Source organism: Anopheles marshallii, chromosome 2 (assembly GCF_943734725.1).
Source record: "Anopheles marshallii chromosome 2, idAnoMarsDA_429_01, whole genome shotgun sequence".
Taxonomy (NCBI): Eukaryota; Metazoa; Arthropoda; class Insecta; order Diptera; family Culicidae; genus Anopheles; species Anopheles marshallii.
The window spans coordinates 28,468,757-28,540,845 of NC_071326.1; the positions used below are offsets into that span (position 1 = coordinate 28,468,757).

A 72,089-nucleotide genomic window follows, 5' to 3' on the forward strand; every position below is an offset into this window, starting at 1 on the left:
GCAAAACTTCTCCACTGGTTAGGCAATAATCCAACGATCAAATGCAATCTGCCACGGTTCATCGGGTTGGAAAAAGGCGGAGGTTGGGAATGTGGCCGTAATGTGTGTGTGTGTGTGTTTTGTTTAGCAAAACCATCTTCTGTCCAGCAATAAATCAACGTCATGGTGTCTTACGGATCAGCAGTTTACCGTAACGATCACTTCCGATGATCTCTATCTCTGGCGGGTCGTGGAAGATGAAACGGGAAACTCCTCCTCCGCCGGTGGTGCAACAATCGGTCCCATCCGGCAGGTGAACCAGGCCGTATATGTTTCCATTTAATCCGGCTCGTGTGCCGGCACCCATATTTAAGGACAGGTTCCCACCGGATCCCGCTGGATGTCGGAAGGGACAATACTGTGCTCGCACACAATCAACACACAATCGACCATTCCCATGGGATGGTCTCTTTGAGTTACGGGTGGTTTTTTTTTTATTCTCCCCCCGCACTTGATCGGAACCACCCGATACGTTGCGCTTCATTTGAAATGCAAAAATGTTCATAAAATTCGATTGGATTTACTTGTTTGCCGAGCGTTGCGTTTGTATCTGTGCGGTGCTTTTACAGCCACCCTACCGTGCCACACACTTTTGCTTCTGGGTTATGTTAGGCATTTCATCACAAGTTTACAATCTTACCGCATTAATCTTTCCCTTTTTGGCTGGGAGCGGCACGAGTTAACCTTTGCCAAGCCTTGTTTTTTGTTGTTGTTGTTTTGAAAATATTTGCAAACAGGATAGAGGAAGGGATGCCACCGGGATGGTGAAATGGGCGATGGGGTTTTTTGTTTTATCTCTGAACTGCTTGATGTGCTTTACGGGTTCGAAGAAGAATTTGGCCACCTCCACACACCACCGTCACCACCCCCGGTTGCGATTTGGTTTGCACAAGAGATAGGATTACAATTCGACTTTTCCCCCTCAATTCCTGTGTGTGGGATGTGGGCTTGCGTGAGTTTGTGGGAGGATATGTGTTTACCTTCGAGCTCTCGGACCAGTATTGTACCGCAGGGATGTTTAGGTGCATAAGAAGGCACACCCGGATTACGACATCAGCCGGATACTAGTTTAGAAGCTGGTTGAGTGGCTTTTTTTCCAAAGGATTGCTTAGAAATAATTCAGTTCCACGCAGAAATGGGAGCTAGTGCGAACAACGGATCAGGGGAGTTTTCCCTCTTGCCGCTGGTTGGCCGTAGGATGAAATTATCGTTTTTGTTTGCTTTCCATTTACGGTCGGATTGCATTTCATGCTTACGGGGGCGGGTTCTGGAGCTTGCGCTTCTTATTCGCAATTTCAATTCCACTCCATCCATCATCGGACGGGCGTGTGCAGGGGATGAGTTTAACACAAAAAAAAACGAACCTCTAGAAACTTTCACCATCCCTGAAGAGGACAGTTTAAAACGATCGTCAGGCTTTGCTTTTTTTGTGTGTGGCAAACCAGTCGAGCCGTTTGTTTTGCTGGCAATTGAATTCTGCGGCTTGGATGCATGGATACGGTACGTCTTCCTTTCCCCGGATAGGATTAATGGCATGTGCATGATGCTCGACCTGCTGGTAGCATTAGTCACAAAACTTTTGCTTTATGCAATTACGAACCGATGGTCGAAAAAATGGGTAGGTGTTTGCCACATGCCACCTAGCCTGGATAATGATTCTAGCGAACGAAAAAGCTCCAGGGATAAACTTAAATGAAGCGGCCTACGGAGGTTCCAACCCGCTCGAGGGATGTCTGTCTTCTCCCGTCCATTCCCGAAGGGAAAACCTGCGATCGCTCTCCGTGGTGTCGTTTGCCGTGGTGCCGTGTGCCTTTCGTTTTCTTCATCGTGTTCAAATAAATGCTTTATGCTGTAGTTGTTTTTATCACCGTCGTTGGTACACCTTGTACACGTGGTACTGCTTTGCTGAGGATGGGTCCACAGCCACACCACCTAGACCAACCGAATAGTAAAGTTGTGCCTTTTTCACGTGAAAGTTGTTATTTGAAACCGTTGTGCCCGTCGGCCGGTTATGCTGAGGAGGAATTTTTCACCTTTTGTACACCGCACGGAGTTTCCTTGTCCGGCCACCGCTAGTTTCACCATCAAGCTGTAAGTAGTTTTCCCACCGTGCTTGGAGGTGTTCAATTCCGTGCCAGAATGCACGTTGCTCGTTTCGCTTGCTCTGTACCATCCACTGTCGTAATCGTGGCCCGTGGGATAGTCAATGATGGCAACCGCACGAGTACCGAGGGTGAGTGCCGTGGTAGTAGACTTTCATTTTTGCTCCGATGTTTCATGAGTGGATTTTAATTGAAACCGGCAAAAGGCAGTGTTTTGTATCCACGGGGGCATTAAAGCTGTCCGGAAAATAATGAATTGACAGCGGTGTGCATCAGTTTTTTTTTTGTTGCTGTGTGATAGCCAACAGGGATGGAGATAGTGTACCGATAGTGCGACCTACTGTGGGCAGTGTATAAATGGTGGCTCTTCTTTGTTATTTGGTTTGTCGCTGTTGCGGATGTGAAGCGATTAGGACGTACATGATATTTCCTATCGAGATCATAGCAGATGTACGGAAAGCTTTTTGTAGAGTTAATTTTAATTTATGCAATACGTTTTAATCTTACTTCAGTGCACTTTACCAATATATAGTTTTTCACAATGTTTTGGGTTGATCATAATTGAAAGGGTAGTTTAACGCATCCAACTGCTAGTTATGCATGCGGGCAAGATAGTACACAGAGCATCTCAATTATCTCGACTGGAAGTTAAGGTGATTGAAGTTTTTTTGTTTCTGACGCTCGGGACGCTCGGACCGTAATGCTAATTGAAAAAATGTTCTAAGGAAAAAGGTATAACTACAGGATTGTTTTAAGAACTACATAGTTGTTTCACCTATTCCAAAAGGTTCTTTTAGATATTTCAGAGACAAACAGATACAAAATAAATAAAACATGGCATCAAACTTTGTAGTGGTTGTAGAAATGACCCAATATCGGGTATTGGGGCATTGTTCTCATTTGGCCATATTCAGAATTCAATATAACTGTTGGATTTTCCGACCCTATTTCATAGCACAATTATAGCAAACCGCGGTTTTCTTTACACTATATCAAATTTATGTAAAAGGGGGGCAAAACAAAGAGTGAAGTGTATTTCGTTTATTCGATCCGAACTTCTCGGCGGTTGGCGAATCACTGCCTCGCTCGTCTTCGTGACGTCTCTATAATAATTCTCCTTCCCACACAGGGTGACCCTTATTTGTTTAACAAAACTTCTTTACATTTACTATCGCTTAATGGTCCGTTCAAAAAGAGCCCCTCGGCTCAGAAATACTCGCGTATATATCGATCACGATCGCTATCGCCCTTTACCGCAACTAACCATTACTTTCCTGACGTTCAGGGATGTCCAATTGCATTAAATATATCAGAAGAATAAAGATATATATTTGACATACTAATGATTTGACTTTTGTTTCTTAGAATTCTTTGTTCTAAAATATTTTCTAACCAAACGATTGTTTATAAATATTTTATCACAAATATAAACAATATAGAATCGGTTTAAATGTTAACCGTCGAAATGTTCCTGGTACTAAAGGCACTCTTCAATGTCTTCTGATATAATTAAAAAATGTCAAAATAAAGTATTTTTTGCAAATTTAATGTCAAACACAGAGATGTAAAATGTTACGGTAACTAAAACTTCAGAGATCTTAATGCATAGCAAACCCCAAACATGTAGTACATTGAGCTATCTTTCTGTTCTCTACATTTAATCCATAATTCGACCAAAGTAAAAGTTAGTTGCATGGTTAATTTCGTTTCTTAAAATCGGAATTTTAGTAATTATGATGTACAGAATACCTTAAGTATTTTAACATTCATTCATCGATAAACAAAACTCAAGGCGTTTGGTGAATGTTGTCCAATTTCACATAACACTCCTCATCAATCGCATGTAAAATTATGCAATTCCAATGAGCAGGTGTTATGTATTGCGCATTTGCATACACAATATCCCACCACGGCACGAAATTGGTAACGGTGTCCCTGCTCACAACTACTACTTTTGTGCGTTGCCGGACCATCATACTACCCGATTATTAAAGAAAACAGGTGGCGTTAGTTTTAACACAACATAATGGTAGCGATGCACTGGATGGGATCGAGCGCATTGGGTGGATTCGATCGGTAGATACACGGTTCTGGCTAATTATCATAACTATTTATGATATTCGTTGAGTTGCAATTGGCGTGGTGGATTTAATTTCACTCGCGCGGTAGAATTAATGGAGGAAAAACATGTTTACGAGCGGATCGCCATAAAGCATAAGAACGGATATTATTATTAACTGGTTTGGTTGGGTGAGTAAAATAATATACTACCGCACCAGCATGTTGAGCATGCCAGGAGTAAATCGAATAAAGATGATCAAATTTATTTCGATAAAATATCAAAAGTGTGTTTAAAATATACAAACACGTTTGATGAACGTTTTATTTCCAAAATAAAACATTTCTCAATCTCATCGTTCTTCAACCAGGTATACCAAGAATATGTTCTACGGCTTTTGAGTTGCTAGACACACGCAATAAGGAGTACTGGCTTATCGGCACACGTTATGCTCCCGTGGGCCACTAGCATATGTGACAGATGGGACAAAATTTTGCTGCACGTACTGCGGATAAATCAATGATCAACTGCTTCCGTAATCTTCCCATTGCGGTACCATCTCTCTCAGTTGGCATATTTTATTCTGCTGTTCCCAGAAGCCGAAAGTAACGTAGCAACGCATACGTCGTCATCGATATGCAAATCATTCGATCGTAATTCCGTACGTGCAAACGGGTCAGATTCGTGTAGAAGCACTTTTCGTCCCCGGGGGAAATAGCGGTAGGAAATAAACTTCTCCTGCCTCAAACATCTGCGATGTGAGAGTGTGTTAAGATTTTCGGAAACGATTGAACGATCGAAAAAGGTCACCAGTCAATGGCGGCTACCGCTAGGCCGGTGGTGGAGCCCGCATGGCAAAAAGCCGTGGGCTAGAAATATCGTTTATGTATCAAATGACGATAAAAACATTAATTACGATCTTCGGTGGCAGCCGATTAACGGATCCCAAGGGTATGAAGGGTACCAAGCGTGGTATCCTCGTACGAAAAAAAAACAAACCCCCGGACAGGATCCGTGGTTGAAAGTAAATCGAAAAACGAGCAAACCCACCACGTTCCTACGTCCATCCTGCTGCCAATTAAGTGGGCAATCATGTGGTTAAAATAAAGTCAGGCAAAAAGGCACCGGAAGTATGGGCATAAAATTGGATCGCTAGCAACAATGCTGCCGTTTTGCCATTGGTATTGTTATTACGGCCACCGCAAGCCACCGGCGGGTCCCAGCTCTATCCCAATATCCATGAGGCCATGATTTTCGATTATCCACAATCAGGCGAACGTGCCGAGACTGGGAAATTGCATGTCGAGGGCTCCTCCGGTTCCGGTACCCGGGATGGGATGAGTGGTCGCTTGTTTCGAGTGTTTGTTGTGTCCTTGAAGCTTCGTAAAAATGAGCAACTTACTATGGCGAGTTTATGGGAAGAAAGAAAAAATAAGGATGAGGTCGCAACCACCGCCAGGGAGTGCAATTTTTACCACTTTAAGTGGGAGATACCGCAGCAACTATCCAGCGTGTGGAGTTACGATTTGAAGAGACATGCATTGACTGTTAAGCAGACATCCAATGAAGTTTTTTTTTAAAGAATTATATTTTAAGTACAATTTGAAACAATCTTGGGGGTTGACGTTTAGAATGCTAGATGTTAGCGTCAGTATCTTGCAGCGCCATCTGTTATAAAACGTTGGAACGAAACAGATTTCTTTTATTGAAGACTTCACCACTTCTCGGAATTCTCCGCTCCGTAAACTTTCGTTCGTTACCCTATGTCCATTAAGTAACATTAAAGTCACTACAAAAATAAATCATTGCCCAATGACAACAATCACTTCAAATATGTTGCCAAAAATAGCCAACGTGCGCTGTAACATCTGATGGCATTTATTGGTCATCTCTGGTCATTCTTTTGAAACAGTACTTTGAATGCAAGGATCAGCTTCAGAGTACTCATTGTGTAGCGCACTATTCCGTTTGAAATGCTTTCAAACTGGCGCTCGATGGTTACATGTTTGCGAGGAGAAATAGTCCTCGAAAAGGGTACTATCGCTGCACGGTCTGGTCCGTCTTGATGCTGGACCATGCTTTGTGCTACCACCTGTGCCCGTCGGATCGACGCAATCGTATGTGTACGGTTTACGAACGTGCTGCTACCACTCGTACCGCAATCGTCCAGTCCAGACGATCACCAGTACGTGACTCCATCATCTTCGGACAGCGAGTTATTCATTTCGTCTGGCGTCCTGGTGAAAGACCCGGCTTACCGTAGCACGAGTTAGTACGAGTCAGCCATGTGTAAGAAAGGGTAGGGGAAAAATGGCATCAAACTGCAGCCTGGCTGTTGGACCACGTTCTGGTAGATGTCTGGTTCGTTGAGCAGTGGGAACATGATGGATGTATCACTTGCACCGCTTGATTGCACCGAATTGCAACAGATTTTTGGTCAAGTGCCGAAAGGCACTCTTCTTCCCGAGGCGTTGTAGGTACAGGTGCAGATGCTCGTGAAACCAACGAGCCGGAATGACCATACGGTTTGTGTGTGTATGTGAAATTCTCGTTTTTTCCAATGCTTCCAAGAATGTGACCGTAAAATTTGGTGTGCGGCGTATGAGAAACGGCTTAAAGCAATTGCCACCGCTGAGGAAGACTGATACCTTGTGTCAGTTAAAAATGTGTGATGTCTGAAAATTGCGTTCCGTCTGTTTTCTTCACGTGTTCCGGGAAAAGTGTTCGTGCCATTTCCCACCGGGATCGACCCGAAATCGTACGCTCCCAACCATCTGCCGATTGTTGGATCGGCATACTGGCTTACTTTCTCCAGTGGCTCCATTCTGCTTTGCATAGCGCCAAAACATAATGAGTTGCGAAATGACATTCCACTCGCCGGCCGGCGCTGCTGGTGGGGATGAAGATGGTGGGCTTGGTGGGTTGATATACAGCGATCACTTTATCATGTGCGACGACACAAACGCTTTGCGATGGAATCGGCCCGTCACTCACGGTGAAAAAGGGGCGAGTGCGCGCGCGCTCGTTGTGATTGGATCAAATATTTCACCCGCACTGTGTGCGATCGCTGTGTGCGTTGGTGGGTTCAAAGTCGAAGCAAGGCACTAACTAAGGCAAATGCTAGCGGGGACACGAAAAAGCATTCCAGCTAGCATTGTTTCGATCGGTGGGAGCGACGAGCCGTCCTTCCGACCGTGTCGTTGGATATGACACTTTGATACTTTCTTTCCGTCGCTAGTCGACGGTTTCCGCCGTTGATCCGCCGTATGCTACGTCGTTCCACTCACGTACACATTGCTCTCGCAAGCGGCCAGATTCCCAGTGCCTAGCGAGCTTTCAATTCATCTTCACTTGGGGAGAGAGCGAGTGAGATTCTGATTTTTTCTTCCGTGCGGTCCTTAAAGTTCCTCGTTGCGGATAGTGTACACGAGGTTTTTTGTTGTCGTTATCGTCCCGCATGCTTGAGGGGATAGATGAGGCTGGCACCACGGCCACTCCGGTGGCATCCCGAGGGTCTGCCGGTGATAAATGGTACGACATTTATTCTGAGCTTCATATATATTTCATCCATCTGTTGCCCCCCGAAATTGCAAGAATGCTGGAGAGAAAAAAATCGAGCAACCCGAGAATGATTTTTGATGGAGCGCAAGCACAACGCAGCGTTTGTTTTTGTGTGTTTTGGGATACGAAAAGTGTGTGCTGAGCCACGCTTATTCGGCCTGTTAAGCTACTGTACGAAATCATCGCAACAAATGTCACCGTATGAGCAAGAGATCAGCCCGAGATGGTGTTTTAATGAGACGCGTTTTAGGTGGAATGCTTAAGGGTCTTTTTCAATGAATGTTTCTCAAACAATGTTATGTTGCATTAAATGTGACGAGTCTGTCTGGTGCGTGCCGTTCACTACAAAGGTAGCTGTATTTTTATTTGAATTATAAATTAGTGCTGTCAAACGAATAAATTTTACGCCCTCGTGGTACCCAGGCGCTAATTAGAAACAGTTGAGACTTTATAGCATAATCTTGCACCGATTGGTGTACAAGTTGATTCATCCCCCGACACACTCATCCAGCACGTTCACAATGGGCCACCGTGATGAGCTCGAACGAAAAGCGAAGCTAGTGTACCGCTTCGTGCCGAAAATTATGTGCTCGGACAGTTCCTCTCGAACACAAACAGCAAGCAGTCGTTAAGGAAAGCGGACCAGCTCAAGTGGCACACGGGAAGAAGATTCCAGAGGAAAAGAACAAAACACGAAAAAAAGGAAAAAAAAGCACCACGAAAAGAATGCAGAAACAAATGCACCACTTCCTTAACGAAGATTGTTTGAAAGAAAGTTGGTATGATGATTGGGTTAGAAATATAAATAATAACGAAAACTTCTTCACGATCGTGCGATACCGCGAGCCGGGAGCGCGCGCGGGGTGCAACAGCGCCAACAACAAATAAAAAAAGGAGTAACAATCACGTGAAAAATGTAGCATCAAAGAGTGCGCGCCCGGGTTCAAACGGACCCAAGGGATCCCGTAGGAAAGTGGCTTAGGAGGTCAAGATTGTGAAACTTTGTGCTTGGAATTTCGGTGCGGAGGTGAACAGATCGCAAAAGATTACGGCACGGGGGAAACGGGTTTGCGTTTGCGGGGGTGGAAACAAAGAAAAAGACGATGGAGAGAAGGGTTAAGTGGGACGGGGATTGGAGAACACACGCACACAAAAAGGGTCTGATGATGGAGTTGCTGTTTTTCTCATTTGTTTCATATTATTCTAGCGAGCGGAAAAGTTTTATGAAAATTCCGAACAATAGCTGAAGAGAATCGGTTCGGAACACGGGAAATGGAGTCTGGAAGCGGAGAATTGGGTGTCGAAGGCGAATAACGAGCTAACCAAGTGCACCGTTTTAAGGGAAGCTCAGTCGGTTGGTTTGTGATGAAACTTGGAAAAATAAACGATTTACGCAGTAGTTGCAATTAATTGGTTAAAATGGTTTGAATCGTTAGTGAGTGAATGAATTTTTCACTAACTATTTTATTAATAAAACCTTACCCATTCGTTACCAAGCACAGTTTTTCCTGCCGGCACAGCGCTTTTAAAGAAGATGTTACGCTTTTTAATGCACGATCCTTATCTGTTACGATACTTTCTTGCACCATTAGCGGACAAACCTTTGGCGGTGGTAATAAACTGTGAAACAGGCAGGCAGACCCGGCACTAAATGTTTGCTAAGAGCACCGTTCAAAGACATAATAATTCACCATTCTTATCCAGTCTTCGACCTTCATCTCTGCCCGCGTAAGCCTACCAGTGGCAGCATAAGCGAAAGAGCGACCGTAGCGGAAGATGAAAAAAAAACCCACATAGAAAAACTCCCCCTGAACAACCGCGGTGCACATTTATTTTTGCGTCCCTACCGCAACGCATTAACATGGCAGCGAATGCTGTCCGCACTCGTGGTATGGAACATAGCGACAAGATGGTAGATAATTGTTTGCAGAAAACAACTGTAATTTATTATATTTATGAACTTCCATCGTGTAAGGCGATTGTTTGGGATTTTTTTGTTTATTTTCGCCTTCTGCCTCTTGTGCTGCACGCTGTTAGTGTTCCGTGCAGGATGCTGGATGGAGCGAAGAGCCACTTTGGATTGTACGTCGTGGTTAATACATTGTTCCACCAGTGAGGCCGGTCTGTGCAGAACCCGGTCGCTGACAGTGTCTGTGGTGTTGTGTTCATATTTTTGCACCAACCATTGTTCCGTGTTGGGACGCAACTTTTATTAATACGCGTAATAAACATACGATGTTTTTGCAATATTTTGAAGCAGCTGATAAAAAAACTTGCACCGTGATAAATTGAAGAAAACCGCAATTAAAGGCATAATTGTTCTGGAATAAATGAGAGCAAAGCGTTTTAAGAGCTCAATGGTGTCTTGTGTTAAAGCTCAGCAGGTAACCTGTTTAATTCTGGTTAATAGATAACTCGTTTACAGAAGGTGGTACGATGCTTTTGATCTTGAGCTATTAATCGCCTAAAGGTATGCAATATTCAAGACAATAGGTAGTTTTGTTTTCGGTAATAATGCTGCATTATTCACTCAGATACATAAATTACAAAAAAGAAATAACACCATTGCAATTGCAATCAGGAATCAAAGCGTTCTTACATTGAATATCAATAACACATGGAATATTTTTCTTGTGTTCACTCGGTAGGATTGGTTTAGAAAGTTTGGTAAAGATTATATGAAATTATTTCTTACAATCGGTAACTTTTGCGATCTCGTTACTTAGTAAGTCCTTTCCAGCTTTGCGTTCATAAGTAGGAATAAGTTATCTATAGATGGCAGCCTTCCGATGATAGATATGAACAGCGAAACAGTAGTTGAACACGCAGTAAAGCACAGCCCACCGAGTGGACAATGCAATGCGCAAAGGGAAAACTTTGTCGTTTGCCAAGGCGGTGAACACTAGTAAGACAGAGAGTGAGATTGTCAAATTTAATATTAATGCTTGGTGCAGCACCGCTAGCAGCGTTAACACTGCTGCACCACAGGCCACCGCACGTGCGAGAGCGGCATGTGTTTCCTTTTGCGTCTTTGCTGGTCCGAAATATGCACCGGGGCGTTCATATGTTTCGGGTGAAACTTTCCTGCCGAATGGTCCATACTTTCCATCCGGCTTTACTACTTACCGGTGTGTGTGTGTGTGTGTGTGTGTAAGGGGGGGGGGGGGCGCACTGAAAACCTATGGCCGTCCGTGGCTGTGTCGAGTGAAGACAGGGAGGAGTAGAAAGACGACCTGGAATCGGATCGAAATGTTGGCTGGTAGAATTATGAAGTTTTCACCGGTCGGTGCCGAAACGACAATTTTCGACCGGGCAGCAGTTCCCGGTAATCTTGTGCGATGTTTTTTTTCCTGTATGTGTATGTTGTTGTACGGTGTAAAACTTACAAGCCGCCGCATAATTCATATCGCTAGTGCGCATAACTTCGATCTGTTCACAGGGCTTACACATGGACGGGATGTATCGTTACATACTTTGATAGCAGCGTGAGAAAAGCCAACGGACATGGTACGAATGCTTATACATTTTTCATACACTCGGTAGTTCAAACATTACTTGGTGTGATGTTGATATTGACGAAAAGAGAGAAAAGAAACATTCTCGTATACCGTTGGATAGTGCAATGTGTGTTCGTAAAAGTAAGTGTTGCATATCATGCATAATTATGTTAGTTTTGCTCACTACAGCCATAGTTTGCTGACTGCTCATTATATGAAAAATACATAAAGTAAAACGACCGTTACATACGACGCAAGATAACGACCCTAAATGGAAATTAGTCGTATGATAAAATGCTCATGAATTCAGTAATTAAAGCTAGATCTTATCCCTCACGCACGGAAACCCACGGAGCTGTGCAAGTCGATCGACGCACACACTAGTGCGCTCGTCGCTACAGATGGTGATAAAGTTTCCTAGGGAACAAATCAAAGCGAGCCGGGTTAGTTGGAACGTTCTTGAATAAATATGAGACATTTACGAGCTCGATACACGTCCGAAACGTAAAGCACCACGAAGATGGTGACACAGTGCGCGACAAGCGCACACCGCACACGAAGCTTTTGCGCCAAAAAACCCCCAAAACGTAAGCGTGTAAGTTTGCAGCTAACGAGAAAGCTTTTAGATTAATGTGCAATTTCATGCACCAGCTGCTTTCGGTACCCATTGGTACCAGTAGCCCTGGTTTGCGGTATGTTTTTCTTCCGGGTTGCCGGAACGCAGTGCCGCCAGTGGTACGGTTTCGGGCGAGACGGTGAACCAAAAGGATGGGGTAAAAATCTCCTCAGTAGATCTCGGGAGGTGCCGGTACTGATGTTACAGTTCCTTGGAATCATACATACACACAGCTCCCAGAAGACGCGAGAAGACACGTGGGAAGTATGGTATCGTAGCGCCACCATCACGTTGAGTGTTTCGTTTCGCTCTCGATGGAGTACCGTACTGTGACTATGGGTTGAACAACTCTGCCGCAGCGAAAAATGACATCGTCATTGGTTAGTGTTGGCCTATTTACAATGGCAACGTTTCGCAATCATGTCGCACCAGCATCAGCACCACCGACAGTAACATTAGGTGAAACCTTAAGTGTTGAGAGTGACAAATTTTACGCCGGAAACCCCCTTGCATCATGCCGGTAACGTTGGGTGGAAATGAAAGGCCTTTGTTTGTACTATAAATTGCTGCCATTAGAGCGCAACGAATGTTTCACATGGTGAATAATTAACTGATGGCGGCTAGAATGGCAGACGAAACTCCTTCTTAAAGAATCAATTTCAGTGCGTTTGCTTCTTAATTCATATGCAAAAATTCCCATTCCAAAAGGATAAGATCAGTATCACCGAAGTGAATGATGTTTGGGTTTGACGTTCTTATCAAAAAGGAACAAATAAAGGTTCCGACTCTGAACAGTAACGCATATGAACAGTTGCACCGGAAATGATGTTTCCGCAGTCGGCAGCGTATCCGGTAGTGGGATGATTTGATCACACCTACACTACGGGGAGTATCTGATGGGGTTTCGGAAATGAAAGCAAATCCAATGCTAACCTATGTGTAGCTAGGCAAGTCTACCAGATGATAAAGCGAATACGGTGCACGTCATGTGTCATGTGCTGGATTGTTTGTTTTTTATTTTTGGTTGGTTCTGTTAAGGCCAGTAGACACATAATAGCTAGCAGGAACATTGTGATATTTGATCTGCGATGCATTTTTAAGGGAATGGAATGTCAAATTCTTGAAATATAGAAATATCGAACTGTCAACCGAAAAAAAAAGAAATCTTTCCCAGAGTTTATGTCATACCAGGAAATGCATCCACTTCGAGATGCATATTTGTTGGTCGAAAGGTGTTTGGCACTGTTTGTGTCACTGAGCATCGGAAATAAATTGCTTTTTCTGCGATAAAAATACTTTTTGAATGAATGAAATCCAGATAGTTTCAAAACATTTGCATTACTCTATTACGCTAGAGTTGAACCCATTGTCAATTAGCTCAAAATTACTTTTGTATGCTTAAAAATAGTTAAAAATGGAATGATTAATAATCAGTTACGCTAGAAATAAAGTGAAATCGTTGATAAGTTGTGCAGATTGCATACTTTGCGGTGATTTTGTTTGAAATGGTGTAAACGCCGGAAGTTATGCAGCTGTATAGCAATTTTTTTTTGAACAAATCTAGTTGTTGCAGACATGTATGGGACATTTGCTACCCTCGGTTGCTGTTCAAGATTGCCACAAACTAAACAAGGAAATATTCTTAACACAAAAAAAAAACAAACATCCTTTTCCATTACTGCAAATATAATAGCACCGTTCCCATAAAACTGTTATGCGCTACCGTCATGCACAGTGCTGGACATTAAACCCCAAAACCCATTCAGTAGAGCATGTTTTCGTGCGCAGAAACCAGCAAGCGTGGAGCAAGATTTTTCACTCTCAGTACCAAACACATCACGTAGAATCCATTCAAAAGCTTCCTGTAATGAGCACACTCCGCACACAGTAACCCAATTCGCAGCTTTTAGTGCTGCCACGAAGGGATACTGTAAGTTTCCATCGTACCACAGCTCCCAAATGTCTACGAAAGCCACAGGATGGATGCCACCGAGAAGGAACGGATGAAAACCAAACGGAGCGTAGTTCACCGTTGTGTTTTGCTCCGGTCCTCGGTAAGGATTGTAGCTTCAAAAGCTTCTGGCAGTGGTGCTTCAACTCTTCTATACGTTCCATTCACGTACGGTAAGAAACGAACCCGAAGCAAGAATCGGCAAACCGGGCATTGATTCGAGCCGAGAACTATCGGGGTGGGTGGGCACCGGAATGGCTTTTCGCTCGATGGCTAAACGACACGGCAACACACAAACAACCACCGGGACGAAACGGAACGGGTTTTTGGATTTTCCGGGTTTTTCGGTACACATTTTCACGTTTCCACTTCATTTATTTACGCTTCGTATCATGCAACTCGTGTGAGGGAATGTTCCATCATCATGCCCCCCCCCCCCCGTTCCCAAGGGTTGAGTTCCTCGTGCCCTTCGTTTTCGTACGAGTGGTTCCCAAAAAACAACGGTAGGAGTAAAAATCCATCTCGTACGTCCGCTGCGGTCGAAAGATGACTGATTATGGGGATGAAATTGAATTCGGAAAGGGCCCGGCTTTGCCATTACACGTATTAAAAGCGTATTTCGTGGAAACATGGCCGTTGGTGAAGGATACAGATGTGTTAACAGGCCGAGAAAAGGCGTACGGTTTTGCTCCATTCTCCCCGTACAGAGAAAAGTGCGCTTAGCTATTTCCAAGAAATAGCAAGCAATATGTCGGTGGTATGCGGTTCGATATGTTCCGGAACTGGTCATCGAGCAACATAATTGGTTTTGGTGTAAGTGACAATAATGGGGGATAATGGCAAAACAAATGGTTTTTGATAGAATTTCGATCAGTGCTGATTCGTTTCGGTGGGCATGGTTGAACGGTCGGATTGGAAGAATTTTTCAGTTTGGTAGTTTTCATTGGGGGACATTGTACTACAACGCTTCCCTGTGTTCTCGACTTTAAGCTCATTCCGATACACCATTACCGGTTTGTTTCGGTGTGAAAAGCTTTACACAACTTTCCCGCAATTCGTTCTCAAAAACTCGTGCTCCGGCAGCAATATGATGGATTCATGATCATGCGAAAACATCGAACGCCTTTTGTATCGACCAACGTACGTACGAGAAGATGGGCAAATGTTTGCGATTTTGTTCGCTTTACAACGATACCACCATTCCGGGCCCTGTGTTACGACCAAAGCAAACACTAACAATCGCAAACGAGCCAAATGTACGAGACAAGTTACAATCTCCCAACGGGTGGGTCTGCCATGGTGGGGTGGTTCGGGGTGCGGCATCGTTAAGCGGCACAGCACCGGCCCGGGGACGTTCGATGGATGGAAGACCGATACATGTCTCTCGTGTTCCGTTCCGGGGCGTACCCCGGTGGCGACGATGATTGATGAGGAAAATGAATGGAAATGAAAGGATCAGAGCGAAGGGTATCGCTCATCGCAAACCCCACTGCAGTCTATCGAGCGCCGATGGAAGCGTGAAGGTAGCGGGACACGGGGCACTTGTGCAGGCACCGGTGGGGGGAAATGTACGATAAATTTTCACCCTAAGATTTATGGGAGCGTCGACCCGCATAAGTTGGCCAGGTTTTGCTGCATTTCCGTTACGGGTTCTCGATCAGCTTGCTGTTGGTCTTTTTCCTTAACCGGCGCCACACAAGGCAGCTCCTTTTTGAATTGTTTAAGGGTGCGAAAAGGTGAGAACGGTTCAATTTAAGAGGTGATGAAAATTACTCGTCACGATTTTCACTTCGTTCGAGGAGGAGCGCATGGGTTTCTTTGCAATGTAACACCAATGAAAGAATAACGCACGAGAACACACAAAAATCGAAAAGAATGCAAAAAAAATACACTCGTGATTGTTGATGTGACTTTTAAATGTTTATTAAACAATTTATTTATAGCTTCTTCTCATCTTCCCTACCAACAGTTGTACGGGCCGTTTTGTTATTTGCTCTTCTATATGCCATCCTAGATAATCTTCCATTAGGTTAACTTCTTTCCACGATCATCAAGAAGTTTAGCTTTGGTATTTCTTAATATTCGTTATGTCTTACTTCTTCCTGCTTAACATGATCCGTTTGTACAAGCCCCGCAGCATTACTCGCTAACCGAGCGGAGTTCTCCCCGATCTACTCCTCTGCCAAACGTTTTGCTTTGGTCTCTTGTCAATATGTTCCTCGCATTACGACAATTACTACAAAAAAAAACCGAACTTCATTTGGCATTCAGTGGAAAAATGTGAAAATGAGTGGGGTGTGGTCAGCCTGACCATGACGGAAAACGAAATGTGGCAAACGGGGTTGTACATGGGCTGTTTCCCCTTCCAGCGGCTCCCAACCGGTACCAACCGTACCTGGTGGGTTGTCTTATCGGTCACTAAAATTTAATGATTGTGGTACGAGCCTACGGCGCCTATTTGGTTGCAGAGTTTGTCTGGTTTTGTTTTCTAGTAATTAAATTCTTTCGATCGTATTATTGTTATTTGACAATACACTACATATAATACAACGCGTGTGTGTGTGTGTGTGTGGGATGTGTACGTTCGCTCCAGCGTATCGTGTTGCAGCGATCATCTAGAATTTGTTCCAAGTATGCTACTTTACAAACTGTTTTCTTAGCTAGCCTTTTGGATAGTTTGTTTGTTTGTTTGTTTGTTGCTGTGTTTTCACTAAGTACGACTGTTTGTGAACCATTTAATCGCATTATTCGCGCGTCATAATCAATCCATGATAGCTGTAAACAGAGCGATCGATCAATGTTTACTTTGTTACCAATAATAATTTACTTTGTTTGAGTTTAGATTAATAGTTGTAGAACACATGTAAATAAAAGTGTGTGTTTTTTTTTAATTTATTACCACATAAAAAATGCTTTTTGTTCCGATTCGCTTCATAAATAGTGCAGTTATTGATCAGACACCCATTGTACCGAGAACAATGCCAATTTGCTATGTAAATGCCTGATGTATGCACCAATAAAAACGTTCGATCTTTGATCCATTCGCGCGCGCGATGCATTCTTGTGAGGCATAAATCTGTTTTAATCGTTGTGGCGTGATAAATCAATCAGCTGTCCATTGGTCCTGCACGAAACGGAGATGCAAACAGCAAAAGGGGTTTTGACCGATTTTGCGGGTTGTTGGTTTGTTCTGCATATACGTGTCGGTGTGTTTACTTTCCTTACACGTTGGTAACATGGAACGGTGATTTAATGTGTTTATGTTTTATTACAAACGTTCGCAACCCCGTTTTACGAATCAAATGTGGGTCGGTTTTGATGGGTGATAGTTAAAGATGATGGATGGAAATGGTGCTGCCATGCCGGACCTGATGGACACCGGAGCGTAAGCACGTGGGTGATTAAAAGTGGAATTAATTCATCCACCGTTAGTGAGGGAAATACGGTGGAAGAAGAACGTGACCCAAATGGAGGTATTCGTTACACTACTACGCTTATGTACAGGTTGGCTGAACGGGTTTCTCATGCACTGTACAGACGCCTCGGTGAGCTGTACACGGGTGTGTAATAATGCATTCAGGGTGGGAAAAAAAAACTGGAACTGTGGAAAGGATTTTGCACTGGAAGGATTAACATTCGCTTCAAATAATGCTTTCAACCACGAGGCATTATACGCGGATTGTGTTGATAATGCTCTATGTTTTATGAAGTAATGTAAACCGAAACAGAGACAATCGTCACCGACTGGTTTCCACGTATGGTTGTTTAAGCTGGGCTTCAATATAAATATATCACATTTCGATTTGACGAGTTTTTCTCTCATTCTCTCCATAGTGTTGGCAGTGGAGAATACAACAAAGAAAAGAAGTATTTTCGGTTTGCGTCATCGGTAAGGAGTCACGGTAGGGAAATGATCGATGGCGGTTCCATTAACTGTGCAGCTGATTGATTGTATCACACCGGAGGGAAAGAAAACCACAATCATGGAAGCAAACTGAATCTTCTGGTGAAAAGGAATTGGAATACATTCTCGCTGAGTACGCGCACTGGTGAACAGCAGTTTTGAACTGCTCGGTTTTGAATTCCTTCAAAACTGCACCAGTTCCGCATTTAAACCGTTTCGTTCCGTTGTAGTGTGTATCATTGCTACATGATAGTGTATGTACAGATTTGCTACGATAATTTTACGATCTACCTTACCGATTGAAGATACCGTCAAACGGTGCAATGGTTCGCTCGAGCTCTCGAAATCTCGAAATTTTTGATCGCTGGATCGCGATCTGTCCGCGCTGTACATTAACCTAAAACACTGCGATGCGAATGTTCTCGGAACGACCGCGAACGCACTCGGTACGTTATCCATTGACGGAATACTAAAATTTTTTAAGATCATCTACCGTGTTTCGCTTAGTATGTGGCAATTGGTTGTTATCTCCACCATTGGAATATGCGAACCGTCGTACATTTTGCTTTTCTTCCCAATGGGATAAATAACGAAAAAACATGACTCTATCGAAAGATACATACACCGGCCCGGGAGCAATCTCGGTACTGCGTTACGTTAACGATCTCAACGTACTGACCTTACTACGGCGTTACTACGAGTTAGTGAGTGATATGCAATAAAATGGCGAAACTGTTTCCGCTTCGTCCTTTGCCGTCGCGCATCATCGACTGTTTTGGGTCGGATAGCTGTGTGTGAGCGCGCCGTATACCTTCGGGCGCTCAATATACCTGCAACCTCTAATCAACCTGTGGTCCAGCGTTCGGCCGTAACCGCAGTCGAGACGGCCCGACGGTTCTGGTGGATTGGTTCGATGGTGTGTGGAAGAGTGAGTGTATGGTCGTCGGAACCGGCGGCACTTCATCACGTACGCGGACCCGAGTAGCGACAGTACGAGCGACCGAGAATATCTTCCGGTGGTATCGATTGGTCGATGGGAAGCATTCCCTGGGCTTCGAGCTGATCTCGTATCTAGGTAATGGGGTGAAACAGGGACGATAATGTACAGCGGTACGCAACACCAGTAAGTACGCGGCACGCTTACCTGCTCCACCTGTCGGAAAACTCGTATAAGATTTCTACCGGCTAGCTTCGCTATGTCCTCCTCGGTCCACCGTTCTGATTCTAGCAGTTCTGCGAACAGGTAAGGATACCTGGAGACATCCTCTAAACCTTGCGGTACTCTGCGGAAAGTGAAGCGTGCGAAACGGTACGGTCAGTGATGCGAGGAACGCAGCCGGCAATGGTTTGACTTACAAATTCACCCCGTCATATCCGGCTCCAATCCCGACATGGTCAACGCCAGCCACGTCTCTGATGTGATTAATGTGCGCTGTGAAAGCATAGGATAAGGATTTTTGTTTTTCGATTATCCGATTCTTGTAATTTAAATAACTTTCATTTAAAGGCTTTCCTTTGTATAAAGATTTACGAATTATTAATTTAAGTCGTTACACAGTGGAAGCAGACCGGGATAAACCTTTTTTTTTTTTTTAATTTTTGCTTAACTGGCAATTTCAGTATTTTTGCATTTAAGTTTCTTTAGATGGTACTGTTTCTAAAAGGACGTTTTTAACTAGTATTGCTTGGCATGTCGAAACAGAATTTGGGAAATTTATGCAACTTTTATGAGATAATATGGTAATATAATCCGTTATAATAGAAATTCTACATTTTTCTATACAAGAAACAAGTAAAAACTAAGATTTTTTTGCATTTGCTTGGTCCTTGTAATATAAATTGTATAATAATAAGTTTTGTAGCTTGTTTCCAAAAATCAAGCTGCACTATTAGCAACATTAAAAACATTTTTTGAAGCTAATAATTGTTCCAAAAATATCAAATCGCGCAAGCAAAACAAACAAAATTATTCCCAAGGCGATAAAGAAGAAGTTTTTAGAAGAATAAGACAAGAAAAAGATGAAATAACAATCAGTTTGAATCTATAAAACCGCGGAAACATTATATTGGAGAAAAACAACACTAATTTTAAAGAATCCACACACATATCAATAACTAATTACGAAAATGTATAAGCATACAAGAATGATTAATCGTTTTCAAACAAAAATAATGAAAAAATACAATGTTTGATTATCATAACCGTCACTAAACATGGTATATATTGATGTAAGTACTAAAATAAACTATTTTGCGAACGAAACTATGAAGATTTCATGACATTCTATTTTATCCCGGCCGTTGTCCACTGTGCATTTGTGTCCAACACCGTCCGGCGGAAATTGTGTTGGTTCCACACGTCAACATTTTTAGGTGATCCCTACTGTCTGGACTTCTTGAGCTGTTTTCCTTGTTGGACATGTTTGGTCTATCCCCTACCCAAATTCTACCATGCACAAGTCCTACTGCTGTAGGTAGCTTTTCTGTCACCCGGACCACCGCTGAAGGCTTGGGGTCAGCAAGTGGTTTTAAATTTCTGTACATTAGAAGCTTTCCGACCAGCCGTGAGTTATTTACGGGAGTTATACTCACCCACTACATCCTTCAGTGTTGCCTTCTCGCCACAACTCACAAAATGGGGATAGAATGCAACCATGACCAGACCCCCGTTAACGGCCTGCATTCGAGCGTTTGGCGAGGTGTTTCCGAAGGTGGGTGAAGACGGACGGACGAGTGACGGCAAATTGGTAGCGGAAATTGGTTTTCCCGTGGTTCGGTCATGTCATTGTGTTCGGGTTCGGTCGCACGTCGATGAGGCAGGAGCGAATCCATCCGTTTCGTGCAGAAGCAAGGGAGAAATAAACGCAGAGGAATGCATTAAAGGACGACCATAGATGGTGACATTTTTATGTTGTTTTTGGATCGTTTGAAGCGAACCCAATGGTGGGCGTCCCGAAAGCTCCATAATGAACGCACACTCGCACAAACACAACAAAGGTGAGGCTTGAGGGTTCCCGTTTCGCACTGAAATATTCATATTTTTGTGCTGATTTTTAATTAATTTCGTGTTATTCTTTTCCGAATTGGTGCGATTTCAATGTCGTCGATAAAGAAGTGGCAAAAGATGTGGCTGCCATACTGTGCACATGCTGTTCCACCGCACTGCCAGAACCGTCTCTAAAACGGGACAATGTCAGCGCAAGAAGCGCACATACCGGGGACACAGTACGGCTATATTAAATTTCATCAAATTATGCAAATATTTCGGATCGTCACCGCCGGCTAGCCGTAGCGTCCAGCATTCTTGGAAGCACAGCATTACCGATGTATACGAAATGTTGTTTTTTTTTCAAACTCCAACAAAAATAAAGGGAAACATAATATCCACCGGACAGAGCAGAGCCTTGAGCATGAGAGGAGCATGGCCGTGATTAACAAACGCGACCGTTTGGTGAGGGGTTGCGAAAGCTCGAGCTAAATTATTTCTATATGGACATTGTCCCTGTCTAGCAGCACAATATGGGATGGATTTTCATTTTAATTTGCTTTCCAGCTAACTTCATTAGCGTTTGGGACAGTCGTTTGGTTCTGCAGCACGGCAGGAGTTGGTATGGGGACCGGGTTTTTAATTGGATCGCACCCGCCAGCCCGTGGATTGGGCTCACGGCGAGTGGCGGAGATGTGCAATTTGTCCCAAGGATGCCGAAGAAACCAGCGGTCCAAAAACTTACGATTCGCTTCAGCACATGGTCCGGAACGTTGCGCGAGCTGTTGCAGATGGCGTGGGCGGAAGAGTGTGAGAAGATGACCGGTGCCTTCGAGGTGGCCAGTGCATCCAGCATCGTCGGTACGGACACGTGGGAGAGATCCACGATCATACCGAGTCGATTCATCTCGGTCACGACGAGCGTACCAAAGTGTGACAGTCCCCCGATATGGGGCACTCGCCCTGGTTCATCAACTTTGCAGCAGTCCGCCCACGGAGTGTTGCACGTGTGGGTTAGTGTGAGATACCGGGCACCTAGCTGGTAGAAGGTTCTCAGTACTCCGAGACTGGTACCAATCGAGTGACCACCCTCGATCCCGATCAAGCTGGCTAGTTTGCCCGATCGATGGCTCTCTTCGATGCCTGAAACGATGTAGAGAATAAGGATTGTATATCAAGTAGTTTGTGGTTATCAGGGTTGGTAATAGGTGAAGTAAGATCTGCTTTTAATCTAGAAAGATAAATATCGATGTTCAATTGCATACTTTCAGGAGTCTAAATATTCGTGGAGGTTAAAAGTAGGTAGTTTGCTTTATAAAATTCTTTCGCTATGATTCTAAATACAAAATCGTTATGTCTTCGAAGAGATTACAAGCAGGAAAAAGGGAATGGCAATTTATCAATATCGGAAATACTCACCATCGGCAGTCGTAACCAACGCCATGTGCTGCGGGTAAAGGTTTACTAACCGCCGGATGAGATCGATCTGCTCCAGCGTTAATTGCACTGCGTCCAAATGTTGCGACGAGCAAGGCGCATAGGCCGACCAAAACTGTAACCGAGAAATATCACGAGGGACCAAACAAAACGAAAGAAGCTTAATAGAACCATCCATAAACGGAAGCTTTATGATAGGGAAGTGTGCGTACGAGCCAGTCACAGAAACCACACACATCCCGGGCGTAGCACGGTAGCCGGCAGCTGACACGGACAAACGGAACGAAACGAGCAGATCAAACATTTACCCAACCAACTCACGGCACGCAATCACGGACTGGTCGTAAATTTTTGCAGTACTCCGCATCGGAAGCAGGAAGTCGATATCCGCAGCGGGAGCCAGTTAGTAGTAAGCACCGAAAAAGGAACTCGGTACTTCGTGCACGGGGTGCTATTGCGTGTAAAATGATTTACGCGAGTCGGTTTGGTTGCGGAGCGGGCGGTGCGCTGCGGTGGGAAAAACTGAAGGAGGAAAGGAAATCATAAAACATAAAGCAAAGCGTCATGTCGGATGTGTTTTTTCCTACCGGGACCCTGTGTACAGCACGGCATGTCGAAGTTCGCAGCAGTGCGACGGTAATGTGAGAAATTTACTTAGAGTTAATTGACTAGCCCCACTAAGGTTAAATGGAATCCTGTTTTGGACTTTTTCTCGAGTCTCTCTACGGCGGGTGGAAGAAAAACCATTGTCCCAAGAATTTTGCAAACCGAGAAACTTTCAGCAAGTAAGAGGTCGGTAAAGTAGAGAACAGCACGGTGTCAGCGCTAGTCTCACGACACTTTCCGATGATAAGGACAATCACGAAGCATAAAGATAACATTAGCAAAACCACCTTCAGACAAAACTTCGAGGGCTTCTGTGTTTGACCTTTTCCTGGCGGCTCCGGGCCCCTCCCCGCCCGTACCCCTTTTGCCACGGTACCAAAGTCATACCTCTTCACTTGCAAGCAAATAAAGAGAGAAAGGGCGAGAGAAAAAAAATTGCTACCAACGAAAGAGATGAAGTTTGGCCCGAGATTGAAAGAAGATTGGACCGTCATTGTCGTCTCAAGGGGACAATCAAGGCAGAAGTCGTCCCACTCGGCTATAGCAACCGGAAAGCGTCGAATGCTGGCAGGGCGGGAATATGGACGTACAACAAACGCGCTCAGCACACACAACGTTTCCACCCGCTTCGGACTTCAACTCCCAGAAACCACAAAGGCTCGAGAAATTGAAGAAGGTAGTCGACTGTGGTTTGGCTTCGTTTGCATAGTGCTTTTTGCTTTGAGTTTTCTTTCCATTTCCAGTTTGTGCCCGGTGGAAACCGTCCGATTCTAACACCTCCAACATATCTTGAAGGTGTGTTGCGTTGGGGGTTTTTTTTTGTTTTCGTTCTCTAGAGTGAAATGAATTATTTATACCGCTCTCGAGACGTATGCTGACTGGAGACGGCATGGATGGAGCTTCGGGCAGTGGCACAAAATGGCACCTAGTTCAAGAACTGAGGCTGAGAGTCCGAAACGAAGAGTGAGTCATTTAATTTTTATAACCATCCTTCTGATTGAGCGTTTTATCTTCAATTAAAAGGGTTGGATTTGTGATGTTTTATTGTTCATTTTTTTGTTTGCTTTTGGCGAATTGCTTACAGAAACGGTGCACGTCAGGAAAGGTTAAAAGATCGTCGAACAATCCTCCCATTATTCCAGCAGGAAGGGTCTGCTTTTGAGATGATCAGTATGGGAATTGTGATGATTGGGAGGTGTAGTTATTCGACAAGTCGCATCTTTTCATTGTGAAGAAGAAGGTTAATGTTACTTAAGTTTCTTAGTAAACGAATTCGCTACATAGTATTTACACTGCAGATTCCTTATGGATACGTCTTATAAGTAAGAGACATAGTTGAGGATCATTAGCTTGAAAATCGATATGTAATCATTAGTCGCTAAGCAAATCTCCGGGACTGGTTAGGCTATTTTTCGTTATTGCTCTATACTCCCTTCTGGAGATAGATACAGTGAATGATGTTAGTAGTTGTATTTATGGACAATAGAGCAGAGAAGTGAACACAATACCAAAGATGTCGCCACAGAAGACCTCCGCAGCAGACAATGATCATCTTATTGCAGTAGAACATCGTTGCGAACCGGCCGCATGCCGGTTATTCGTTTTCCAAGGTTTGTTCGCTTTGTACATGAATTAATTGAACATAAAGATGTCAGGTCAACGCCAAGAACTCATATGTTTTTAATATAAGAAGCTATTGCTTATTTAAAAATGGAATATTTTCCTGGGAGTTTATCTAGATAAACTTTATATAGAAAACTCTCAAAATGCTCTCGTGCGAACCGGTTAAATGTTTAAAAACTCATCACTATTTTACTAGCAATCATTTTTTTAGCTCACGAATAATTTGCTATTCAGGTCCCGGATAATCGACCCGGCTCGTTTGACAGGCTCGTTACCGGATGAATAAATTTGAACACATGGGTAAGGATTTGGAGCTTTGACCGATTTTACCATATAATTCAGTGGTTACATTTTGAAACAAAAATATTCTAGTTAGTATTATTTTCTTTTGGGATTTTTTCATGCTACACAAAAATAAAAACGTTTTATCTTATACAACGTTTAAGGCAAGAAAAGTGTATTTTTCAACGAGATAAACTTCGCATGTCTTCCTGAGCATCGTTCAATCGTACCAACATTTCTTCACGCTCATTACATCAACTGCAACGGTTTCATCTTCGTTCCAGATCAGAACCAACATTGGCGGCATTCGTTCACCACCGCATAGCGCGGTGATAAAGAGGATGAAGTTTTCGTGTCGAATTTAAAGCATCGAGCAAAAACAAACAAGCTTACAACATAAACTTAACAACCGGTCAGGCATTACGATTCCGCTGCCACGCAACCAGTCACCATCCGATAAGGATGGTCAGTGATCGTCCTATCCATCCTCGGAACACGGTTCTGTTAGTAAAAAAATGCCAGCGGTGTAAAGCGGAAAAACCTGTTTTAGCTTTTCAGCGGTATTCCATAAAATCGAAACAGCAGGATGTTTTGTAAGGGATGGTATTTTTTATTCCTTAACTGTGTGTGTGTGTTTGTTTTCTTACCATTCGCTATCTTTGCACCTCGGAAACGATGGTTCGAGCGTGGCGAAACAAAACAAAAACAAGAAATGAAGGAAACGATAGTAAAACGGTAAAGCTCGACAACATCCATCAAACCGTCAAAAGTTACACCGGCGCTGGGTCGGTTGGTAATGAAGTAAGTGGTGCGGTGAAGACGAGCAGGACACTATGGAGGTGGCAAATTCGTTCGAAAATAGTCCGAAACGGGTGAGTTTTTATCACGTCCCCGGTCTGGGTCTGCCAGCAAGATAGGGATGATAGCACTCCCGTGGGTGGTTTCGGTTTTGACGGCCGGTTTGGCTTCGGACCGGTTCCGAATGGATGGAGACATTATGCTGGTCCTTGCACGCAGAAGATGCCGACCGTTTACTGGGTGGCGCGTGTTGTTTCCGTTAGCCATTTCCATTACACGCACGGTACGGGTGGGACGTAAACCCGGCGGTAGGCGGTTGGGAACGTGAGAACGTGAGTGAGGAAAATTAGTTTCCTGTCTTGGACAAACAAACCAAAAAAAAAAATTATGTGAGAAGACTCTTATTGCTGGAAGCTTTCGACGCACTCAGACCGGTTTGTGTCGCATGGTGGAAAGCGAGTATCCGTCCCAAGAAGACACTGATAGGCGATGATGACCGTGGTGATGCGGTGCGATGACAGCTACGAGGATTCCGGACGGTGATGGCCGATACACCACGTCGATTCCGGGGCGACCTAACCGAAGCGAATGGAGCCTATAACCAACGTGCGATAGCGGCAAAGGACAACACGTTAAAGTTTTGCGAGTCGAGTGCCATTATCTGACATTTCTTCCACGCCACCAGCATCGCCGAGTTTGCACATGGTGGAAAATCACGTAAAACAACGGTGTCAACGGTGTGGATGATAGTAAGGATAGACAGCTTCGTGTTTTTTTGGTGTTCGTTCCCCATTTTCCTCTTGGCACGGGAAATGGATCCACTTCAACACGGACACTGTTAAGGTGAATGTATACTTTTTGTTACGCTCATTGCAGACGTTGCTTTCTTCCCGTGTCCCGGCGTTGTCCAATTTAATGATAACTAGTTGAAAGTTATCACCGGCGCCGACGTCTCATTTTGTGCCGGATTGAGCTTTGGTGCAGTGATTAGCTCCTGCGGCTGGTATGATAGTACATTTCCATTTTATGAGTAGGTGCTGCTGCTGTACGCGATGGTATGTGATAACTGGATTGAAAAGGGAATGGGGCGCATACACTTACCTGTGCTGAAACCATGCCTTCCTTCAGGCGCCGTAGATCCGTGTGACTCCAGGCACTCGTCGACCAGGGTGTGATGTCGCGAAGGTCCTCGCCAAATCGGAACTCTCGTAGCTGATTCTTGAGAAACTTCCGTATATTCCATGGTAGATCGTTGTGACTGATTGTTCGGAAATGGAAGTGGAGTGCACGATTTATCAAAGCCGGGAAAATTACGAAAACGTTAGTTCAAAGTGAAACGTAATGAAACTTTAACGCCATATCTGGCAGGATCGACTTCATTGGGAAAGTTGATTCGAAAGTTCCTACTTACCCATCGATTAAAGGCACTTCCTTCAGCACTTTGCGCACGATCTCCATCCGCTCCTCGAGCTGGATGGCCAAACATGTCGAGATGAGATGGGCGATTATTGTCCAGAAGAAAATTCCGCAAAGAATGAAGCCTTCGATCGGCTTCCGGCGACGCATGGCGCCGCACTAAACGCAACGTCGCCGACGTCCTCCACGTCGCCGTTGCAGTCGTCGTGTTTGTGTCGTTTCCTGGTTGGTTCACAGGCCGGCTCGGGGATAGATGGGATTTTGTTCTCGATGGGACTGTCTCTGCCGTCGGTGGAAAGGTACCCACACTCCCGGTAGGATCGGTTGTCCAACGGACGAACCGTCCGTTGCCGCGAGCTGTCCGGTATAGTGTGCCGTATCCGGAAGTTGGCAGGTGGCACTAGCTCGCCCCAAAATGATTGGACGAATCGGTAGATGACGTACAGAATAAGGATAAGGATGGTGGCGGTGGTGCTGACCCGAGCGTGATAAGATGATCCGGGCGGTTGGGATAGTCAGCTTTCGTGCCGCCGGTATATCGCAGCCGGGAAGGTAGCTTCTGCGCTTGATAGCGTCGGGAATGGCGATGTCGTTATCGGTTCGAACGATCTGTGGTACCATCAGCGTGGTTCGTAATGATGGCATCAAGCTTTGTTCGGTGTGCGGTCTAACGCTCCGCAGTGCGAATGCAGGCTAGTGATCCCGCACTGGAAGATCCGATGGATCCAGTTCAAAGCGTACCCGTTAGACGAACGAACTGATTAGAATCGAACGTTGTGCTGCAGGTGAAATGAGCAGAATAAAAAAAAACCAGAGATAGAGAGAAAAATCCACACAAAGAAAAGGTAGAATCATTTTGCAGCTTTCGCCAAAACGGAACGAATCGGATTAAAATCTATTCCTGCTGAGCCAGAAATGTTCGACATCTTCCTTCTATGCCCGAAACTGAGCTACGAACCGTGTATTTGTAGAAGCAGCACCATGTTTGAACTTCATTACCGATGCCGTGCCCCTAAAGAAGCGTTTGGTTCAACGTTTAATCAACAGCTTTCGGTAGTCGTAATTATGAGATCTCTTTGCCCGTGTACGTGGCTAAAAGGACAACCAAGGCGGTGGTGACGTGAACAGGATGGTGAAACGATTATCATGCTCTAATCCTACGCAACGCTTTGTGAGACTCACACAGCTTTGTGGCAATTGTTGGAAATGGCCGCATTTACATGGCAGTCGTTAGGTACCATAAATAACTTATGCTCGTTTAAAGGTTTGATTTGAGAATTTGCCATCCGGCTGTCGATAGCTCACAGCAGGATTGGCAAAGAATACATCCGTTGATTAGATTTCAACGCTTTCACCTTGCAGCTGTCAGTAGCTGGCAAGCGATTTGCCCGGCTACAACAGCCACACGAAGTCAACCAGCTGTGCGGATCAAATGGTATCAGAGGCGAGTTCGTTTGTGGTTCAACCGTATCTGCATTAGGTCAACCGCACCAACCAGCGCCACAATGTGTACTGTGTGGCTTTGGGAGCGAATGTTCCTTATCATGGCCAACGATTGCATCTCATTGCTTGCTGCAAGACTGCAAAGGAAAGATTGTGCCCGTGTCTGCATATGATGCACATCGAAACCATCGCCAGCCTACCGTCTTGGGAATCGGGAAGCTCGGTTACTGCTTGGCACGGAATCAATAATATACACCGTAGCCACAGTCGGTGGTGGTAACTGATCCGTGTACGAACCCAAGCTGACGACGACGAGCGGTACGTTATTGATCGGAAATTATCCTCTTCCGGCGGGACGAGAGAGCTATTCGGACTATCCGGGGCATTGAGATGATGTTTGAGTAATCGAATGACGAAGATACGCATCAGATGCAGCACAGATAGCGTGCGGCATGCGAAAAGAATGCTACGCTCCCGGCTGGCCTGCTGCTGGCCAACAAGCAAATAATCCCCATCCGCTGCCGGAAACTGGCAAATGGATGCTGACCGAGCCTGACCCGGAAAGCTAAATTGGCATGAAGCGGTAGCAGTAGCCATATGCCATCATTAGCCAACCGGACGAAAGGCGTCGAGAATGGAAGATTGCTTTGGGAGGAAAATCACAGCAGATGAGGATATGAATCGCACGAATCAATTCTTGCACAGGAATGATTATTTGTGATAATATACGAACCTTCGGGGTGGGGATGTAAGGGGTTCGGACAATGGCATTTCCGTAGTTGTACGTGGCCGAATGTGTTGATATGATTGTACTCGGGGGAAGCTTTGGGCTGGTTGGGGTTTCGTTTCATTCAGCTGTCTATCGATGATTGAAAATTCGAGTGCACAATTTTCTGGATGCGAGATTACGGCCAACCAATTCCTTTTAAAGTGTTTGAAAAACAAAAGCAAGCGCATTATGAGCATCGGTGTTGCATACTTTACGGCGCAAAGGTTAATATTCTGCAAACGGAAATAATAATCACTTGACAGCTGCAGCAATAGAGGTAATGCTATTCCAGTGCCGCCTTTAACTCTGGCACGATAAACTTTACACAGCACACATTCCGGCACACAACTTTCCCATAAGCCACCATCCCGGACGAAAGGAAAGAAAACAACCGGAGGTGGAATAAAATGTGTTAGAATGTTTCAGCGCCTGTTTTGCTGCAATGCAAGCGCCAATGGTGGCATAATCAAAATGGGAATAGCTATCAGCTTTAGTGTCTTTACCAATTTCCACCCGAACCAACCATTTTTTATACGCTTCTTACGTTGGCGTGGGCAACGGTAGCCATAAAACGAAACTACTGGCAGACTACCACTACCAGACGGACGGGTGGCCGTGCAAGGGTTTCGTGCAGCCCGTAAAAATGGAGAAAAAAGTTCGACATGCAATTCCTATCACGCACCACCGACAAAGTTGTTCGAGTGCGCACCGTTCCGTCTAGTGCAAAAGGGTCGGATGTTATGACCGGGTGTGTGGATTTTACCGTCTTTTATATTTCCATTCCAGGGGTTTGCTGCTGGCAAGACCGGGTACGGGATGGGGCGGATGTTCGTTTGTTCGGTGCATCGGAAGGATGTTCGTTTCATCGAACTTCATGTTGTGACGATGATCGTTGCAATCGAATGAAGTGCCCGTACGGGGGAAGGGCCGTAACGCAAAAGCGACACAAAGACCAGATTTTACCAAACTACCTCTACTACCCACGGTGCTAGTGTGCGCTACCGCACGTGGGCCAACTTTATCACAGACCCGTTCTCAGGCGGCTCGTAAAGTTGAGCTCCAAAAAGACGCAAGTGATGAGGCAATAAGAAGGAAAAAATCTCAATCGCTGTTCAACCCATCTGCCCTCCAGCAAAAAAAAAAGGAAGAAACGAATGCCCCCTGAAAGGATGTGCATATTTATGTGTCATATGGTAAAATTGATATTTTTATCACCCATCTCTATCAAAATTCCATTTGTAACATTTCCATTCCCGCCCGGGCACGGTTTTCTTGCCCATGTGCAAAAGTGCATTTCCACCGTGCTGGACGTGGTCGAGATCACGACGGTGGAACATAACGAGTGGGGGAATGGGAATCTCCGCGTACGGCAGACGCCTTTTCGCTGCTGATCGTTACTTCGCTTTGTTGCAGGCCGTACGGATAGATTTGCTTTTGCCTTCTGGTGAGTGTTGGTAAGCTTGTGAACCGTGGGTACGGTAGTTCGGTCATTCTAAATGCATTCCGTTTCGATTCGCTTGGCACAGGGTACGGCATGAAATAGTGCAATCATTTCTTGGCAGACATTTTCTCTGCTCCGTTGAGAAAAGTGCCACAGCGTGTATGGGCGTTGAGTAGGGTTTGGAACTCCCAAAAAATCTGCTTTTGTGACACCATTAGTGTAGCTTTATGAACTATCTCGACGTCATCAGTTTGTGGTGAGCGCTTCGATACGGTTCGTTAAATGGAAGCGATTGCAATGCTTATGGTTTTATGACAAATTTAGTTAACTCTCGGTACTAACTATCCTCATCGAGTGGTCCAAACTGTGTTCGTATAGCATTTTTATGGATCCATTGTGTGGTTCAGATGTATAATTTGAATGAAGTCTCTTTCTCTCTCTCTCTCTCTTTCTCTTGCCTGCCAGTCATTTCTGGCTTACTTATAGTCAGTCCTTGCTTCGAGGTATTGATCCGGGTGGAATTTTGGTCCGGTCCGTTCGTGTGAAGAACGGCGCCGTTACCAGCTTTCCACATTGATTAATATTGTTACAGTAGTATTGTATTTGTATAGTTGCACAAATCACCATAATGCTCTGCACTTAATGATATAACGAATAAAAGTTTCATCTTTCAAAACAGAATCACGACGAGAATATTAATCACACGGTGGAATCTAGTGCATTAATAGCTCCTTTGGTATTATGTTCCAGTTATGTTTGTATTTTTGACACAAAACAATTGTATCATTCGAATTACTATAAACCATAGCCAAAATCAATCTTTGAAAGTCACGAGCTTGTGATAAATTTTCAGTTTAAAGCTTATACAATTGCAGAATAATTCCCACAAACAAGAGACACAAAGAGACAAGTGCAAGTTCCAGTTCCTTGACTTCCATGGTACCGCTATGGCGCTGTTTTATTTGAAAACGGATTGGCACGGTGATAAGAAAAAATGAATCAAGTTGCTATGATGAATGGGCTGGAAAAATGCTCAACCACCTTCGCTCTGGATGGCGCCATAGCCGGCCTCGAGCCAGCCTTTTACGCTCGTTTATTTGACCACGTTCCTCTCCGTGTATTTATTGTCGCTTTGGCTACAGCACCTACCGGGACTATCTTGCGCACAGACAAGAAGTCGGTAGGTTTTTTGGGGTAGAAATGAAGCGAAACTGGTCACCCGGAGGGCATATGGTTGGGATTTCACATGCACACACAGTGCGATTGCTGCTTCGTAAATCTTTACGTGTTGCTGAAGCAATTGCACAGTAGTATTCGAGCATTCGAGACAAAATGGTGCACCAGTGAGTGTGTGTGTATGTGTGTGTGTCAGTACTTTATGGTGTTTCTCGAGTGAAGAATCGGCAATTCTATAACACTCCCTAGTATGCCCAAGCAGTAAAAAAAAAAAAAAAACAAAACACTTGCCTTTACCCGGCATGTCGAATCCAGTTTTCCCGTTGAATGGACTGAAAAGGATTGCAAAGTATTTTCTTCACCCGAGCACCGAGCGTTTGGGTTTTCGGGTGAGGTTGAGCTTTTACAATAGTAATTCTTTGCACAGTGTTCTCCGAGCATAAATAACGTGTTCGGTACTGTGTGTTGTATGCCATCGTTGGTATGATAGGAATTCATCTATGCTATGTGAAGCGCAACGTTGCTACTGATTTATGCAACGTTTTTGATCTTCATGGTACGTTAAATTTCTCCATTTGCAGAAACGACAATGCGTTTGCTGGGGGGGCGCTGAGTAAACCAGAACGCAGCACGAAAGGCTGGCACGTACGTAACGCAACATGAGTTTTGAAGAATGGTGAGTGCATGAAGAACAAATAGCCGATGGCTTTCCTAAAACACAGACAGATCGGGAGATAAGGCTGAACTCGGTCCCGTACCGGGTGGGGTTTAAATTTTTATTTATGTACGGGTGGATTTCATGTACCTTTCCGATTGTACGGTATCGTTTATTTTCTCCCCGGTACCGAGTTACCCGGTTCTATTTTCAAAGCATGCTGAAAGTCGGCGGAAGTGTAGCGTTTGTTTATGAGCAGGAATGGGATCTTTGAAGATTGTTTTTTTTTTGTGAAGCACCGGTCAATTCAAGGAACAGACAACATATTTAATTAAAATTTACTACCATCATCCAGGAGCACTGTGAGCTCGGAAGACCAAAAAGGCAAATGTATAAGAATCCAATTCAATCACATCAATTGCGCGTCTGGTGCAATGAAACATCAGACCTTACTGTTCTTCTGTGTTGTCGCTAAAAGCTCACCTCAGTTGCCACACAAAAATCACACAGAAAAGATGCCCGAAGCAGGATTAACCTAACCGCAAAGCATGATTAATGGAGACGCCTGGATAAAGCGCCTCCACCTGCGCGAGAGGGATAACGTTGGTGTGGCCACGGTAAAACCACAATTGCCGTGATTGGACAGTGAAACTTAAAGTTCATCCGTAAACCACAACCGCAACAACCCCCTGTGGAGGGGTGGGATTTGTTAAAAGATGACGTCCACTGGGGATCAAAAAACGTCCGCAATACTTCTAGATAAAATCGATATCGAAGCGAAAATCACGGTATAGTCCGTTTCGATCAGAAAATCGTATCTGTGTGTGTGTGTGTGTGTGTGTGTGTGTGTGTGTGTGTGTGTGTGTGTGAGTGTGCTTGGGTTCGTTTCGGATGAAAGAACAAACCCCTATTTCAAGGGTGGTCGGAAGTCTAGGCCACATCAATCAAAAAAGCTTTCAAAACTATATCCAACATTTTTTGTGATAAATTATCGGAAGTGATCCGTCCTCCATTTTTGGGGCGCCTTCGTGAGCCAATGGTTCGAAACGGAAAAGGTTGGATTTGAAGAAAGGGCAGCTAAAGTGCCTGCTTTTAGGATGCAAGATTAAGCTGATTGTGTGCTGAAAGCTGGATGAAGCATTGATTGAAGCAGCTGGAAGACCGCTCTGCCATGCATTTCAGTTCGATGCATTTAGGGGCCCAATTCGTCATTTAAGCAATCATTCATCATGGGAAAGTTTGACCCCATGGAGGTCCTTCTTTTCCGTACTGCATCTAATTGAATATGGCTGGTAAAAGCATCACTCATGCAACGGGCTTGCTATTTCTTTTGCGAGTGTGGGTAAAACAGAATGCACAACGATGTACTAAACAGAAAAAAAATCGCTGTCAACATGCCCGTAATGTTTCAAACCATTCCCGTCACGTACGTGCAAACCTGACAAGCATGAAAATGTGCTCTCCCACAGTTTGGCCGTAACGTAACATGTCGTTACCATATCGCAAGCTTGCCGATCTTGTCCGACAATTGCTGTCAAACCGTCTTAAAACTATCGTAACAATGTTAATTTTATTTCTCCGCGCGCTGTTCTTTGTCGTGCAAATTTGTCCACACTTACGCGGGCGGTAGCAACTTTTGTAAAGAGCTTAAACAACTCCGCTCCACCCGGTGCCGAACGTTCCTCTGCATATGGCTTTATCAACGGCATATCATCATCAAGAGTGTGTGTGTGTGTGCATTGCGAACAGCGTTGAGTATCAAAGGTTCCGTGCGAAGCCCGTTAAACTTACGTTTGAACTACCTCCTTAGCTGGAGCTACTCGCAAAAATGGTTTAAAAAGGTTTATGTTTCTTCCGCTACCTTTAGCACATTGTGGCCTGGAACGAAGGCGGTCCATTCCTCATCTCAACTTATATCTCACTGTTCGTGCTGATAACCTTTTACGTGTCAGGGTATTCTTCCTCTCGCTGTGTGATCTGCGAGTCACACTTAATCCACACCACACGCGAATACACTCACGTTCAGACCGGTGTTGGCGTTCCTTTCTTGTTGAGGTTGACAGGTTGGAGCAAACAAAAAAAAAAAAGGAATCCTACAGGAAAAAGTTTCCATTCGAGTACCGGCTGCAAAGTGCAACGGCTAAAAGTGTTCACCATGATCAGCGATGGGAACAGAACCAACACAGACAGACACACACTCGCAAAAAAAAAAATGCATCAACTGCAGGCAACACTGGCACTAAATTGTCACTGGTGAACTTTTGGCCGGCAAAAAAACTACAGCAGGAGAAAATAAAATACGAGACCGCACCCTGATAGTGGTGTCATTTTCATTAGAACCATTTGCAACCCCACCAAAAACCCTAAATCCGGGCACTGGCGATAGAACGAGTTGGCTCAGGGGTTGGGTGGCTGTTTTCCCTTTCTCTTGCGACACGGTTTATACTTATGGCCCTCTGTTTCTACTCACTTCAGCGGGTCAAAATCAGGGGGTAGCTAACCGCGCCTCGGTTTATTTAAGACAAGGCATAACCAGGCAATCTTGTAATGGTCGCAAATGAAGCAAAAACTTTACACACCGGAGTTAAAAAATAAAAAAATTCGGCAAATATGACGCGGTTGTAGCTGGCGCTGCGGTTTGCCGGATCGGTAGGGATGGGCACCCATAGATGCACAGACAACTCATACAGCGGATGGGGGAAGATGGTGAACCGGGTGACAGTGGCAAGAGCCCGTAGTGTTGTTATCCGCGCCGGAGTTAACGTAAAAGTTGCCATAGCGCGCTTCAGTTGATAATTAGTTCTATATCCGCACCGGGCGGCACAGTGCGGTGAAACGTTTTGTAAAGTTTCTAGCAATGGTTGGCCGTTGGGTTCCTCCCCTCATGGCAACATTGATGTTCGCTTAATGTTTTTTTTTCGTTATTTAGTGTCGGTCACTTGCAGTACTTTTCTGAAACTGACGTGACCGGAGCACCTTGGCAAGCACTCACATATAAACACCGCAGAATGAAGCAGAAAGCGAAAGATATGACCGAAGAAGAAAGAGAAAGGAAAAGGTAATCCGACGTGACCGATTAGTCAGGCCATGATTCGGTGCAATGTTGCCAGCACCAGTTAATGGTACAGCTATTAATACTTTGTGTCGCAAAATTCGGGCTATCCTTACCAGTTGCCCTTTCTGCTTAACCGTCATCGACGTAGTGAGATGTAGTTAAAGATTTGACAATTAGTTTTTCATGGCAGGGTTAATCTTACTGCAGCAGGTGATGGAGGTCGCTTTTTATGTTCTTCTTGCCGCCCGTCGGTGCAACGATGGGAAGATAATAATTTGCGCGCTCTCGCGTGAGCTGCGTCGGTTTTCTGTGCTTTTCTGTGCTGTTTTGCAAGTTGTACGTAATTTAATCGGGATAACTCAAGCTCTTCTCGCTAGGGCGAATCATCAAGCCCGACAGTTCTGGCCCGCAGGAACGTGTAACTGCACCAGGCACGCATGAAAGATCAAAACCACGCCTTGCACGCTGAGCGAGAGTTGCTAAGAGTTGTACAGTGAGTGGAAAGCTTAGCAAAGCTGACTGCCGGGTGCAAGCAGTCGAACCCTTCTGCGAACCGTGACGTCGAGTGGGCTTAAGCTGACTGAGGGGTTAATTACATTTAGAAGTTGTAGAATGCATGTGCGTGTGTGTGTGTGTATATCTGTGCATGCTGACATGGACCGTTTGAAGACACTGTAGACATTTCCCATTTAGTGGCCGTACCCGTTTTAGACCGTTCACCAAATTGGCCATAAACCGGTGCAAAGCATATTTTATTTCACACGTATGTTTGTCTTCCTTCCCTGGTGACGTGTACGCCCCCCCCCCCCCCCTCCCCTTCATTCCTTTCACTACGAGGGTTCTTTGGAATCGATTGACTGACCGTGGAGGCATTTCACTCTGTGCGCCGCGTTTCAAACCGACCATGCATGAAATGGAGAAAAACGGCACAATTTTGGCACAGTGTTTGGCCGCAACTGTGAAAACATTAAACACGATCCGGACAACAGCCTTATGTCTTTTTTTTTATCGGACCATTTAAACGTGTGTGAGCGTATTCAGCAGCAGATGCATCCCCTTTTGCAGGGTTTGGAACCGCGCCGGATGGATGAAGAAAAGGATGAACAGCAAAATATGTCTTCCTGAACGGCCTGGCCGATCCGGTCCGAAACAGCAAATGGAATGGAATGTTGGGAATCGGGGGAAGGGCCCGAAAGAATGAATTGACTGCTTGGTTCGGTAAAGCGAAATGCATACATTCTGGCGTTTTGGGGTTTTTTTTTCCTCACTGCCGTTGCTGGTGTGTGCATTGAGAAGCGGGCATACAACCGGTTAAATACTGTTTCTCTTTTCACGTGCCAGCTACCTTATCTTGAGCGGGGTTTGGAATGTTTCTTGTCCGTCGTTGCCTGTCCGTTGCATGCTTCTTCTTGCTGTCCGATCGTTTGGTTTTGCATCAAACCACTGGCACATAGTTTTCCGAAGCTTCAAAAAAACGGTAACAACAATCACACGACGGATGATTGCAACCGGAACAGGAAGCGAAACACAAAGTGTCCTCGTTGCGATTTTTTTCCTTTTCTTCTCCATATCCTGATGCTTTCGCTTCGTGCCTTCCGCTGGGAGCGAAAGGCACATAACCACACATACACAGACAAGGGCAAGCGCGCGCTCGAACGGACACAACCCACAAGTTGCAGGCGGGCGTGCACAACCATAACCATAAAAATGAAATCCTCTGTATAAATAGGACCATTGGAAAACAATTCGTGATAAATTACCATTTGTTATCGTTGTCGCGAGAGCGGAAATTTATTTGTTTGTTTTTGTAGCTGATGGGTTCTGTTTTTTGCGCTTCGCTTTGTTTTCCTTGCGGAAGGTTTTGCTGTTCATTTGGTTGGTTTTTTTTCTTGTGTTTTCCCCCACGTTTCACTTTTACCAGTGCAGTGAGACTGAGAAATGATGGTTATAGTTTCACCTTGCCATTTTGAAAAGGATTTTCCTCGGAATGAAACGAAGAGAAATGAGCGTTTTTGTGTAATTCGTTAGCAAATTTCGATACCATATTGATTTTGTCTTAAGGGAATGCGGTTTTCGGTGGAATCGCAATCGGTTGCATTTCGCTGTATGCGCTGGAGGAAACACGTACAATAGCGGAAAGTAAATCCACGATCAGTCGGTATTGTGTTACAGGTAAGGTTAGCATTTTTTGTTTGACAGCCAATTAAATTGAATACATTATTTTTTTCCAGTGAAAACTTTGTGTGCATTTATCAATTTTATAAGGATATTTTTTTTCATAATAAAACATAAAGCACCAGGTAAAGGTAAAGCAGTGCTTTTGGTTTGACTACATTATGAATTAATAAAAGAATATCACCAAACTGATCATTTAATTAGCCGTTCATATGCTTCAATACCCTCATACCAGAGTCCAGTTTCCCTAGTTTCCGTCCAGTTTTCCTTTCCAGATGTGAATGTATGTTTTTTTCCTTTCCTTTCCAGAATGTATTTTTTGATGCACTTCATGGGCTTGGTCTTAACTATACTCTTCTATATAGAATGCTTTTTAATAACATGAATCAAAAATAGATATGGCTGTTCAAAAGAAAATGTCATTAATTTTATAGCTTGGAGTGGATTGATGGACATATTTGAGGTTGGAATATTAACAATAACCGATAGAAATAAGCTGAAAATCCCTAATATTTCTATTTTGAGCTCACCAATACAATTGTCTTTTGTTATGCTGGTGTAAATATGTCACATAAAAATTCCTCCGCTTTTTTTATAGACCTTTACGGTGATATCCACTAATCCGAGAACGAGACGAATACTTGGCACTCTAGTTTTTTGCATCAGAAACACGAAACAGCACTGGATTCTCTACTAAGTGGCTGGAAACTGGTATGAAAAATCGGAGAATGCTTAGCGGACTTATAATTGCTCATACCTACACACTGTACTTAAACCTGTCCTATGGCTTAACCCTTGGGTAGAGGAGCTGTTATTAACTTTTAAAATGTGGTACGGAAGAGTGGTACTCAAAGTGCTAGGTCTTTTCTCTCTCTCTCTCTCTCTCTCTCTCTCTCTATCTTTTTCTCTCTCTCTCTCACACACATTTTCTCTCTTACATATCTACTTACACATATCTGGTGGTTTTACAATCACTTTGAGCTATCCGAAACCAAGCAGTGGGTGAGACGCTTTCCCGGATGGGAAAATGTTTCATGATTGATAGCGCACCCGATACACGGCAGGGAGGCAATCCAATTGAGTGACATTGTGAAAGGAAAATTTTACAACTCAACGCTCGTTTGGAGTAAGCGTTTCGCTTCAAATGTGTGATAGCACGTAGCATCAACTTCACGTCGTTGAAAAGGAAACCAACACCATCCCATCCGACGTCTTGCGGGCGGATCGGGTGCTTGAAGCTTAATCGCTACAGTGATCCGCGCTGAACCAAAACCGATTGAAGTGATCTTTCCGTCGAATATTGTCTACGGACCACGAAACACACACACACACACTCGCAGATTGTTCGGTGCGTTGTGCGAAGGCCACCCGAATTGCGCACCGGGATAAGCGCTTACGGTTGTGGAATGGTTCGGTGTTACGCTTGCCTGCACGCTAAATGATGCGAGGCGGTATAAAGCGGTAAGAAACCGCGTGTGGGTGTGCTGAGTGCGTGTGTGTGTGAGTAGGGAAAGTGGTGAATGTTTACTCTTTCGCAGTTGTTAGCTTTTCTCACCGCGGCACACCGTTCGTCGAACAGGTTGAGGAGCGTAAAAAGTGCGACAATCCGCCTGCTTTCAGCCGAATGGTGCTGGGATTTGTTGGGCGAGCAGAGCAAATCAAACTACCGCAACTGCCTACGGGGTTCACCTAACCAGGGACAACCCCATTCTACCCGGCACGTGTTTTGTGTGCCCAAGTGGGTTGGATGCGCATAGTTTTTCGGTGGAAAACTTACCCGGAGGAGGGGTTTTTGTCTTAAATAATGCTTGTGAAAGTTTTCATCCTTTCACAAGCGCCCCAGTCGTATCCGGAGGGCCTGGGAAGAGGACGAACGTTTGAGCTCATTTCCCTGGCCCTGTAATATGAGAGCCATCGCTCGATTACACGGGCGCAAGATAAACGAAGCCGTAAAACAGCGAGCATGAGCGATGAACGATGCTAACGGGCGACGAGAAAATCTAATCACAAACAAAGAAAACTTTCCCTGTGCTTCTGCTCGCATTTGCGAAAAATTGCCCCTGAAGGTGAGCTGGTTAGTCGCACTGGAACGGTGTGGGTCTGATTGTTCAGCGGTTGTTCTGGCTGCATTCCGAAAGAATGTTACGTGGATGCGGTGGCTTGTAAAAAGGGTTGTTCAAAAACAATGGCAATCGTGACAAAATTTCATTAATCATCCAGACAATTAGTTTTCGGCTGTGGAAGAAAGTGTGGGCAAATTTATTGCCCCGATGTGTGAGCGCTTTTGTCTATGTTACAAAAACTGCAAGAGTAATGAGTCATGTGGTGGTGTTGGTATTCTCCAGAAGCGATGTGAGCATTTCGGTTTTTTTTGTATGTCAGAAGATGAGTCAGACCGGGAAGGTAGAGAACGATCATTAAGATGAGGGAATAATTGGGATGTAATGAATGCAAGTTGTCTACTTTTATGACGCCTTTATCCAATGTTAATCTTTTTCAAAGGAATCAATTTATCATAGGCTTTAAAAGCATTTTACTGAATCGGAACAATAATTGAACCCGGGACGATTTTCCATTTCATGAAGTAAACAAGCTGCTTACTCATCCGAAAAGTAAAAGCGATTTTATTGATCAACAATAAGCTTAATGAACCGTGCCCAAAAACTTGGGAGGTCGTCCTTCCGTGTTGGCTGTTGTTGGAAGGTTCGGGGTTTTCCACCCAATAGCCAACTCACCCACAGCCATCCGATGGTGAAAACGGAGACCAGGAAGGTGAATATAAAACTGTATTTAAATATCAGATTAACATCCTAATCGTAAACGATTACGACTGGCGGCACTGGGAGCCACACCGCTCAAAGGATACGATGGTGACGATGGTGTGACAGTCATGATTTAGATGATTGTTACACAAATGAACGCCACGGTAAAGGATGTGGATGTTGTTGGGAAAACCCCTACCGCCCGATGGCAGTTAAGACGATGGTGCGGCCCGGCTAGGTGGGCAGGGGTTTTGTAATAAAAACTCCTTTTCTTTCCTCACGTCACGGGCGGTTTTTTGTTGTTGCGAAAGTCCGCGTCACAACGGAACGACGTTGCGGCAGATTTTCATCTTAATCTTCATTTCCACTGGCTGCCTAACAATTAGAACAGAGCAGGGTGGAACGGGTTGCAGGTTCCTGTCCCGGTACTGTCGATGGCGTCGGTTGTAATTAAAACATTAATCATGCATCGTTGGCGTTTAATGCGCAGAGCATTAATTGCTGTTGGGCATTGTTTCGTCGCTGCTAAGTGGCGTGAAAAGCGCCCGAAACGAACAATGACGCGGGCACAAATGCTGTTGCCGGGCGATTGGAAGACGACAACAGTGTGTGGGTATGGTTTGGTTGGGAGAGAAAGTTCCGAAAGTGGGGTTTCGGTGGATGTGTTTTGGAAAATGAAAGATTTAATCCTGGAGATAATTCTTATGGACGATGACAACAATTAGCATACACAAAGAAAGTTCAACATGATATTGTTTTCAATATTTTGTTCACTTTTTATAGCAAGTAGATGTACTCGTATTTTGGTGCGATGTGTAGTACCACCTACTATTTTCTTTTGAACATTACACAGGATTTAAAATAGAGTATTTGTATAGTTTCAATTATAATTACATCCTTTAGTATGCACAAGTTCAGATATTCAGATACCATGACATGAAGTATGGTATAAGAATTTTTAATATTTCTTTGTTATTAATTCTAGGTCAAGGGATTTTTAGAAGAACTCTATACATATGAATGTTATTGACTTTATATATCTGGAATAGACCATAGGAACCGGTTTGAATAGGATTTGGTATCGGTCCTATGGTATGAATACCTGCCCTTACCTGTAAGGCTTGTTTCGTTTTCTTTAACAAAAGAACCTGGTTGCGGTTCTCAAAAATATGGAATTAGCCCATCTTTAGTTTGATCGTTCCACGCAAGAAACGGAACGAACTAAACAGGTTCGGAACAAACTTCTCATTCCTACTACACTGTTACCACTGAACCACTGGGCGCCTCCATGATATGAATAAAAAGCTTTTTTACATGGGCGCGTCATCCATAAATTTCACGAACTGTCAAAAAAACGCTACACAGTTGTGAAATAATCAACAGCCCCAGTCGATTAAGGAGAAAGAAAGATGCGTATTGAAAAGTTTATTGTTTACTTCGCATTAAGACCTGCTAAGATTAGTTGCTCACCACTGAAGTAAGCGTTTGACAGTTACGGCTAAATGTACGCTGCGTCCGTATAACGGATCGCTTTAATACGAGTTACACTTGCCAGGCCCCGGAGGGTTCAGCATGTTATTCGATAGTCACCGAACAAAAATATTCGAAATGTATAACCTATACAGAAGTGTTGGTTGGAGTATTGCAAGATAAACTATTCGTCGGGATGTTATTGGAGAACTCAATGTGATGTAGAAGTTAACTTTAAAGACTCTTAAATAGAACTCGCTTAAGAACATCATGGCATTTGTCAGATTGTGCTGATGACAGAATGTAAGTTAGCTTGTTGATAACTGGTATTGTTAGGCAATTTTGGTTTCGTTTTCTAAACTACTACTTCATTTAACAAAGAAAGTTAAGAGTTCTTCTGTCGATACTTCGTTCGTGTGCTACAGAAAAATTGCTTGTATTTTACGATGTATCGGCTTGCTTGAGATTTTAGTCGCATCCCTTTTTTGTTCGTCTGTCCTATGTGTCTTCTAACCATATCTTCGTTCGTGACTAATGTTGAAGTTCAACTGATAAAAATCCACAAAGATAGTACAGTTTTGTTTACTAGAAAGGTTCTTAAGAGTAACATCTTGAGACTTAAGTTAGCGTCTTGCTGTGACCAGATACGTTACATACATTATCTTGGCACAGTTTCGTGAGAGTGTTTATAATTAGTGTCAAATTGTCGGATGAATAAATAGTTCCAAAAAATAGTTATTTTGAATCTCGATTGTTTAATGAAAAGTTTTTTTTCATGCTGATTGTAGATAGGTAAATCCGAAAAGCAAAATGTAGATCAAACACCCTCGAGTCAGGTAATGTAACACCTTAGGAGTACAACGCGAATTCTAGGCGAACTTCAAAATGTGCTGAAAATAGCAACACCCTCGTAAGCCTTCAAGTTGCCGCCCTGTTTTGAGCCAGGCAGTGAGGCGCATACAAGCGCACTTCACAGTTGCCCGTGATTCAATTAGAACTGCAAACTCTCGCTGCTGCATTCTGCTGCACCCTTAATGCAACTCAACACCGGATGCAACTGCTGGTGGCACGCTGCAACGGCTCGGACCGGCGCGAAAGCAAACTTGCACAATACAGTGCATTGGTCGCGTAAGGTAATTGGATCGTGAGATTTAATCAATGCAGCCGGCAACGCTGAAGTCGGCGAAGGAAAATGGAACGAACGTCAGAACCATCTCGAAATTGCACCGAACGGCATTCGAGGAGATACGGTCTGAGTGGCGTGCTGTTCCCAGACGGGAAATCCCTTTACCAGCTATTGGGACGATGAGTCGGGCGACGGACTCCGATGGGAGGTGCAATAGTGTCGCACAGGTGGATGCACAACGACAAAAGGTAGTCTGGGAATCGAATCATCCAAGAGCAGTGCTTGAAGCTGCTTCTTGGCACTTTTCGTGAATCTAGTCCAAGTTACGTAGTGTTTCACTCTGGTTCCGGCTATTTCCGGTTTGAAGTTGCGCAAAATTTGTCTCGATTGGGGGGAGCGGGCAACTGGTTGATGGCGTTGAAAGCGTTTTCCGACAGGAAGCAAAAACGAAAAGGACATCGGAAAGGTGAAGAAAATGGTTTCTGTCTTGAGCGTTGCCTTTCGTTTTCCTTCTCTGTTTCTGGGCCGTCTAATAGTTTTCGCCACTTTCTTACCTTTTAGCAGCAGGACTAGCCGCGCGTCAGGAGTAAAATGGTGGAAGTGTAACGTGGGTTCCGTACGCCAGAACAATTTCAATTGTTGTTTCATTTCTGTCCGATAAATGAGTAAATGGTGGAACGACTGATTGGTTGGTTGGTGATGGAGCAACGATAATGCAACGCTTCCGGACGGAAACGGAAAACTGTTGAAAGCAATGGGAATGTTTAAATTATGTTTCTTAACCAGAGTGCTGCTGTCGGTTGGAATGGTTTTCTGGATACAGGTAAGAAAAACAGTGATTTTATTCACCATAGTTATTAATTTTGTGTAAGATTTAATCCTGCTCGTTGCAAGGGTGAATGTCTTAAGAATATTATTTTAAACTTGGCTTGAAATTTGTTTGACCCGCCACTAACGGTTGTTGCTTTCCAGTTTGATTAACACAAATATTTGCTTAAAGTTCTTATGATTCTGATTGAATAGATCAGAATAAATGAAGCCAGTCCAAGTTCGAGTTTCGTTGAGAGATATGCACTTTGTCTAAAACTGACGTATCCCTCTTTACCGTGTTCGGGAGAAAGATGCTCAAAAGGATTTTTGACCCCGTATTTGTGAAAAACATTGGAGGATCCGCTACACTGACCAACTGTATGAGATGTACTGCAAACTTACTGTCGTACAGCGGATTAGACTCGAAAAGTTCCGGTGGGCTGGTCCTGTCATAAGAATGACACCGGACTGATGCACACAGGAGGCGTGGTAGGCTCAAATTGACATGGAGTGATGGCGTTGATGCGTCTTTCAGCAAGGCCTAGATTATGGATTGGTAGACGACTGTGCTCGACCGTGAGTGGTGTAGGGGACTCCTGCAGAAAACCAAGATCGGGAGACAGTTGTAACGCATAGTAAGTAAGAAAGTAGCGCCCTATAAAACAATATTTTTTCTATCGATTGGACATCTTGAGGCGTTTACGTTAAGAGAAAATTCGATGCCAAATATTTTGCGATTTTGAAAAGGTGTGGTTTTGAAGCTTCAATTTCAAATATTTCAACTTACTTTTGAATGTGTAAAATAAGGCTTACAAATATCTTAACTTGGCAATAGGAAATACTTTTCCGTCAATCAAGTCTATCATGCAGAAACACCTTTTACAAAACCCAAAAAATACTACTCTGTGTCCCAATCCCAAAGCAAATCTTAATGATTGACATTCCGGTGACGTTTTGAAAAGAAACGTTCAATATCGACATTTTTCGGTTGATGTCTACTGTGCCGGACCGCTTGATTAGGTATAAATCATGTTACCAGTTCCTGCGAAAAGAAAAGAAAAAGGCTCTTCCCACCGTTCGATCAAGTGAAACCGATCCCGATTGGATCAGCTTCCCGGCGGGCACTTTTGAAGGAAGAAAGTAAATACTTCGCATCACCCCACACGCCTCCATTCGATTCTACACCAATCCCAGCTTAGATTATTAGTTGCCAAAAAGAAAAAGCTCAATGAACCGAGCTTATCGAAATGGTTGGATGACTCGAATGTCAAACCGAATCACGTCCACCGTTTCGCATTATGGCTACAAGTGCTTCGAATTTATTCCACCATTTCGCGGTCCCGTTACCCATCGCCGTCTCGAAGGGGCTGTCGGTTTTTACAAAAGCAACAAAGATCGTTTTCTTGATTTGTTTCCTACGGGAGGGGTTGCCTTTTTTCTTTCCCATCAGCCGGCAGTTTGATTTGGTCCGGTTCCAACGCAACGCATTGACGAGCGAGCAGTAAATGTTGTGTGCTGTTGCGTGTGTACATGACCGCACGTTCCAACGGTACGCAGATGGAATAAATTAATCCGGCTGAACATGAGCGACTGCTTCCATTTGGGTGGGTCAAATGATTGCTTCGGGGTTGGATTTTCTTGGCCGAAAAGTTCGTAGCGGCTACTTTCAGCTCCAGCTTTGACCCTGTTTTGTAGCTAGAATGCAAGGAAATATATTAAACACTGTGCCAATCGTTCGTTTCCTCCGCCACGCTACATTCTTTCCATCCAACTGTGCCACGACCAGTCGGCGAGTGCGGTGTTGGAAAATGGGTAGCAAAAATTAGGTTGTAATTTATGACTTTAAATTATAAGAAATTAAAGCACCCGGGTGCCCAAGGGGGTCAACGCCCCCAGTGTGCGGCCCCGGTGTGAGGCAGTTCATTAACGGTGTGATTTATTGCACGATTATTACAATTTCAGTGAGCGTAAATATTCGGACGTGATCGTAGCAGCAGCAGCAAGCTTACACCCCATTAATGGAGGCGCCCAGTACCGCACGGTAATGCTCGTTAAAGGGAAAGTTAATGATTTTCGAATACCGAGCAACGAGCGCATGTAAAATCGATTCCGAAAAGGTGTTTCAATCGACCATATTGCATGCAGGGGTTCTTTCATTTTCTCTCTAGATTTGTGTGCCCTGATGGGATGGAGCTTGAAGTGTATAAATTATGGTTTTATGTATGCATAATCTTCGCGTAACCTTGAGGGCACCGTAAAGATGGATTTCTTTCCCATCTCAACTACAGTTGAAACAGTCCAGGCAGTAGCTAGCTTTCAATATTAAAACTATGCTTTCCAATGCGCTATTGCGTTTTATTTTTCGAATGAATCATTTCCTTAACTACACATGGTTGTAATGCTTCCAAAAGCTATTTCTACGTCAGGAAACAGCTACATATGGACGACACCCCAATGGCAGTTCCAGTGAAAGCCCGCTTTCGTACAGCGCAAACGTTGTGTGGCAAGATGTAATAACGGGGGGAAAAAAGTCTCTCATCTTGCCACCGTTACATACTGCAGGGATTATTATTATTATTTACCTCGTTCGCACATGTGAACAACACACGTTGGCACGTTTTGCCGCTAGACGGCTTTGTGCGCTTCGTATGTTCGTTTGACGAATGGATATTACTGCCGAGGAGTTTTTGTTTTCTCCAGCATACATGTAGCAGTGTGCTTTTGTGTTGCTGTTGCTCTTCTGCTTCCCGTCGTTGGAAGCGATTGTTTTGTTTTGCGAACTACACAAATCTCTACACAATGGATGACACGAATATGGTGGCAATGGCAGGTTTGGAAGCAGCAATGCTGGCAGCAGAAAATGGTTCTCGCAATGCATGTGCCTCTTGCGCACCTTTGACAGATAGACGAATGGAATGGAATGGAGTAGTTGTTGTGTCGTGTCGAGTAAACCTCGTTAGTGAGTGAGTAATGGAAACGGTGCAGATTCGTACACCTGATCGTACGTGTCACTGTTGGAGATTTACGTTCCGGCCTGCACAGTGGTAATGCTTTTTTTTTTTTGGGTGGCGAAAGAATGGAAGGGTTGGAGCATAAGCATAAGGTAGTTATGGAACGGTGCTGACCGGCAAATGCCACACACGGAGAACACCGCAGTCACTAAACCTGATGGGCGCAGTGCTATAAAGCGGAATTGAATGTTACTTTTGAACTGGTTGCCGAAAGATTTAGTATGGAGCGCAGGAGGTGCTTCGTTTGTTCGCTAGCATAAATCAGCATTAATCAGGGCGTAAACCAATTACGCTACATTTTAGGTGACAATGCATAACCCGCTTTAGGCCAAGGTAAAGCAAGATACAGCACTAGATGTGGATGGCAAACATTTTGAAATAAACTCTTCTCCCATCAACTGTGTGGAGAGGTTTGTTTGCCGGCAAATTCAAATACTTCAAGAGCCTAGCAATGAATCACATCGCCCAAAATTGCCCGCCAGAGAAAACAAATATAAATCAATTATGTACGCAGCAAGGCATTTTAAAATTAACCGTTCGTGACGATTGGCGATTCTTCTGGCGTGAAGTGCTTTTGATTTCCATGTGCCGCGTGAGCATAAAGCGGAGCACGTGCTTGCAGAAAAGTTCACCTTTCACCTTGCAAAACCCTCTGGTTCCGAATGGAAAGGTTAAAACACTGACCGTATCCATTCGCGGTGTATAACGGTGAAGTGGTGCCGCTGCTGCCACGACTCTCCCACGAAAATTTTGCAATAGGGCAAAAGGGCAAAGCAACCGACCGGCGCTGTGAAACTGTTGTCAAAGAACGAAAAGTGTCTACGCGAACAAGTGAACCGATCGCTTCCGCACGTATGTTGAATCACGCCTCCGCGACCACCGGCTGATGTACTCGTATCATTTGCATATAAATTATTTGATTGCAAATCGAGTTTGTGCTACACCAGCAAACCGCCGCTCCAGCGTCGGCAAAGCGCGAGCCGCCATTTCGGAAAGGCGTTGATTGTATCTGTTCGGCCGTCGGGTTTCGGGGGCAGGGGGAAGGGGGAAGGGGAGGGTTTCGCTCTGTTCCGACAGAAATCAACAGCCAACCACCGGCACACGGTTTGCCAGCTTGATGCTGTCAGCGCAGTGGTACAATCGTGCCGGGGTTATGTTTCACCCACGAGTCACGGAAAAGCTTTCCCGAATGCGTGTCACGAAGCACCATGAATCGGTTTTGGCTGTCAGATGGTAATGTCTGTTTCCGGGTCGGGCAAAACGGGTGACACTGTCAATTAAAAAGTGTGACGTCGAAAAATAGCTGGAAAGCTCTGCTGCGTGCTGCGTGGTACGCCTACGCTGCTAGTTGCTGGTGAAATAATGAAAGATCGTGCGATCAGCAAGGAAAGCCACAGTTTTGTTATTCTTGCCACAGCGTACGTGTGAATTGTGATAGTTTGCGAACATTTAGCCGCGTAGAATGCGAAACGTTGTCAGCAGAACGTTAATTAATATGCTTTGGATGAGTTTCATTATCATAAATCGTGTTTAAGTGCGATGAAATAATTTTGTGTATTATTATCGTTTATCCTTTTCTGGATTTAGCTCAAACACTGCCAAAGCGTAAGCGGTGATGCAATAGAGATTTTTTCGTCTCGTTGTTTCAGTACTTAAAATTTTACTTAATGAGTTTATATACGACTGAACGATACGGATGAGATGTATTCTTCATTCAAACACAAAAGTTAGCTAAAAAATTGTTATTAAGAACAATCGTAACAAGCTAATTAAATCAACTCTATCAGTGATGTGGTGTCATTGCAATTGCATACATTCAGGCGGATGTGATTGAATTTAGCCGAGTTCATTTTCTATAGCAAAACTACTTTGTGCACTTTGCCGATTTTATGGTACAGTGCAAAGTAGAAGCTTTCGGTCTCCAGTTGCTACGACCAACATTACCTAGTTACCGTTCACTCTATCTTCCCTAGCATGTTTTATTTCAGACGTTCGAGTCGCTTACCCGGTGAAAGCGTAATAACTCCCCGAAAGAAACTACACCATCAGGTGTGTAAATTAAGTGGCACATGAGGCTCGAAGCATGGCAGCAAACAAGTATAAGCCTAGCAAAAACCGTACCGTACCGTACCGTGTGCTGATGGTGCTGTGGAGAACCAAGACACTTGGGTGCCTGCCCTAAAAGCATGCAATACCCTCTAGCGCAAACACTTTACCGGGCGAAAGTACGGCTCGTGGGAGCATTTTAACAAGATGTTAACAGTCGAAAGCCATCGACAGGGAAGGGTGGGGTGACGGGAGGGAGCATAGGTGGGTGAAGGACCGGAACCATTTGGTTCGTTAAACATCCGCCCCCGATACCCGATACTACGTGAAGGCCACAATGAATGTAGATTCACTTACGTTTCGAAACCGCTCAGGCTTTTGTTGATTATCTTTCGCTTACAAGAAAAACGGGCCCACCCTGCTATCAGCATAAATCTGATACACTACCACGGGTGGGGAGGAGAGAAGGAATGCCCAATCCCGGCGGGTGAGTGTGATCATACGTGTTTGCATGTGCGTGTGTGTGAGAGAGCGTGTTTGAAGATGGCTGTATGCAGTATCTGCTAATAAAAGAAAACGGCAACGAATGGATCGTCGGAACGGCAGGCAAACCAGAAAAGAAACCCGCCCGCGGCTCACCAACGCTCACGAACGGCAGTTAGTGAAAATATTTACCCACGGGGTTTAATTAAACGCTGTCGGCACGTGAGAAGCGCCAAATGACTCCCCCGGATCGACGACCGGGCGAGAGCCCGGACCAGCGACGGGCAGAAGGTTTCGTGACTATTTGCGCACACATTTTATCACGGGCGGCAATCGTGCATGTTGCCTTCAGCCTTACATCGAGCACGGTACACTTGCCCGTCCTGCTTTCTTGGCAGCGGAGATTAGTCTTTCGCACGAAAGGCTTTCCCTGCTCGTGTACGGGCACGGCACGAACCGTGCCGTACCTGTCTGGTAGAGGTGTGCGAACCTCCGAGGCACAATGAAAAGCGAAAAGTAGTTTGAAGATTTGAAATTGAAAGCCAAACCAACGAATGGCACTGACAGTGGATGGCGGGAAGGTGGCAAAACACGAGCACGGGCTGTGCTTTATTTCTCGGGGCGCAAAAGTTTTGTCCCCTCCCCACCAGGAGTCGGTTTTGGGTGTTTGGGATCGTTTAGCAGTGGAAATTGTACAGACGGGAATGGGGCGCTTCGTTGCGACGCATCATACAGCCATAATGTAAATAACGGCGAAAACATTTTCCAGCCAAGTCAATCACCCGTGGCTTAGTGTGAAAAGTTGGACAAAGTTCAATCGACCGTGACCGAGTATCGCTCCGAGTGCCAGACGGTGTGCTTTAGATGATGTATCGAGCGGTGTTGGGGCGTTGTCGATCAGTGGCCCCCCCGACCCACGAGGGTCGTGGTGACTCTTAAAGTGTTTTCCAAGTGGAACATTTTCCTGAGCGAAGTTTAAATACAGATTTAATTGAGTTACGTTCGTTTGAATGTGTTTTATTCCAACGGTTTAACTGTTCCAAAAAGCTGGCATTGTGTTGGGTTTTTAGTTTAAGCTATCCTTTTTGTTGTTTGTTGATGAATGAATAATTTTTACACAAAACCAACCGCCTGAAGATGGCTTCCTTTCTGAACGGGAAGAGGAAAAAGAAGGAAATTTCACTCCGTTTATAATGTGGCCCATTAAAAATAAGTGAACTAGCTCATTTTGTCGTGGAAGTATTAATGTCCTTGAGGTAAGACAACTCCAGTGATGAACGTTCTGGACGGTTGGGTCAAATTACAACCTCCTCAGGTTTTTGACGTAGTGCAATAAAACAGTGTGTACCACAAGGCGTGCCCGCGCAACCGAGTGACAGCTTCCAGATTTTGTGAGCACGTTAAGCATTTCAACAAATTCACCTTCTTCACCACCGAGCCCCATCCCCGTTCGGTACGGACTCGCCTTCTTTGGATCGAGGCGGACGTGGAGGCTTTTTTATTTTACGATCGTTCGTTAGCGTTGCCCCGAATGAAGAAACAAAATGGTGGTTTTCATATTTCTGTTCACCGGTGGCCATAGTTTTGGTCTCGGCCGCCTTTCCCTTGGTTTTTCATACTGCTTCACTCTGCACAGGGATGAGGTGAAGGCAAATGGAAGTGGTTTTTATTTTTGCGTTCTTCATGCCGACACCTGCTACCGGCCAGGTCCCGGCGATGTTGCGCCAGTGCTCATTTCTGTCGGTGTCACTTTTAATGAATCAGAATTTCTTTTTAAACCACCTTAATGGCTTTTGCTTATCAACGGCGTCGGGCGGAATGTCTCATTACAATGCGGCGGTGCTGCGTCGGCTTTTGAATACATCATTAGGATGACCGCTCGGAGAAAAGTGCAAGACATGAGTTGTTTGTCCACTATAATGGCGTTCCAAGTTTTTGCACTGCGAAATAGTTTTGCTGCAGGTGTTGTGAATAGGTAAGTGAAAATAATGGAATCATTGAAACTTACTTTAAGTGTGTATGTGTTTGAGGAGTTTTTATGCTGTAGTTGCCTTGTTGAGTGTTGGTATCTTTCTTTGATGCTGAAACATGAAAAGAAATAAGCAAACGTGTGTAAGATAAATGATATTCCACTGCGTTAAATACGTTCGCGGATGTTTCAAAGTTCATACGAATTAATTATGAATCTAATGCTATGCAAAATGCATACTTTCAGGCGATAAATCACAAAAAACATCCGAGACTTGGCAAATCACCTTCTTCCGTATCTGAACGATTCTTAGAAGCAATTATAGTTAGTCAAAAGTTTACTGTTATTGGAAAACTCGTACAGTACGCGAGCGATTCGAGCCATCTTTTAAAAGTCCATCATGTTTGCACCTTTCATTTGACAAGGAAGCCCACTCCCATCTCCGGCGGTCCCATTAATCCCTTCGGTTCTGTATCTTTGCTGTTTATCTGCTTCAAAAGTACTGAACGGTCAGGGAAACTGTTCAACCCGGTGTGGTGATTGAAGTTCGAAGAAATATCAATCCCCTGTTAGCTTGCGCAAGTGGAGCCAACTCAAAGCCAAACCCCGATGCTGTGCCGTTGTGTGTTCGATCGCATCCTTCGAACGGATTTGCACAGATTCTGAGAAAATCACCGTGACGAAGGAAGGGTCCAAAATGGAATGGTTCATCCGATTCCATTAGCTGCTGGTCGGTGCTGGTGTGTGCCTGTGTATATCGGAATACGATTGCTACGAAGCTATTTGCGTGTGAAAAGACCGAACTGGACGGAAAGCTGTTGTCGAGAACAAATCTACCGGGAAAAGGGAAGCAACGCCGGGAAGCAAACCCGGGTCCCAGAAGGGTGACGCATAATCCTCAGATAATTTGCTACCGATATATTCGAGGCAGGACCACCACCGTGTGAATGTAGCGCAGCGGGTGGCCCAGGACGGTGGTCACCTTTTTCCGTAGCCTTAAGGTACACCGTTGCCGGTCGGGAAAGAAGATAGACGAATGCGCATTCAATGCCGGGTAAAGGGAATGCCACAGCCAGAAGGATTTTCATCAATCGGTCACTAGTTTTTTGTCGTTGTTGTTGTTGGGCTGCCGGAGTAAAATGGATACAGAAAACATTTATCTGTTTCCTTGGCGTCATTCGGAAGGCTGTACAGTAGTGCAAACCGGGCGAGTGCGCAGTGGCGAATGTTTATCACCGGAAATTCACATTCCGATGTGTTAGCATTGCAACCCTCCGTCGGAGGGCAGATTATTCAGGCAAAATAGAGTTCAAGTAGGAGTCGCTTTTTTTGCTCGCTCCCCTTTTTTTTCATTCATTCTTATCGCCGCCGGCGTGCTAAGGTGGGTGCTTCCCAACCGAAAATGGAAGGTCTTTGGCGTGTTCAGCCGAACTGGCTACTGCCAATGGACGCTCTGTTATTCTTTATTTCTATCTTTTGCGATCGTGCCGAAATGAAATGTGATCCCTTTTTACGGGCTGAGGTTTTGTGGATTGATAGCGTGGGAAAAACATTTTATTCTCCCGAAATAGCCAGTTCTATACAGGAGGCAAAAAAACGGATCTTGTTGGCAAAATTATGCAGCATAAAATCACATCATCTACGATGGTGTCTTGCTGTGCTGGGAAGGTTTTGTATGGTGTTTGTGGATCGAACGTTTTCACACTTCTTAATCGTCACGTGCAGTGCATCATGATGCTTCAGAATGTACACGAATGAAAATATGTCATTTTTGTCTGTATGGAAGGTAATGAGAAGATATTTTGGATGTGAAAAAAATATTTCTCAAAGCTCGATTGCTACGACACACAGAGGAATGCCGAACGAATGAGCCATAGCTCCCAAAGGTTTTCAAATACTTTCCCTTTGAACGTGTGTCTACCTTAGATGAACTGAAAAATTTGACGCACCGACTCGGTCAAAAGCGAGTAGAAAAGCGGATCCTTGTCAAATTAGCCTTCGAATGCATTACCAAACAAGCTGCTTTGAAATTGGAGACATCGACCTGATTGCATAAAAGACCTGCACTGTTTGAAGATCGTATGTGAGTGTGTGTGAATTGGAGTAATCATTCTTCTCCGGTTGCTTTCCCTGGCGCAGTGAAATGAAGCGAGCAGAACCCATCCCTTGCCGTGGTGACGTGACTAGATCCGGTTTTCGGAAAAGCTTCACATCCCTTAAAAGGGGTCGCTAGGGTTCTTCTTCCTAGCATGGGTACCCATCGAAGGCACGGGAGATGAGAAAGTTTGATGAGGTGGAACGGTACCGGTGCCATCTGTGTGAGGACGATGTATGGGATCTTTCGAGACTGTGGCGACTATGTTTGCCCTCTTGCCACCGGTGCTCCATTAACTGGTTCGACTTTCCTTCGGTTGCACGATACGGTAATAGCTTTATAAGTGATGAAACATAATACACTCCACGTTCGATGGAACGCTTTTCGTCCAAGGTAAGGGTATTCCGATCCGTGCCATGACTAGTACCGCATGAAACTTTAGACTTTGGTTTCCGCTCATAAACCCATCTGGCTTTTGGATCTGGGGAGCTTCGATGGAAAAGATCGTGAAGCTCTTTAATGTTGCACGGAAGAACTTTTAGGTAAATTCTAATTTGATATGTTTAGTCAATAAGGCTTACTATCACGACATCTTGAGTAGCTTTAGAACTATCTGCAAAGTTACAAAATAGACATTCGCAGATTAACAATGCGTGATTACATGACTCAAACATGCAGTAAATTGGATGCCACTTAATCCATCGATATTTACATTAACTTACGCGAGCGATGATAGTGATTGAATTGGAAATCGTCCTAGGACAGCAAACTAATCACCTTAAATTATAGCACACAATTGAATCCTATATGATGATTAGTATAACAACGGTTTTTATGTGACTCCATTACGCGTGGTGTAATTAGCGTAACAAGCGTTTGCATAATTGTCCCACCCCGTCGCGTAGAATGACAACACTTCCTCAACCCGGCCGGTAATTCGCAGAACGTACCACGAACGAACATCACCCAGTCTAAAATCAGCAGCATCCATCCACCGAAACGATCCATCAATTATGCCACCGAACATACCCGTTCTGTGGGCCTATCCAATGCTACAGGCCATTATCGTACACGACCAATCGATGAACTATCCTGGCCGAATAAATAGCATCAACAAATCTGACTCATTACACGCCAAATGATGGTACATTTCTCTTCGCCAGACGTTACACCCGCCCCGATAGCGCTCACCGTCCGGGAAGCATTCGGGGAAGTGCACCCGTTTTCCCAGACCGATGAGCGAAAGAATTAGTGGCACAAAACAATCACGATTCATCGTGCGCCGGTGGGTGGGTGAGATTTGTACCCGTGTTGGAAGTTTGACTGGTAGCAAAATCCTTCCACCAGGTGCGTTAGGCACACAGCGATACCGACTAGCGACCACCGGTACGGAAGATTGAACGGCGATACTTTATCTTTACCCGTGCGTACCTCTCGTCGGTATCGGTATTTTTGGGGTGGCTCTTAACAACAGCAACACTTCAACTTAAGTTCCGCACTCAATAGCGCCTAGTCGACAAGTGAGTGGTCTCGGGGAAAGATTTCTGGCTTGTGCCGGGTTCATTGGGCAGCAAAACGTACGTACGGTGCATGGGTTAAATGTACCGTGACGAGAATTGCGCTCGCTCGTACCTGGCCGGGAAGTGGTCTTCACGTTTAGGGCACCTGTGAACCACCGACCAGCTGTGGTGCGGTGGGTTAAGTTTATGTTGGGTAAAATGAGGTTCATAAAATTTCACTTCCGCTTTTCGATGAGAATTGCATTTGATGTTGGAGGTTGTTTGTGTTTGCGCTCTCTTGGCGACTGTTTGCGGAACGTTTAAGATAGTAATTATATAATGTTTTACGGTGGAAAGAAATGTATATTTTTTTCTATAGGTCGACAAATCGTTCAAGCAGTGTGTCGAAAATTGTTAATTGATATGAGATTATAGGCATCATATTTGATATATAATTGCTTTAAACATTCTTGTGCTTTTTAAGGTGTATCGGTGTATTTAAGGTACTTTTCGGCGAACAATGGATGATTTGCCAGTTAAATCAAACAGACGTTGATAAACGAACTATCGGCGGTTTTGTCGGTCATGTACCCATTAAGTTAACCTTAGTCAATATCTTATCCCGCGGTAAACGCGAAAACAATTAGCACGGGAAACTCAGCAGCATTATTGCTTCTCGTGAAAAGTTAATAAACCTCATTCAAACGATCAACAGACAGAGCAAATTGACATTTCCACCATGCTCGACCGATTCATTATGTCCTACCAGCGGTATGCAATTAATCTTTATTTAAGAGATCCCTAAGACCCGCTCGTCCAAAATCGTTTTGCTTCCTCTTCAGCGAAACGTGAGCACTCTTAGAATCAACAGTGCAAATGGTGAGCACACAGTGATGGCCACCATCCTTCACGCCATAAGTTTCATTGTTTGTCGTTTGAGTGTGGGGTTTGCTTGCTTTTTTTTCGCTCTCTTCCACTTCAACCTTACGAGATTATTGCTTTGCTCGATGAGTTTTGCATAGCAGCCGGCACCGGGTAATGGTCATTATTGAATTTCGGAGCAGCTTTTCCGCGGAAAGGAAGGAAATTTTAATTACTTGTTTTATCATCCCACCGCCCCGAAGCGGAAGTGTTTCCCACACTCCGCAATCCTCGACGCCAGAAGAAATTCATCCGTTTTGTATTGACTGGCGCCGAACTTGATGCTGCAATGGGAAACATTTCGTCATCTGAGTACGGCACCGGCTGGGCCATGAAAAACACTTCACGGGCTGCCGGTGAAATTGAATATCGATTTTCAAATTAAAAACAATCCTAGCAATTGATTAATTGTGAAACCGGTAGAGCCACTGTTGCAGCATTTCAGTCGCGGAGGCAGTGAGTGCTTGTGAGGTATCGCTGCACTGTATTTGTTGATTGTAAATAAATTTACCGTAATCGGTTTCAATTTCGATCTGCGTTCACCATGATGGAAACAAATATCAACTGATTAGTAGCTTTTTTTAGTAGCTTAAAATAGAGCTTGGAAGAGAGAGGCGACAAAAAAGCGATTGAGCGTATGGGATGAGTGTGCTAGTTGTTTATTTTAACGTTTGACAAACGTTTAGATTGGTGGATTTTGGATTTTGGTAATAGAATTCTCAATTGAATCTTTGATTAAATAATATATATTTAGCAATTGCATGTAGATAGGAGAATAAAAAAACGTATTTGTTCCTGTTTGCGGTTTGAAATGTTGAAATGTAAATAATACACTAAATTCCATTAATTTCTGATTCGATAACTTTTACTGGAACTGCCATTTTTATTTTTTCTGTGTTAAATAAAGTCTCTTAGATGCTTTTATTTTAAAAACTTATTTATATTTAAGTATATAATTATAACGGCTGCTAGCCCTATAAACAATTTAAAACACTTTTTAACACTCAAACTTGACACGGTTTGCTCATGTTTTCATGTTTGCTAATTGTTCCACGTCCTTCTTACTTGTTTCGGAAACAATAATCAGATCACCTATCTGTGTGCCACCATTAACTCTTCCAGCAAAGCAGCCGGTACACTGATTGCTCGGAAATCGATCACCGGTCGTTGCTGCGCGAGCTCATTACAGTAATGATTTGTCGAGTGTAGCGAAAGAACTGTACCTAGGAAAAATAAAAACTGCCCTGTTTGTGATTGACGCAACTGAGAACCGCCACGTTACGAACGATTGCTCTACCCAGTCTTCCCGACGAACCCATTCCAATCACTGGCGCCGCTGGTGGGAAAAACATATTTCACCAAATCTTTTCACCGTGCAATATATAGCAAAGCGATGAAATAGGAAATAAATCATCACAATCGAGCACGGGACTCTGTCGCTAACGAGGCAAACGGTACCGATGGATCCGAACAGGGCAGTGGTGGGCGTTTGGGTGGCTTTCCTCCACTTTCTCTACGGCAATGAAAATGAATCGTTGAAACTCTGCCAACGGTGGAATTGTCGAGACAGAAAGAGATAGAAAGAGAGAGAGAGAGAGAGAGAGAGAGAGAGAGAGAGACAGGGTAAAAAACAGGTGGTTGCAAGGTGGCGAGCGTTTGTGTGAAATAAAAGTGTACTGTTGTGTGTTTGGCGTGCCAATGAACGGTTTTTGTTGATAATTTCCAGCAAACGATTTTGGTCGCAAGCAGAGACGGAAAGCGGAGCCGGAAGTAGCAGAAAGCATCTTGCCGATACATTCAGTTTTGCTCTCGGAAGACTTTTCATCATTATCTCACCAGCTTCCAGCTCGAAACGCTTATCGTTTTGTGTGAGATGTTTGGTGTTGCTTCCTATTTAAAAAAAAAAAGGTGTCCGACCCCCGAAAGATCGATTCGGGAGCAGAAATCGAGGCAAAGGAATAAATAACAGGGTGTGTCATCTTTTTACAGCGATTGGTGGGGCATGGACATGCCCAGCATGAGTGGCGAGCAAAATCGAACGAAAATCCTGGTCGGGCTGGATGAAACACTATACTCGCGCTTCGTGCTTTTTCCTTCCGCAAACTCACCTGAATGGCTTTGGAAATATATTTTTTCGTGAAGGCATTTTGGGACAATCGACTGTGCGGAAGATAAGATTTGTGAAGAGTTCCTAGAGGATGGAAGAAGTGGTCTGATTCAAGCGCTTTCTTTCGCATCCCCTGGTAGACTAACGGACCATCATCAAGGGTCGTTTCCGTTGTCGATATCGTTAAAATTCAATCAAGTTTATAATGGCGCAAGGCTGTTGATTTTGAAACTGTTGAATAATATCGCTCGTACGCCATGCGCAAACATCCGCACCGGTCGCTTCCGTGTGGGTGCGTGGAAAGGTGGCACACTCGTGGCGTTGGAAAGATGATGGCGACAACCAGAATATCCCGCACAAAAGCAATTCGGCTTAATCGTTCGGTCCCTGTTGCTTGTTCGGTTAGGAAGCGACCGTTCCTTATTTTGCCCGAAGGAAATGGTGGATTATATCGTTGTGCCAATATTTGATCGATTTGCCGAGCGGGCAGAAGCGGGCAAGGGTGGCTAGAAGTCGGGCCGTAAATAGAACATCAGCATGCCATTAGTGTGAGCTGGAAGTAAACATAGTCGCGGGTCGTTTGTGAGCGAAGGTGTGACTGTTTCCTGTTTGGCAATTAAATTCAGTGATTCTAATTTTGACCCCTGGGGGTGTGAGGGTTGGAATTGGATGACGCGGGTGCTTTGTGTTTCATTACCGGTGCGTTCGTTTGTGTGTGTGTTTGTTTCTTTTTAAGGAAACGCAAAATTGTGAAATTAGATATTGATTCGATTATATTTTTGGGCTTCCTGTGTTTTGAAAGCCAAATTTTAATTTGATTTCAAGTATGGGGATATCTCTTTTGAGGAGCTTGAATGTGAGGTGAAACCAAAAAATACCGACTTTTTTAACAAATTGGTTAAACAATATTCCTTCCATTAAAATGTTAATGAAAATATCTATGGATCTTTCAAGAACAGTGCTTGTATAAATCTACGCCTAAACGTATGCAATACGTAACGTATGCAGCATTTCAAAAGCAGCAGCAAACGTATGCAGTACATTAGAGCGACTTTTATTGTTTCAGAGGAGTACAATAACAAATAATGATTGGAAAAAGTGTATTTATTATCGATTTTCTATGAAAGTTTCGTATAATTTAATAAACATCATTTCAATAATCTTGATTGCCATTCCGTAACGGAATCTCACGGATAGAATGCAACAATCGAAATAATGATAGCGTTAGGCACAAACAAACAAGTTCATTTCTTAATCTTATTTGCTGCCACACCTTCACCGATCCAAGCGATTTCGCACCTCTACACTAAAAAATATCATCGTCCCGAGTGCCCATTGACAGCGTGTTGGGTTGTATTTATTTTTATGCAAAACGGATACGGACCCGGATAGCAAATCCCGGCTCGATCGATTTCAAACCACCGGACCAGCGTCGTTGAAATATATAGCACAGCTCGCCAAAACGGCTGTGAATATTTTATGCACTTTCGCTGTCCTTTTACCCGTTTCGAGTGAGAACTTTTCCATCGGCTTTTATCTTTGACGACTTTTTTTGTTCATTTTTGTTTTGTTTACTGATTTTCTCTCTCGCATTTGTGGAGCTGGTTTCGCTGCAACTTGACGCGGAGTTGTCAATGGTGCTTTAGCTTGCTAGAAATATTGTTAAACATTGAAGAAATATCTTCCGCTGGAAGCAAGTGAAGCGGACCAAAGCCAATTTCGTTTCATCAATTTCATCGCTACCAAGGTGCCGTAAAGGCCGGTTGCAAACACACCATCGATGAGAGGAATGAAAAGTAATTCAATAAATCTTCAAAAACTTCCCGAGCAAGCAGAACTCTCTGCCCGGGGATTGGGTGTTGAAGTTGAGCCGGATTTTAAGAAGCAACCCGAATCCTTTATTTTTTTGCACCCTAACTCAGAGCTGTGTTTGTGACAGTTGACAACGCACCTAAACCGCGGCTTCGCACAAACACACTCCAGCAGAAGGTCCACCCCTGGGGAACCGGGACAATCAGCTACAATGTCTGCTGAGAGTACGGTTTTTGTTCCATTTTGAAATTTGTTTTATAGCAGCTGGTTGAGTACTCAATCTGCAATAGGCGACACGGAAAGGAAAAATAGAGCAGCCGTAATCATCGAGCTATGTTCAAATTGCTCACTGGTCCAAATAGTGTGTGGTGTGGGCTCGTGTCCCCGTGCCTTAATCGGCACACAGCGTACACGATTTGCCGATTTTCCGGAAGGCATCCAGATGGCAAGTCGGTGGACAAAAAGTGATTACGCAAGCAGAAGAACAATTGGTCCCGGGTAGAGCGTGACTGCGAGGAGGGTGTGTTTGACTTCCAGTTTTCGTGCGCGTATGCCCTGCACACGTCCTGTTCGATTTGCTCCTCCTCGAGTCACCGGGTCTCCTTCACTCCCTTGTACGGGTGCCTTTTGCGCAGGCTGTAGCAACGTGGACCAAATTAATATAGTTATGAATTATGGGCCGAAAAGTTCCAAATACCCCCAAAAGCCGAGGGATCCGACGGGATACACCGGGACAGATTAAACGATTGTGTTCGGTTTGGGCTTTCGGGCATAGATTTTGCGGTTACGAGTACGGCTTGAAACACCAGAAAAGAGCTGGGTTGAGTGGCAAAAGTTGGCTCAGCTAGCTCATTTTTTAAAGTCAATTACAGCGTTTCTCGTACGGCGTATAGTCGAGTACCGAGACTGAATCGCCCGACACGGGCCGAAGGGTTGGATTAGTTGGGCAAACGATGACTGGTGCCATGTAGAAAGTCGACCACCGAAAGTTCACCATCACCTCGGTTTCACCCGCCATTCTTTTCCACCCCTCCCTTTAGCTACCGTTAATGTTTGATTAATGGAATTCGATAAAGAAGAGACCTCATTTTCAATTCTTCCGCTCTGTCGCTGGTGACAAGCGGTGCGGTAGTGACTGGAAGAAGACTCGCAGAAGGTGGACGTTGAAATTGCTCCCATAATTCCAAATGGTCTCATTTTTCATTCCACCATTATGCGAGCGACGGCTTTCCTTTAATTGCGTCGAGATTAACTTCCACCAGAAGGTTTTTGCCAGCTTTTCAACCGAGGTTATCCTTTTCACCGCTCGGCTTGAAATCAGCTCACCTTCGCTGATGAGTCCATGTTCACACTCTATCATCGTGTGACCGTTGGGAAAATCCCGGTGGAGGAAAACCACGCTTCCATTTGGCTCGCAGCGACGGCTTGTTTTCTGCTCGCATCAAAGTAAGGCGTTGAAGTACGATTTCTGCCATGGTGACCCTATTTTTCATCCTCTTTTACAGCTGATCGTCTCCCTCGGTGCCTTGGAAAGGATCGTGCGATGGGTCGATGGGTGAGGGCGTTGCACTGTCCACCGTTTGTGAATGCAGTTCAATTTGGGTGAGATGGTTGAAGCGGTAGCGCTACCAAGCTGTCAACCTGAAGTGTAAAGCGGGAGAAAAACGATAGAAACGGCCAAGCGATACGTTCTTCTTACCGACAACTGCAGTGTCTCTTTCGTGAAGTTGGGTTGGGTGCTCACGGCGAACTCGAGTGGCATGACACTTACGAGTGCAACATAATTTCAAAAAAAGGGCGAACAAACAGTGCTTCAACCCACATCCCTGCGGATGACAGGTTAAAAATCGTCTCAGGACATGCAAGGGGAGAAAAACGTGGGAAAAAATAAAGGATATCAGTAGTCGTGCTGGAAGAGGCTTTTTTGTTTTTCAAAATTTTCGTTTGTGTTATCACAATCACGGTGCCACATGTTTACACTCGGCAGCAGCTGATTCGAGCCTACATTGCTGGAAGGCATTCCGTGTAAAAATCATACTCACAAAACCAGTGATCAGTGATGCTGTGGGACGGTTCGAGGTTGTACCGTATTGTGAAATGCCTTCAATACGCAACGATACTCCCGGTTGATACTGCGACGCGTCAGACGACGATGTAACGGGCGCAAAAGCACAAGTGCCATTTCGAAGAAACTGCTCCGGAGTGTGAAGATTTGCTGCCGTTAAACGCATGGCACCCGCAAACCCCGGTTCTAGCGACAAACAGTGAAGCATGGTACCTGACGAGTGTTTTTATTTTCCTCCAGCTGATGCTTCTGCACGTTAGCTTAATGCTAACGCGACCGTCAACATTACGGCTTTCGGTAGCCTGCCGTGCCGTGGTGTCAGTACATCTTGCCGAGCCACCAGGCCAAGGCACTGGCTGGATGGCTTTGGTGGATGAACCCTAATTTATTTAATTTAAAGATTACTGTTGGCTTTTCACCCTGCACCTAGCATGCCGGCAGAAACCGGTTTCAGGATCATTTCATTCCGTTTATGGTGATGGGATGATCTAGCAGCGGCTGCCAAGACCAGCCAAGACGCGATGGCTTGTGAATGTGTGTTATGAGGATTATGGGGACAAAGACACATTCGACATTATCTTCCTTCATTGATATTTGCAGTACGTGTATGCCAGGAAGCAGGGTGAGCAGTTTGATGTTGGGTTAGGAATTCAAAGAGAAGGTTTCGCTGGAACCACAAACAATCAACCCGCTCAATTTGGGAATGAAACGGAAACGGCACCGTTCGTTCTAAAGCGGAAACAAACGGTGTGTTTATCCCACACCAATCTCAACCAGATCGAATAGCTGTGAATACCCGCACGCACACCTATCAATCATGGGAATTTGTTTGCATTTTTTCGACGTAGCAGCAACAAAAAAGTGCAGAACAACAATAGGTACGCATATGTGGTTGTGTGAATTCTCCATTGCACCGGACAAAACAATTCCGCGTGATTGCAGGAATGGAAACGATAGAAATGATAAAGTAAATACACACAAAGTGTAATCCACCGTGCAGGCGGCTGGTTTATTCGATTGGGTAAATGTTGTTTTTGTTTTGTACCGTTCGCTGGACAAGCATCACGTTGCTCACTTTGTGCCATTCGTACGGAAATGCTGAGTGATTCGGGACGCCCCCCCATCCCTCCTTCCCTCTCACCCATGTTGAATCGTATAGGCCTGCAAGGTATGTCATTTCAGGGTAGGCATTATTTTTTCCAGCTGAAAACGATCCGAAAGTTGCAATTCGGCGAAATTAAGCTGTGGGAAGGCAACGAAACGAAAAGCAAGAAAATAGGTACAACATTTGTCACATCACCGCGCAAAAAAATGTGCCAAATCAGGAAAAATCAAAAATCATTCGTCCGTTTTTTTTTTGTTGAAGCGAAAAGCGTTGTCTACCAAAACGTGGCGTTAAATCTAATTCAGTGAATATGAATGTTCGAGTGCTGTGGGGGGATTTTTTTATGGCATGCTCCTTATGATGCCCCGTGTTGCCAGGGGGAGGATTTTGTGTTTCTGTGGATGTTGAGAGCGACCGTTTAACAGTTGACTGATTTGCTTCAAACACACCCTCACACGTGCTCTGGCGTTTTCTGGAGAGGTGGAACACACACATGTTCCAGCTCACCAACGAATGTGAGCTCACAGTCCACTGCCCCGTACGGCAAGCCATCTGCAATAAATGTTCCGCTGTACCACACTCGCCAAGGAAGCGCAAAGGACGCTTTGAAACAAAACTAGAAAAAAGCAACAAAACGAGGTTATACCATCGATGAAAGGTGTGCCAAAAATGGCCACCGCTGCATAGAAACTGGAATTGGGAGAGAACCAAACAAAACCAAGAATTGACTTTTGTTTGTTTAATTCGCAAATGAACAAACACAAGCGCGATGCAGGGAGTTGCAAGGGTACAATTTTCAAAAACCAACCCACAAAACCTCATGGCCATGTTGGTTCTGGTCACGAAGCGTGGGCACGACTGCTGGTCAATGGCAAACCGAACGGCAACGGCAAACGCCAGCATCATCAGCAACGGGCGAAGGCAAATAAAACATTTGTCAAAAAACAGCGCTCCGTTTATTTTATGCTGTGTACTCTGCTGTGTCTCCGTTTTTTTTTGTTATTCTGGCTGAAGCTTTCTTTTGCAGACGGCACATCATACGCTAACAAATGTTGCGTAATGTTTTTAGATGTACATTTTTTTGAAGAAGTTATTGGCACTGCATTTTTGTATGCTTCAATTGTGATAACATTCCGGAATTACTTAGTTTCTGTCATGTAATTTGTTATTTTAAACTGTTTTTATTTGCGGCAATCCATAATTTCCATAATTTAAGTGTAAAAAATACCAACAGAATGACGTCAAGTAATATCAGTTAGCTTCTATCTTGCGGTGTTCTTGGGTGTCTAAAACTGTTCATTTTCATCTTATTTTTTATAAAAGCTGACGCCTTTAACACTCAGGATTGTCACATTGTCATGCTCACATTGTCAGGAATGTCAACTCAAGGCTATTGGTTTGACATCTGTTATAATTTCATTGGGATGAGTTTCTTTTACTCAAGTAAAATAATGGTTAGTTTTAGAGCTATTTGTGGGAAACGTCATTTTTTTTATTTTGGGAGAAACCCCCCATTTGTGTTGTGTCGTTTGTTTTAAGATTTTTTAATTTATTATAATTTCAAATATATGTCAAGCAGGGCAAGATAAATTGACAGAAAATACTCCATGCTCACTTATGGATAGCCATCATCTTTTGCTGCTTGGTTTTATGACTTTTTTGTACAATAGATTGTTCTGAAATCTTCCTCATTGGCTTATAATCTAGCCTAGACACTACTGAATTAGCATTTGTTTCAATCGAAACAGAATGAAATTGTCGGAATGCAATTTTAGTTATTAAACAAAAAATAACTTCCTTCTACACCCAATACTGTTGTTAGTTAAATTTAAGAATGGTACTTTACAACATATAGCAACGTAGTAAAAACAGAGTTAATGTATACAAAAAAGGGTTTCCCTTAAATCTCCAAACAGCAATGATATTAATCAGTGCACATGTAAAATGTCAGTTGCATTTGCAACGCTTTGCTTTCCGTATCAATTCCGATGCGAAACAGGAACAGGTTCGTGATGGTAAACGAACTGCCACTGTATTGTGCAGCAATGTTGCAAACGTACATTTCACGCCACACGAACGAATCACATTGCTATCGCTGGCATGGTGAAGGATCACAAACGAAAAAAGGAAACAAAGCACCTCAACCAAGAAGCGAACAGTAGTTGTAGGTTGATCGATGCTGCTTGCGCTTACATTGGTGCAGTAATGCTTGAAAAAGCTTCCACTCGTACACCGGTCCGTTTGATGTGGCGTGAAAAGCGTGTGCAATGCTTGCGGCAATGGCGCGATTGGATGGGTATGCGGCCACGCTGATTCGCTGTTATTAGAAAATGCACTCTTCATCTGACACGGATCCGGCAGATCGCAGTGGCCGCCCAACCAGCCGGCACAGATGTTCGGAATCATTCGTCCGTTGATGCACGCGCAACCCGGTCTGGAATTTGTTTTAGCCCGAAAGCTCTCGAAGGTAGCATGGATGGTGGAAGATACCACCTGGTTTGAAGTATAAATTTTGTATCGTCATTTGCCAAACCGATGGCGTCAATGGTTGAGCGAAACGCTACATCGACCGAACGTGTTTTTTGGGATGTGATGAGTTTGAGTTCCGGCCATTCGGAATGCGGCCAATATGTGTGTGTGTTGTGTGATGGATTTTTGTATTCGTCGTTGTACAAAATGCTTGTGTTGCCATCGTGGAGCATATGTTGCTATGTGGTGGACAACGGACATGTTCGGAAGCATCGATTAGATCGATCGCTCGGCGGTCACACGCTGCAGACTCCAAAACTCCCCATCCACATCACGGTGGGGCTTATGAATTCGTAAAATTCACAGCCAGACTCAATAATTCAGCGTGGACCAATTATTTCAGCAGATTTTCAACGGAAGCAATCATCGCATTATTTATTCGACCAAACTAAGGCCCGTCCCGTTCGGTATCGATTGATGTCAACCGATTCCGGGCAATGGTGCAATGGTGCACGGTCTATAAATCTGTGCTCATGAGGTTGCTATGGAGTGACTGGCGCCAAATGCAGTCGTTCGTTTGAACAGCTGTGCGGTGCATGAATGTGTTTGTGTATGGGCTGGTTGGCGGTTGGGGCCCTTTTTGTTCCGTTTAGAGCAGCGCTTGAAGGCTCGTTTTCGTGAGTATTTTTTGCTGTTGATATGTACCCAACCATTTAGATGATTTTTCAACTAACAAAGAGATACAAAACGCAGTGCTGGTGAAAAACTGTAATGAATATTAGAATAACCATTTAAAATTTGAACACTTTTTACATAGAAATTTGATGAATGGACGGAAAGTAACGATCAATCGCAATTCACTTCCTCTTCGACTACCATTGATTGAAGCTCGTTAGAAACCAAGCACTTTATCGTGCATGTAACCAAGCTTCCATTTTGTTTTGCAAAACTAATACATGAAATTGCGGTACGAGTTCGTAATGAAGTTGTTTTGCCGGCATGTTTTTTTATTACTGGCATTTTGTCATGCAGTTTGCATAGCATTAGGGGCAACCAGCAGGAAGCTTACTGATTGGGTTTCCGTGGAATGTACGTAGACCAACAAAGGTAACAAAATGAAGGTTTGAGAGGATATCGAATGACATGTTTTTGTCTCGTTTTCTGATTCAATATGTGAAATTTGTTCAGTATAATGGTCAATACAAAGTGAATAATACTACAATGATGCCCATTGGTTAGTAGTATGTAAAGCAATATTGTTTTAGAAGCTGTTCCTTTTCTCTTAACAATATTGTGTCCCTAATCATTCAACTGACAGACACTGTACTGCGAATGCGTCACTTCTCATTAAGTTGTTACTTGAAAATTTTCACCAGAATCATAATTTGGACAGAAACCATTTTCGGATCCCTACGATCACTCCAGTCAGTTATTTATGCTGCCCCAAAAATACCTTCCAAGTACACGATCCATCATTTACCACCGTAAAGATGAAGCTTACCGTTTCTTACAGCGGCACAACGGTACAGAAATCACCAGGTATGAAGCTCCAGCAAATTGACATAAATGATGGTGTGCGAAACGTCGACCCCGTACGACGGGAGTGCATTTGGAGTCGTTCTGCATCAATACAGCCGTAGCGGGAGCAAGAAAGAGTGTACAGCAAAAAACGAGGAGGGCAGCGAATCGTCATGTCCCTAGCACCGACACTGGAGTAACGAGCGACCCGTGGTAGTCTGCTTCGTTTGGGTAACGGTATGAGAAATGGCAACAAACCTGATTGCATGGAACGTGAACGAGTTGTCGACAAATGCGCTTCGTACGGGGTTTGAACTTCACTGGCTCCACGTTTGCTGGAATGGAACATTCTTCCGTTGGTTGGTTGGTGCCTGATTCCTGGTAGATGCTTTTGATGACGATTGCACAGTGATGCAATTCTGCTGCATCCCCCATCTAGACGGTATCTATTACTCTCGTTCTGAATGCACGTGATCTACGGGGTGCACAAACACACACAACCGTCCCACTTCTAAGCTTTCCCAGATTGTTCGTCCGGTGCCGTCCAGCCAACCAACCAACTGATACAATGAAAAATGTACATCCTTTCGGGCTGTTGGTGATGTTGGATTGGTGGACGACAGTCATCTTTGCTGTATTTACTCAAGGCTCTTTCTCTCGCGGGGATTGACTCCATGCGCTCGGAACAGCGGCGGCAGCACTGCAATTGCAAATGCTAGCGGTGTGGGCGCGCGCTTTTGCCCTCGCTGCACGGATTTGCAGACGATGGAAAAACGATATTGAATATTTATTCATGAGCTTTGTTGACGATACCCATTATTGTAATGCAGTGGTGGCGCTTGGAGGCTTAAACAATATTTTATGAAGGTCTTAACGGGGTTAGCTAGTCCAGGGTTTTAACGGCGTAAGAATGAATGGACCGAAGCAAGATGCATTTTTAAGTGTACGATTGTGCTGTGGGTGTTCCGATAAGCGGAAAACAATATAAATACCTTTAACAGCGTTCAAAACAAAAGCGTTTTTTTTTTCGAGGGCAAAACATCCTTTTGTAAGTTCACATAATGGTGCTTAATAAATCGCGTATTAAGAATGCTTTCGGCTCCCTTGCCGATGCTCGTTGCGCTTAATAACCTTGAAAATGTAGTAGCATAATAAAATAACTTACGATCAACTCTCTGGAAATTGTTAAATCGATTGCCCATTCCGCATAACACAAGCCCGCCCGGTATCGTCAAACACAACACCCACTCAGTGGTAAACCGCGCGGTTTATTTTATTCAATAACATTTCGATTAAACGAGCTCAACAATTTCATCCTTGATAGCCATGCAAACGAGCCATGCGGTGGGGCCATATCAGGTGAAAAAAAGGGCTTTCCTTATCATTACACCGGCGGAAACCGACCCACACTTTCACAATAAGCCAGCGCTTAAGGGCAAAACCGAGTGTATGTGACACGGAACGTTTTAAATCCTGCGCATTTCCTGGGCCCATTTCCGCTTGGTGCTCTAGGGTGTTTGTGTGTGCTCAACAACAACCAAACAAAAAAGAAGGGAAGTAAAAGCGCCGTTATCAAGTGGAGGTAAATATGACCATAAATTCCATTAAAAATTTATGTGATATTCACCTCTGTACCTATTTTTGGGGGAGTTGGTATACAAACTGTTTGCTAGGGAGCAAGGACTTCACATAAATATTATCTCACTCTATCCCGCACCTACTTTATTGCTATTGTGTACTTTCATGTTTGTACCGTTTACAACAGCCGCTTGGCCGGATTGTTTCATCTCGCCGAGATGGAACTTTTTACTTTTTATTGCCTGTTCAGACCATACCCTTCCCACTCCCAAGGCTGCGTCCCGGTGGCAAATCTTTCTTCGCCCTCGCCACGACCACGAATGGAGACGCCTGGTAGCTCACGGTGCACAGTGGATGGAGGAAAGGCGCTCACTCACGGATGAGCCCGGTTACCGGTTAAGCAGCCGTGTGGGGGCCGGTTGCACTGTATGCCAACCTCAATGGTCGGCCGGAGAGCAATAGATCCTTTCGGTGAGGTGGCACCGTTTGGACCGATGAGAGATGTTCGTACACCCACTTTACTGCCGGGTTGTTGTGGTTAGTTTGCCGGCACACGGCACTCCAGCAGTCCTGGGTGAACGGTGCTGTCTAATATGTTGCCCCGGGTAACGTTGTATGGGAATGCTGAATGAACGAGGCCACGGCAGACAGTGGTCGGGAGGGCCGGTGTTCTGATGAAATCTTTTGTCCATCGTAACGCGAGTGTGAGTGATTCGCTTCGGCACGCTTTTATGGCACTGTAGACAGGAAGGAACATAAATGTCAGCATAATTAAGACACAACCGCGACACACACACACACACACAAGAGGGTACGCAGCATCACAAATGCATGGCGGACGGTTTTGGTAAAGGTTGGCATATAAATTACGACTTATCAGGTCCCGAACCCCCGAAGTGAATGTCGTTTGACAGTTTTCCAGTCGGGACCGAGCAGAATCACTTTGACCATGATGAATCTTCTGCATCGAGCTGTCGTGTCACTGTGGAGTGGCGCATATCAGGGTGAGGGACTGTCTTGCTGCCTGCATCCAGAAACACAGCGTCACTATTAAAAGTACTTGCTGACAAATTTGCCTACAAGAGTCCCGTAATATCGCCCTACGCAAACACCCTCCCGCAGCATAAAAAAAAAACAATCGCGAACATACAAATGAGCTGTAAATGTCGGGTGCTTCGTTTGTGCGAAAGTTTGAGCATGATTTATTGTGAACGTTTTCTTTATGGGTGCTGACAAGGCACTCGACAAGGCCCTTGGTAGGTGGTACGGGGGAATGCGCAGTGGGACTTCCTTTCCGACCAACATTTACCAACAACGAATCCACAACCAAACAGGCGCGCTAACAATGAAAGTTTTGTTCGCAACTTGTGCAACACAACTCGGGTGGCAACACGACCGTACCATGCCTGTCAGCTGTAATCAGCATCATAATTTTAATAATAAAAATTCAAATTTGGCAAATTTATTGAACGCTTCCGCAGTAGCGTAACGATCGTTTAGGGGCACGGGTGTTTCAAGAGCGTTGGTTCGCACTGGTTTTGGGACGTTCATCAACATCCCTGGTTGGTGGGCTCGGTGGCATCAGCTTGGAAGGCTGTCAAAATCTGGCGCCTTCCGTAACAAGATCAAGAAGGAAAGCACGGCTAAAGCTCAATTCTCTACTTCGCGAGTGATGATGTGGAATCAAAATTCATAAATAATCTTCACCAGCAGCACCGTTTGGGGCGTTATTGAGCGTTACGGCGCGGGTTTGCTTTCTTGATTTTCACCGCTCAAAAGATGAGATTTAAACGGCGATGAACGTACGGCGCGGCACCGCCATCAGCTCGGAGGCTTTCAATCAAGACGCTAAAGCTGAACGATGCAAATTGTTCACAATTTCGTCGATTGAGTGCATGGTGTGACAATCTTTTCTTCTTGCCGTACCGTACAGCGTGACGTTTTGCACCCCACAGTGACGCGACCTGATGGATGATTTCGTGGCTTTTCCTAGGTGGCAAGGTTCTCCTTTCGCCGCGGTAAAGTTGCATTGACACCGGATGCGAAAACGGATCAGTGGATGTGTTTGTATGAATTATGCATGCAGCGCACGGAATGACACGATGCAAATGTCGGAGATTGATTAGCATAGAAAATGCCTATCATGATTGATTGGCATCTGCCGGTGCTGGGCGGATGGCGTTGTAAGGAACGAACCGCTGCCCCATAAAGATGCGACCGAGGCGTATCGCTTTCGGTTTCAGGAAGGAAGTGCCTGAAAAGAACAGCGACAATGCATCAGCGCCACTCAATGGTGCTACCATTGCTGCCTTTCACAAGAGGATTCCTTGTTTATTTTAAGCAAATTGTTTGCACAATGGTTTGGTATTTTACTATTATTTACACTGAGCTTTTAATCGCCGTAATGATGTTTCTCAATTCAAATATTTTAATGAGCTCAGCAAAAAATGTGATCAGCAGTAAGTAATATTTGAAATACTTTCATTATGATGGACCCCATTTGTCTGCCATCTTTCTGATAATTTTGCTCTGGAGTGATCCATCGTGCCAACGGAAATATCTTTTCATGCAGGCACATTAACATATTCAAATTCACCTAGTGTTTGCGTTCATTCCTCATCCTCCTCATCTGCCGATGAACTTTGTTTCTTTTTTTTTCCTTCTTTAATCTTGCACCAAGGCGAGCGAACGAAAGCTGTTAAAAAGCGTTACAAAACATTTGACCTTCCTCATTGGTGCGCTTGTTTACCCGGTCGTTTCGTGCAGTCATTCACAACCGAACGTTTGCTAGAAAATCAAATACAAAGCCATTAAAACTTTTCCGCCAGCCATTTTTTTCTTTGCGTTCGTTCGCCCCACTTCAGTTTTCTATTTGAGAGTAGAAAGTTCGGAAGTATATTTAGCATTTGATATCTTTTGTTTTACTAAGGTTTGAGTTGAGTAAATTTATTCGTTGTTGTTGCTGGACAATTTGTACTTCATTGAAAGTAGAAAATGTGTGGATTAGTGATTCACTTTGTTCACACATTAAGTTTTTTTCATGCAATTAATAATTGACAATAAAATCTCTATCGGATCATGTTTTCCAGGTTGAAGTTGGAGGAAAGCTATTGGTTAATGAATACCACTCAAAGTTTAGATCTCTTGTCTATCACAAAAAGGGCTTTCATGCTCTTCGAAAGTTTGTTAAAATAGATATAATGGATGGGCACGAAAATGGAGCTAATATTATTCACACTGAAAGGATATTATTCTCTCTGAAATCTTCATACACTGGCCATCACAAAAACGTTAGTTAAATATTAAAGAAACATAAAGACAATTTTTAGATTTGTTGGTAAAAAGTCAGCATGATGTATTCAAGCTCTTCAAGCACTTCAAGCTATCGTTCGTTTCCGAATACCTGCATGAGTGTATCTCTTTCTAAGCTTTGATGTGCCTCCTTTTGCAACAGTACCCTTACGATTATGTACCTTTTGCGATCTTTTTAAACGTTTCATTCTAGGTGAATTATTCAGAGCAAAAGGATATTAACGTTTTCATCAAACGTTTCGGTACAGGCTACAAGATACAATCAAAATCTCACCTCAGCTATTTTTCCAGCTGAAAACCACAATATCCTCTCTTCTAAGTCGTTTCCTCGAATCAATCA

At 44.3% G+C, this 72,089-nt stretch overlaps 1 protein-coding gene across 1 annotated transcript; it reads right to left on the bottom strand.

Annotated features, from left to right (window-relative positions):
* Positions 1–18,692: 18,692 nt before the first annotated feature.
* LOC128706725 (dipeptidase 1) lies at positions 18,693–27,084 on the bottom strand. The gene is made up of 8 exons (XM_053801668.1): positions 26,873–27,084; positions 26,563–26,719; positions 22,135–22,267; positions 21,461–21,858; positions 20,322–20,406; positions 19,086–19,161; positions 18,874–19,012; positions 18,693–18,800 (listed from the first exon to the last, which is right to left on the bottom strand). The coding sequence occupies exons 1-8, from the start codon at positions 27,025–27,027 to the stop codon at positions 18,693–18,695; spliced, it is 1,251 nt and encodes a 416-aa protein (XP_053657643.1). The 5' UTR covers positions 27,028–27,084.
* Positions 27,085–72,089: the final 45,005 nt, after the last annotated feature.

Coding starts and splice junctions, on each gene's coding strand:
- LOC128706725 (XM_053801668.1), bottom strand. CDS start 27,027: ATGCGTCGCCGGAAGCCGATCGAAGGCTTCATTCTTTGCGGAATTTTC. Junction 19,013..19,085: donor GGATATGACGGGGTGAATTT/GTAAGTCAAACC, acceptor CACTTTCCGCAG/AGTACCGCAAGGTTTAGAGG. Junction 18,801..18,873: donor TTTTCCGACAGGTGGAGCAG/GTAAGCGTGCCG, acceptor CCCATTACCTAG/ATACGAGATCAGCTCGAAGC.